This window comes from Salarias fasciatus, chromosome 13 (genome assembly GCF_902148845.1).
Source record: "Salarias fasciatus chromosome 13, fSalaFa1.1, whole genome shotgun sequence".
In the NCBI taxonomy this organism is placed as follows: domain Eukaryota; kingdom Metazoa; phylum Chordata; class Actinopteri; order Blenniiformes; family Blenniidae; genus Salarias; species Salarias fasciatus.
Genome location: NC_043757.1, coordinates 5,471,485 through 5,541,253, shown reverse-complemented (window position 1 = coordinate 5,541,253; position 69,769 = coordinate 5,471,485). Strand labels below are relative to the sequence as shown.

General features: G+C 44.8%; 5 protein-coding genes across 6 annotated transcripts; 1 reads left to right on the top strand and 4 right to left on the bottom strand.

Annotated features, from left to right (window-relative positions):
- Positions 1 to 2,113: 2,113 nt before the first annotated feature.
- Positions 2,114 to 5,425, bottom strand: LOC115398878 (uncharacterized). Its single transcript, XM_030105876.1, has 7 exons — positions 5,344 to 5,425; positions 4,390 to 4,604; positions 4,111 to 4,305; positions 3,534 to 3,703; positions 3,313 to 3,462; positions 2,617 to 2,780; positions 2,114 to 2,547 (listed from the first exon to the last, which is right to left on the bottom strand). The coding sequence occupies exons 2-7, from the start codon at positions 4,579 to 4,581 to the stop codon at positions 2,216 to 2,218; spliced, it is 1,203 nt and encodes a 400-aa protein (XP_029961736.1). The 5' UTR covers positions 4,582 to 4,604; positions 5,344 to 5,425; the 3' UTR covers positions 2,114 to 2,215.
- A 9,827-nt stretch (positions 5,426 to 15,252) lies between these two features.
- LOC115399531 (E3 ubiquitin-protein ligase TRIM21-like) lies at positions 15,253 to 18,436 on the bottom strand. The gene is made up of 2 exons (XM_030106955.1): positions 18,307 to 18,436; positions 15,253 to 17,222 (listed from the first exon to the last, which is right to left on the bottom strand). Exon 2 carries the CDS (start codon positions 17,211 to 17,213, stop codon positions 15,591 to 15,593), a length of 1,623 nt encoding a protein of 540 aa, XP_029962815.1. The 5' UTR covers positions 17,214 to 17,222; positions 18,307 to 18,436; the 3' UTR covers positions 15,253 to 15,590.
- Positions 18,437 to 24,292: 5,856 nt separating this feature from the next.
- On the top strand, positions 24,293 to 44,753 carry LOC115399203 (exportin-1). 2 transcript variants are annotated; one of them, XM_030106473.1, is made up of 25 exons: positions 24,293 to 24,685; positions 26,993 to 27,124; positions 27,284 to 27,385; positions 30,575 to 30,647; positions 31,778 to 31,839; positions 33,524 to 33,568; positions 35,549 to 35,730; positions 36,698 to 36,746; positions 36,912 to 37,031; positions 37,123 to 37,251; positions 37,334 to 37,492; positions 37,901 to 38,098; positions 38,719 to 38,857; positions 39,393 to 39,574; positions 39,853 to 40,009; positions 40,087 to 40,250; positions 40,329 to 40,463; positions 40,550 to 40,733; positions 42,041 to 42,147; positions 42,237 to 42,431; positions 42,590 to 42,758; positions 42,851 to 42,985; positions 43,072 to 43,231; positions 43,356 to 43,452; positions 44,354 to 44,500. In XM_030106473.1, the coding sequence occupies exons 2-25, from the start codon at positions 26,999 to 27,001 to the stop codon at positions 44,498 to 44,500; spliced, it is 3,216 nt and encodes a 1,071-aa protein (XP_029962333.1). In that variant the 5' UTR covers positions 24,293 to 24,685; positions 26,993 to 26,998. The 2 variants fall into 2 exon arrangements, with proteins under 2 accessions (XP_029962333.1, XP_029962334.1); XM_030106474.1 differs by lacking the exon at positions 24,293 to 24,685 and having other exon boundaries at positions 26,999 to 27,124; positions 44,354 to 44,753.
- A 2,009-nt stretch (positions 44,754 to 46,762) lies between these two features.
- On the bottom strand, positions 46,763 to 56,282 carry LOC115399809 (uncharacterized protein KIAA1841 homolog). The gene is made up of 21 exons (XM_030107382.1): positions 56,122 to 56,282; positions 54,794 to 54,945; positions 54,515 to 54,686; positions 54,333 to 54,429; positions 53,998 to 54,236; positions 53,734 to 53,792; positions 52,627 to 52,787; positions 52,380 to 52,466; positions 52,191 to 52,301; positions 51,987 to 52,110; positions 51,736 to 51,888; positions 50,719 to 50,861; positions 50,537 to 50,630; positions 50,413 to 50,445; positions 50,243 to 50,342; positions 49,260 to 49,345; positions 49,088 to 49,116; positions 48,237 to 48,310; positions 48,057 to 48,145; positions 47,850 to 47,932; positions 46,763 to 47,717 (listed from the first exon to the last, which is right to left on the bottom strand). Exons 2-21 carry the CDS (start codon positions 54,941 to 54,943, stop codon positions 47,681 to 47,683), a joined length of 2,121 nt encoding a protein of 706 aa, XP_029963242.1. The 5' UTR covers positions 54,944 to 54,945; positions 56,122 to 56,282; the 3' UTR covers positions 46,763 to 47,680.
- An 8,597-nt stretch (positions 56,283 to 64,879) lies between these two features.
- LOC115399388 (peroxisomal membrane protein PEX13-like) lies at positions 64,880 to 69,205 on the bottom strand. Its single transcript, XM_030106711.1, has 4 exons — positions 69,061 to 69,205; positions 67,613 to 68,322; positions 67,409 to 67,531; positions 64,880 to 65,651 (listed from the first exon to the last, which is right to left on the bottom strand). The coding sequence occupies exons 1-4, from the start codon at positions 69,132 to 69,134 to the stop codon at positions 65,308 to 65,310; spliced, it is 1,251 nt and encodes a 416-aa protein (XP_029962571.1). The 5' UTR covers positions 69,135 to 69,205; the 3' UTR covers positions 64,880 to 65,307.
- Positions 69,206 to 69,769: the final 564 nt, after the last annotated feature.

The window sequence follows — 69,769 nt, the reverse complement described above, 5'->3', positions numbered from 1 at the left end:
TAGAGAAACGTCGGATGCGTCACAAAGGTTGATATAAAGTGAACGGATTCAATAGACGAAGAATCACGACAAGATGAAGGAAGAATATAGAAGAGAAAACTTAAATGGAACCAAACAGAGACGTGAATGTTGATTTTAGCAACACTGCTCAATTCTACGACACACACAATCACTCCCATTTGAATTCTCACAAGTCGTAATTCACACTTGCTTGGATTTTTTTCTCCAGCAGACATGCAGGCATGCACACGCACACACACACACACACACACACACACACACACACACACACACACACACACACTCTGTCTCTCTCTCTCTCTCTCCTTGACATTCACACAGTGGCGTAGCGACGCCACATAAGAGCTGCTTCCTGCGCCGCTCGCCCACCTGATGCATCACGCAGCATCATACTCAGACAGAAAGCATCTTTTCAACCTTTCGGAGAGAAAAACACTTGGGGAAAAGTGCCATTTGTCCTCTCATTTTCACCCTTCAGAGCATGCGCTTCCCCTGACAATCAACAAGGGAAAATAAAATGACCCTGTGCAAGTGTTCGACTGGTCATCTGTGACCTTTAAAGAGAAGTTTTATTGGAATAAAAGAAAGAAAGCTATGAAATTTTCCCCTTTCATCAAACTAATAATGTTGAATTTTGTCCCACATGGCCACTAAACCAAAGACAGTAAGCCTGATGGAATAAAAATGTGTACGTTAATAAATATGTTTTGAACTGCAGATACTTGGAAAAAAGTGCACTAAAACTAATTTCTGTTTCACCTGTGCCTGATTGTGTGATAGTCGTCACCTGCTGGCTGTGGTATATAATGGCCCGTCCACTGCGTTCTGGTGGTCAGTCTGCTTGTGTAGTGCCTTGTGCTGTTGCAGTTTTGGCCCACGGGCCTTATGTTTGACACAGCTTTATCATCAGACCTCACAGAGGGTCACTGCTAATTTTTTTAACCCATTTCTCCTGTTTTGTGGACCTCCCTACACGGAGTGCTGTAATTCTTTGTGGTCCAATATTCCAACAGGTTGTAGGTATTGCAGTGGCCTCAAACATGTTGATGTATTTGCCTTTTTCTCGATTTGTTGATTTGTTTGGAAGAGTTTGAATTTTGTTTTGCAACTGCAGCCTTTGTTAGTTCCATAGTTCTCCTGGACAAAGAGTCTGCAACCCATGACTTTTCAAAACAGCTCATAAGTCATGGCTAGAAAAGTTTTTATTGAATAAAAATGGGTGAAAAAACTTGAAAAAACATTGAGGCAGCAACAATAGATAAAAAAAAAAAAAAAAGCAAAAAAAAAAACAGATCCTCTAAAGTAGCTAAAAACTACAAGAGATGAAAAGAAAATGGAAGAAATATCTGGAAACTCCAAAAAACAACAAAAACCTAAACACAAAAACAGTCAAAACTCCTACAATAGCTTAAGAGGATAAAGCAGTCGGCTGAAACAGCTGGAACTGGTCGTTTACACAAAAAAAAAAAAAAGATATGAATTGTTTGAACACCAAAAAATAAAAAGTCCTCAACAAATGGCCAGAAAAGAATTTCAACTTTTAAAAAGACAAGTAATGAAATTTCTTAGCTTGCCAGGCCTCTCTGGCCTGCTTGGGATCATCTCAGAGGTCAGAGGTCACATTTGCATGATCTCGCTGATCTTTAATCACTCCTCATGTTCTGCATGTGAACTCGGCCGCCTTGTGACTAATGGCTATCTGCATTAGGTTTCTCCCGATGCCCTGGTTTGTAATTTGGTACCTGGATCCTCAGCTTGTACGTCCCAGATCACTGCCAGCGGTGTTCTCAACAGAAGTCCGCAGGATGCTCTCCGTTATATCTCTGTGCCGGTGAAGCAGCCGGCCGTCTGGAGCGTTGGTTCTAACTGAAGGGTCGTGGTATGTTTACTCTCTCTGTCAGGTCCACCAACATCATGCATCAGTATTCTAAATTAATAAAATAAGAAACCATGTCATCAAGGGGAGCTTTATATTTATAAGCTCTTCTGAGCATTACAAAAAGACCTGGACAGGTTAAAAGAAAGGAAGGAGGAAAGGAAATGACAGAAATGCTGACAAACAGTAGATTTCCAAACCCAAAATAAGTTAGACTGACACAAAAATACACATCTTTATTGGGAAATGGCAAAAAGCTTGAGGCGGTTTAAATAAATTCCAAGCAGAAGACAGAGGACGGATACTGTAAATGGTATTTTAAGCACTTGCTGCACTGTTGCTGAGGTTTTGCTCCGGCTGCGTCTCCACGATGCTCAGCTTCTCCGTCTCTTCTCGTCCCGCCCTCTGCTCGGTCCGCTCCTCTCTCGGAGGCGCTCCCTCGCCGTGCGCCTTGTCTTTACACGCCACAGTCTGGATCCTCAGCGTCCTCAGGTTCTCGGCGGCCTGAGAGAAGAAGCCCTGCAGCTCCTCCACGGGGCCTTTACCGGAGAAGAGGTGGTCCAGGTAGGCCTGGGCGTACTGCTCCGAGGTGATGGAGTCCAGGTTGAGGGAGGAGGTCAAGGAGGGGTCAAGATGTCCAATTCTTCTCCCTGTGCAGTTCAACTCCGTTTAATTCCATCATCCAACAACGTTTTCTGGAACCTCGGAGCCGTTTTTACCTGCTTCTGCCTCCATGTCTGATAAAGAGAGGCTCACACTCTTTCCCGTCTCTCTGTCCGTCACCGTCAGGCCGGTCATAGCGCCCTCCTCTGGCGGCTCGGGGGACGGCTGCAGCGGGCCTCCTCGACGCTTCACCACACTCACCGTGTGCTGCTTGTAACGTCTGGAAGGAGGAGATAAGGCAGGCTTAATGGATGCCTCTGGCGAGATAAAGAACACCGGAGGAGGTTTTCTGAGAGAGCGAGTGAGACGCCCCAAACACAACCAAAGTTTGGCTTTTTCACTTGATGTTGTGGAACGAGGGTCTGAGCTGGAGGCTTCATTGGTCCTGTGGACTAACATGGTCTCAATCTTAAAAAAAAAAAATCAATGAAAACCTGAGAGGCCGGTGAATGAGTACTTATTTTTATTTTTTTACCGTGAGGTCTAATCAATATATATTCTTTCCAATTTGTGGCCCACTTTGGTCACTTTGGTCTATTAGCGGTCCAAATGGACACACAGATTATCTCCTGAACCAGTAACCTGCAATCTGTGCAGCTCATATGGAGACATTATCTTCCAGTCTCTCTGATGATTCAACACCGAGTCGAAGGCTTCGTGTGGCAAAGAGGGAAACTGCTACAATTATCTGATTACGGTGGGATTATCTAGCTAATGCGCCATCAGTCAGGGAGAATTTAGAGGGTTTTTACCTGTAAACAGGTATGATCTGTGAGAGGTCCTCCCTGTATTGCTCCAGTGCGGCTCGTGCACACGCAGGCTCGGCTTTTCCCTCCATTCTCGCCAGATGAATCAACATCTGTGTGTGAAATGCTGCTGCGCTGGCCCAGTATCTCAAAGACCTGCAGGAGGACACGCCGTCAGCGCTCTGCTCTCATAAAAAAGGAAAAAAACCTCGTCCTCCTCCTCTCACCTGGAGCTGCAGTCTCCTCCCAGCAGGCAGGTCCGGAGCTGGGTGAGCGTCAGGCTGAGCTGGGCCTCCAGTCTGACCGAGTCCTGGATCAGCCGGCTTTTATCGCTCAGGCTGATCCTGCAGCGCTTCAGATACTCCTCCATCACCTCCTGCAGCTCCACCACTCTCTGCTGGAGGAAACAGGTCCGACAGGAGCTGAATGCTGCAGGATCGTCCACATGATGCCGTTTACAACTTCGCAGAGGAAGACGAGGTTTAACAGGATGGCAAAATGAATAAAGTTGTCATTTCCTGGGCTGCATCTGTGTGCATCCATTTAAAAAATGAGGACTTGTTAGCGCATCTTCTGATTTTGTTTAATTGACCCTTTAGAAGCTGTTTTTTTGATCATATTTTTTCATTGTTTGTCGTAACTGAACTGTGGTTTCTTCTTTAATTGTCCTTTTTTCCCCACACTTTGTGACGTCAAGCTCTCACTTCTCTCCAGTTCCTATGTATCGCAGACAGATGTTGAAATAAGATCATTCACGAAGTCAGTAGAATTTCTAATTCACAGCAGGAATAAATCCCGTCCTACCTGACACGACGACGACCCCGCCGCCTTCCCCTTCGCCCCCGACGACTGTCTGGACGACATGTAGGCCATGTCCATCACCATGGTGACCGCCAGGCCCACCAGGCCCGCCAGCCGCGGCTCCTCCGAGAAGGCCGACAGGCGGCCGATCAGGTCGCGGAGGTAGGTGGGCGCCTTGTTCCCCATGTCGCTCTGCAGCTGTAGGGAGAGGAAAGAAGAGGACGGGACTCAAACGGCACGTCGACAGATTCACGAAGTCTGAACTACTTCCTCGTCCTCCACCTGCTGCAGCTGCTCCCGGAGGCGGTCCTGGGGGGCCGGGCCGTCCTCGTGGCCGGTGAGGAGAAGTGGGTGTTCGACCCGGAGGTCAGGCACGGCTCCTCCTTCCAGCATGGCGTCGTAGAGGAGCGAGCCGAGCGCCTGCCTCACCTGAGCGAGCTCCTCCTCCGACGAGGACGAGAACAGCTGCCCCATCACGGCGGCCTGCGAGGCACAAGCTGGAGAATGGGACGGAAAACTGTTAATATCACACAGCTGCATTACTCCAGCTTTAAGAAGCTCATTTTTAGTATCAAATAAGACATCAGAACTATTACATACTGTGTGATAAGGGTTTCAAACCAACAACCTTCAGGCCAAAATCAGCCCGTTTCACGATCTGATCCGGCCCGTACAGTCACTTTACAAAGGATAACACTGCAAACATTACTTTTTAAACATGGAAAACAGTTTTTAATGTCTTATTCTGATGATGACAATGTTTAAGACATTAGTCTTCCATCTGCTTTGACAAAAAAACTGCAAAAAATCTTTATTTTCGCATATTTTTGCAACAAAATTTAAAATACCTGCAGATTTAAGACATGAATTTGAACATTATAGTGTATTTTTCAGTTTACAAAAACAGAACAATGTTTAAGTAACTAAACACTTCATTTGGAGTTGTGATTATTCCTCAGTTGTGCTGCTCTCATGTTACTTTTCTGGGCCATTCTTCTCAAACTGGTCTCTATTTGCTCTGTTTTGACCCCCTGCTTTATAAAATATGCCAAGAAGACTTTATAACCTCTTTTTGATAAATATATCGTATTCAGAATGTACATTTAAAGCTAGAAATCATAAAATAAATACTCAGTTTGACTCTTTTCCCAGATATTATTATAAATAAACTCTGTTGTGTTCCTTCTCTCTGGTTCCACTTTCATTTCATTTCTCTGAGCGTCAAACTGATCCTACCTTCTCGGCAGGTTCCTCTCTGTCTGCCAGCAGTGACTTGTGTTTCTGGGCTGCAGGGTTTGTGTTTTGAGCTTTCACTTCCCCAGAGTCCCCACGCCCCCCTCCTGAGGAGAAAACGACTCTGACCAAGAGAAACCTGCAGCTGCCTGCAGCTGTGCAGGAAACTCTCACACCTCCCTCTAGCGGCCCTGACCTGCAAGTGCAGCGGTGTGCTGCAGTCTGCAGCCTCAGAGGGAGGAGATCACAAAGAAGTCACAGAAATAACTGACTTATAATACTTTAAAAGTAACTAATTACTAGACGAGGTAACTATTGCATTACTTTGAAAAAATTGTTTAAAAATATGTCAAAGAATTTGGATCTCTTCTTAAAGGAACTTTAAGATGCATTTTTGATTATTTATTATAAACCTGAATATATGATTAATGAAATAAATGGACTCTTGACAGAATAAATTACAAACAGAAAATGCTACATTAATCTAAATCATTCAGATGTTGCTTTGTGATAATATGAGACAAGACGACAATCGAACTTGAATTTGAACTGCAGATAATGTTTCTACATCCACCGACATAGATGTATGTCAATATATGTCTGTACTTTAAAAGTACTTAAGTATTTAAAAGTTGCCTCTGAATAATCAGGGCTTTATGGCTGTATCTCTGTCATGTCACGTGAAGCACTTTCCTTCTTTCTGCACTGACACTCCATGTTTGGCTCAGGAACGGTAACGGAGTGGGAACACTGGGGAAAGTAATTATTTACTTATTCATTCATTTTTCGTTCATTTACAATTTTAGCTTTTCCTCAGTCATCTCAGCTGTTATATTTATTTACTTATTTATTTATTTAGCCATGTTCACATATTTTACTTTATTTTAATTGTTTCACCTTATTTCGCCATTTTAAACCCCTCCTTTTGTGCAGGAGATAAAAATCCTTTTTCTCAAATTGTCTTGTGTAGAAATACAAAGAGAGCAGAGAGAATCTGCTTCAGAGTCTGTCTGTGTTGAAGTGTTTGCATCACTGCGAACAGTCCCTGAGTGGATGAAAGAAAATCATGTCTACAAACTGGATCAAAAGCCTGAATCTTCACAGAGTGGACGAGATTTTTGACCTCCTCCTCATCATCACCTCTCTCTCGGTCAGATTCCCGGGTTTGTCTCTGAGATCTGGAACTGCTGTGTTTAAATCCTGTTGAATCTTTAATATCACTCACTGTTGTTTCACAACTCAATAAAGAATTTTCAGTCTTGGTTTTACTCTCTGTTAACTCTCGGCACGCTGTCCTTGGTGCTGAAAGCTGCCTTTAAATTGAATGCAATCTTATTGAAAGTTAGAAAAATTAGGCCAAGGGCTTTCAGCTTTTCTATTTAGCTAAATGGATCACGGCCTTGGTAGAGCAGCACTGTTGACTTCTTTTTTTTTCTTTTTTTTTTTTACTCTTAAAAATACAGCACAAGGGGATTTGAGAGTTTATGTGGTGTGAGAGAAGTTCTTTGATAACTGGGACAAGGACGTGTGCACCGTCAGGTCAGAGGTTTGTGAAACTTCCCAGAGTGTCCTGAGAGGTTCCTGAGATTAATGTGGACCGCTCGGTGTTTTCAGCAGCGTTTCTGTGCAGAGCGGTAGCAGTTTGCTCGTGCCATGTCCTGAACGTGCCGCAGCCTCGCCTGACAGACACTGCTACATTTTAGATTCACTTAACAGCAATCAAGGGTCAGACTGTTTCGACGGGGACAGTAAAGAAAGTGGTGTCCAAAAGAGTCAAATGAGTTTTTTAAATTACTGTATTGAGCCGCTGTAGCTGCAGTACATATATTAGACCACTAGGGGTCACTGTATTACAACAGAAAGCTGCTACAGTACTAAAGAAAAGAAAAAAAAACCCACGCATGAATCCAAACTCATCTTCCAGTGTTTCCTCCTCAGTGTCTCTCCTCCGCCCGTCCTCCGTCCTCTGCTGCTGTTGTTGACTGTGATCACTTCTGTCAGTCTGCCGCAGTGCTTACCGCTTCAGCTCAAGTGTCTCTCTCTGTCTTTGTCTTTTCCTCTTTCTGTCTCTCTCTCCGTGGACGCTTGGCCCCGGCGAACACACTTCACCGTCCTCCGGGAGCGCTAAATATTTCACTGCGCTCACGTCACGGTCGTAAGAGCTCGGAAGCAGACACAAATACACACCGATAAAGTCTAAGTGCTGAGAAATCAGTGCTTCCTGCTTCTCTCTCTGTCTCTCCTTCACTTTATTTCACTCCATCCGCTGTGTAAAGGTCTCATTTCCATCTGAGAGTGAAATGAAGATGAAAGGAGAGAAAAGGGCAAAAAAAATAGAAGTAGTAGACTGGTGGAAAGGCGGACGACAGGAGAAAATATTTGAAAAGGAGAATAAATGATAATGTGAAGGTGATTCTGATAAGAAAGAGTTAAAGGAGACTGACTAACACAGACACACACACACACACACACACACAGCCCCCTTTTAGAAGCCCTCTTGAAACATCACTGAATAATAATCATCACACACTGAATCTGTAATTTAATGAGATAATGCCACTTGAAACTCAAATGTAATTTTCAATTAGGGAGCAACCTTCAGCAAAGCGGCTCTGTGACATTTACAACACGACTGAGAGAGTCTGCCTCACACACACGCGAAGGCTGAAACACAGAGGAACCAGATGTCTGCATTTTCGTCCTCGTGTCTAAAAATGATCACAAAAATGTCCGTTTAGTTTCTTAGATTACACAGCGCGGCAGATACATATTGGATCAGGGCGAAGGCAGCCTGGATAGGTCAAACACAGAGAAACACACACACACACACACACACACACACACACACACACACACACACATATTCAAGGTCGCGTTGACAAGACATTTAAAGTGAAATGCATCATTTCAGAGAAAGTTTCACGTTTACACTGCAGCGTTTTGAAAACGATGTCAAGAAAACAGCAGGCACCGTCAGAATGATGTAGTTTTCAGGTTGGGCCACCAGTGGGTGCTGTTGTTTGTTTTTTTTGGTATTGTCATGAAACCACACACATCTGTACAGAGAAGAATGCGCTTTAAACATGAATAAACTTTTCACAGCGAAGTCTCTCAACTTTCACTCCTCACGCCGCTGGATATCCGGTTGGATCGTTTAAAGCGAAAATACAGAAACGCCAGACAGCATCAGCAAAAATAAGTGCAATTTCTAAAGGCACCGTTAACGATCATTGTTTTTCTGTGCACGCTGACCTGCAGGCGAACAAGCAGCGACTTCAGCTAACAGACTGACAGCGCTGCAGTGGAGGGTGTGTGTGTGTGTGTGTGTGTAGAATTATTTCAGTGTGTTTTTCATCTTTTTCATCCGACAACCAAATATTAGGTGGTGTATCTTCCTGCATATCTTCCATTCAACTTAATGTAAGCACGGATGCTTTATCAATATCAGCATCGCATCCAAGAAGAAGAAGACTACAACGCTCACTGAGTGTTCTCACTCTGTTTATTAATACATTTATTCACTTGTCTGTCTGTCTCTTTCTTTCAAATCTTAATTATATGATTTAAATAAAAAAGGGAAAGGGAAAAAATTACATTAAGCCAAATGACTGACAGAAAAACGTATATTAATAATTTATTTTCATAGAATTTAATAAGCTTATGATTCCTCCTACTCCTTTTTAAGCACCTTAAGCCTTTATTGTGTTCATTTTTTAATTATTGTTTAAAATAAATAATCTATTAATTTATTATTATTACTATTATTATTGCTATTCACCAGGAAAACACTGTTTGAATAAACTTTTTTTTCTTCCAGTCATATTTTCTGGTTTTACTCAATAAGTCGACTTGTTTTCTTGTTGTTAATTTTGGTTTGATCTCTTCCCTGAGATATCACTTAAATATACACAGCAGCAACATAACTCAGGTCCAGATTCATCAAATTTAATTAAAAAAATGAATAAATCAAGACGCTTTGGGCCGAAGAACCTTTCATCAGTCCCTGTAACAGAATGCCTCTGACAAACATAAAATCTACACCATTCAATAGAATCATTCAGCAACTTTTTTTCAAGTTTCTGTTTAACATTACAGCTGCAGGGGTTTTACCTGATCGACTTGTTCCTCTGATCTCTGCAGTATTATGTTTCCACATTTCTGCATATTTCCCCCACTTAACTCCTCCCAGGTGGGAGAAATCCCACACCCTTCATTTCATGTGTTCTTCACCCTCTCTGCCCTCGACCCCCCTCCTCCCTCCCTCCAGTCATTTACGGAGTGTGGAGGAGAATGAAAACAAGTTTAATGTTCAGCCATACATCACGCTGCGGCCGGCGTGCCAAGCGGCGTCCATTTTTCCAGGCTGTTTTGTTCACTCACCAGCAGCAGCGGGGCTAATTATTGCAAATGACAGCTGTTGAAAGGAGTATTAATGCCTCCTATCTGCGTGAATACGTGGCGTAGTATGGTATGATTAAAGCAGTCAGAGGCTGAACTTGAAAGGGAAAAATAAAAAAAAAGAGGAAAGCCTGAGTTGTGTCTTGTTAGGTAAAAGCCTCATAAATCCAACTTTAACTTTAATTAAAGCTGTCACTGACTAAAGGTACTCTAATCATCATCCATCTTGCAGCCCAATAAAGTTTACATCCGAAGGCCTCGGATATAACAGGTCTGCTGACTGGAAGATGCCAGGTGCGAATTATGCAACCTGCAGCGACTGGGAACAGGAGGCAAGCAGCAAGGCTGTCAAACACGATTTTCCCCTTGAATAAATTATATGTTAAATGGAAATTATAACCTATTTACCCAAACAAATTATTGTTTTCAAAATGCACACTTGCATTTCCAGAGTCAAGATGAAGATTTTAATGACACGGTTTCAAAGTTGATGGAGTCTGGCCCACACATACCAACCCTGACACGCTGTTTACTGTTTATCTCAACAGTAAATATACCCGAAATACACTCCTGAATCCTGCTTGGTTGTGCTAATACTATGTGTAATTTCATTTTTAGTCAAGACACAGGTCATGGTGTATGTAAGGAAGGAAATCGCTTTAGAAAATCAAACAATCCTAAAAAGTCCAACATTTCATGCATGTTTATTGAATTGGAAATTAGACCTTTCATCTAATGGATTGAATTAGATGAGTAAATGTTTCATTTCTAAGCACAAGAAGATAAGAAAGTATGATGTAAGGACCGAATACTGTAGCAGCTCAGAAATGTTTCTCAGTCTCACCCTCTGCTGCTGTTATGCAAACATTTTACTTGTTGTAATTCTGCACAGTGTGAAGAGCAGCTTTACAGCGTGGCAGGTCAGGACCGTCTGTCAGCGTCTGAGGGCTTTATGGCACAAGTCAACAAGCAGAACCGTGTTGATCCAGTCAAATAAAAGGACTGAAATATGTTTGGGGTCATCAAAATGTCAGTAAGGGAAAAGGGAGATGAAGAGGAAAACAGAGAATAAGGAGAGGCAGTGGATGTATTGGACAAAGGGTGTATAGGAGCTGCCAGGCAGGAAGAGAAGAAGCATGAATGTAGCGAAGGAAGACATGGTAGGAGAGATGGAGGCAGATAATCTACTGTGACAACACCTGCAGAGAGCAGAAGAAGAAGAAAATGAGGACAAATCCAGAGTTCAATGGGACACATATTGAGTGCTGAAACATATCTGGAAGGGAGATCTTTCAGGTCTCTACTTCGTTAGGCTCATTATGCCTTTAGATCATTTCTCGATATTCTCTTTTCTTCTGTTCAGGCACGAAGGCTTTTTTCAACATACCTGTTTTACATGTTGCAGTTCAATTCTCCCGTCCTCGTCAGAAACGTCACCTGGTGGTAGATGATGTGTCTTCATACCAGATGGTGGAGGAGGCGTGTCACGGTAAATTCAAGCACAAAACGTCTGAAACACAGCTTCAGACTGTGTGTAGAATCATACAAAGTGAGAGACTAACTACACCATGCCCAGCTACCTCACCTGCAGCTTTACACGGTGAACTGTCACACAGCGCCCTGGACATTTATGTTGTTTTTTTATTTATTTATTTTTATTACTTTTCGACTTCAATTTTTATTTGTCTTCCTGTATTCAGGGAGAAGTCATGAGCAATACCATTATACATTGCATGATGAAAAAAAAAAACTTTTGATTCTGATTAATGTCAAGAAGGTATGCTGAAAAAAAATCTAATTTGCCTGAACAGAAGAAAAGAAAAATGTTAAAATTCTTTCAGGCCTCGTTTACTTTAAAGGAGAGACTTTTCTGGCAGCACGTTTGTGCTGGAGGATTCATGAGACTTTTCCACTCAACTTTGGAGCTGCACCGTTTCAGAGCTGCCACCAGGCAAAGTGCTGAAGCAGATCAGTGACTGAGCCTTGTGTCTTTGTGTTTCCCTCTCTGGTTTCTGACATTATTTATTTATTCATTTATTTATTTTTTCAGCTGAAAGTGTACATGCTTTTCTGTATATGTTCATGTAGAAATGTCACTGTCTAGTTGTGTCACAGTGACATCTGCCGGTGGAAACATGAACGGGTGATGACATACTTCCGGTTCCGGTGTAAACAAACCTCCCAATATGGCGGCGCCCTGAGTGAAACTTAAACGACTACAAATTTCCACGAAAAACATATTAATTCTTAATAATTGACCATTTTTGAAGGTCATAGCGCACGATGTCTGATCCGATAAGTGATAACAGGTGGCAGTGAAGGAAAATGTCGACTAATGAGACTAAAACAAGATCATTTTAACCTGTTTGGAACTGAAAATATTCGCCTTCAAGTTAAGAAAGAACAGAACAGAACAGAACAGCATTTCTTGCCCAAGCTTTACTTGATTGCTTTCTGATGTACACATTACCGTCATGCTCATTTTGTCATCTTACAAAAGCTCAAATCCCACATGTTGAATTATATCTATTATTTTACCATCGCCAACCTTTCCACATAATTCCATTGAGTTATATGCACATGATCCTGACAGCTTTTGTGTGGTGTCTAATCGGAGTGGGTCATAAATTGTAGATTTACTGAGATTTTCACTCTGGAATTTACAAATCATTGAAAACGAAAAAAAAAAGGGACAATATCTAGTGAGCAGGAGTTTTCTTACAGTCCCAGGAGATATTTGGACTTTTCCATTCACACAAATATAGATCATCGTGTATTTGGACTGTCAGTGGAACACACTCTTAAAAAATGCATAGACAATTTCAACAAAAAAAGGACCTGGACAGTATGCCAACGTTGATTTGCTTGCAGTGAAATGCAAAATGTGACATTTTTCGATCTAGCCTATCACAATCTTGGCATAGTTCAGCTCCTCAGAATCCGTGAGCAGAAGACTGTAAAGAGTCCAAAACTTTCATAAAAGCATGTTCATCTGCAATCTGCAAATAAATAAATAAATAAATAAATAAATAAATAAATAAATAAACAAACAAGAAGGAAACATTTACAGATTAAGAAAATGTATGCCATTCTTTCACTTACCACCAGAATTTTTTTTCCTTTTTGTGGGACTCCCTTTATAAAACTAATGCAGTTTTTCATTGAGAATTCATTTATTAATCCTGTTTCAGTCTCTGTGTTGTTGTTGTTTTTACATGTCGTGAATTAAAGCGTCCTGTTGCAGTCCAGACTGCTGTGTGACAAATCAGTGTATGTAATGATGTGGGTCTGCCTGCAGGGGGAGCCAGAGAGAACAGCAAATAGCTTTGAAAACAGGAAAAACTGACTGGGAGTTACAACTCGGCGTCCTGCATGTTTTAGGTCTCTCTCAGTTGCAACCCAGCTGATTACCATGAGGGTTATTGGGCTTTCAGGATGACATAAATATGGGATCCAGGTGTGCTGCTGAAGCAGAGAAACATCTAATGCGGAACTACTCAACCCCGGTCCTTGTTGGCCACAGTCCTGCATGTTTTAACTCTCTTTCTCTGCTCCAGTACACATCAATCTGATGTTGATGTCTTCATTAAGCTTGTCAAAAAGCCCAGTAAGGAGCCCTCATTACAATCAGGTGTGCTGCAACTGGGAGAGATTTAAACATGCAGGACACCAGCCCACGAGGACCAGGGAAAAGAGGAGAGAATTAGAAACTAGAAAATGATGAATAAAATTAAATGTAGACACTGGAGAAAAAAACAAAAGTCATGCCAAATCATGCCTTTAAAGGACAAACAGTTTTCAATCATTGAGCAGTAACAGAAAGTAGACTGTTTTAGTCAATTGTTCTAATACCTTTATGCTGCATGTTTGCATCATTTGTGTTTTTCGCTTGCTCTGGGGATGGCTTTATCAGAAGTGCTATTGGATTGGGTAGTTTTGCATGCAGTATTTTCTTTTCTTGTCATCCCTGGAAGTAAGTGACACTGCCTCTGGTTTGTGTTCTTCTCAGGAGGACCAGAGTAGCGGAGGTGACACTGTAGGAACGCAAAGTCCAGGAGATGCCTCAGGACATGCTGCAGCCACGAGTGACTCAGTTGAAAGGGTGAAGACGAAGGACGAGCACAAGGGGGATTGGCAGGACTTCATGAACTGTTATAAGTACTGTCTGGGTATCTGTCTGGCTGTCTTTTTTTTTTTTGCATCATTTAAGACACTTCACCTGTCTATCATGATGCAAATACAGAGAGACATGCAAACATGCAATCTCTACACAGAAAGGCTCTAACTGGACTCCAACCAGGGAAATTCGCACTAGGCCCATAGATATCAGCCCTACAGTAATAACAATTAGTATAACATGCAACAAATAATTCAGTGTAGTTGAGATTTTTAGTAGCTTTTTCTTTCTTTAACCCTGAGACCATGGTTTTGTATGATCAAATAAGCAGAAGTAATGTCTTGTACTCCAATTGCTACTTCTGCTCTCTTTCCCTGCATAACTTTTGCAGGAGTTTCTTCCTGAATGCTTTGCAAAGTTAGTAGAGCTGGTTTGGGAATATTTATCTGAGAGCCAGATACACAAAAACTTGTTTAATAAGCTGACAGTCTGTGGAGGATTTGATCAGAGAATTTGATCTGCAAGCAAAGCACCAATCGTGTTTTCATAAAACAAGATTAACATGAGAAAAAGCATGTGTTTACTTTTACTTAGAGATCATCTGTATGGTCTTTTTTTATGGTTTCATGACAATGTAAACCCTGTATTGTTTATAAAGTTTTGCATTTTGACAACACTTGTTATGCTATCAGGTGCTGATTGTGCAGGTTTCATACATGTAACTGATTGCAAAATGTCATTAAGTCTCCAGAAATCAGCTTTAACACCGAAACACAAATTGGCTAAAAAGCACAAGTTGGTTATTTGTATGTGCCTGCATATGTGCAGATATTATTCTCCTCGGGCCACATTTATTTTTCTTTTCCACCAGAGGAACTTCACGATCGCTGCCTCAGGCGGCCACAGCTCATCCTCAGACAGATCCCGCCCTGGTCGCTCCTGTTCTGCTCCCCTCAGGCCGACGGTACCGGACCCTCAAGGCCAGGACAAACTAACTCAGAAGCAGCTTCCATCCCAGAGCCACGATCAGACTGAACAGTTCATTACACTGAAATGAGAAATGTAACAACTGACTGTTGTATGAGTGGTTTTTATATGACTGTTTTTTAGGCATTTTCTTGTTCTGTTTTAAACCTTCTACCTTCTTTTATATATTTCCAATGTGGCACATGCACAGACTTACAATTACATTGCTTTTTTTTTCCAAACAGTGACAATTAAACTTCTGATTCTGAGTGTAGTCAGACAGTTAGATGAGACAGAAGAACTTCCCTCAGCTCTCATTATTCCACCACACAGTTGCAAAGTTGTGTGTTGTTCTCTTTTCTGTGTAGGAAAAACTCAGAAGAGTCCAGGTGATCCAAGGGAGTTTTTATTCTTAAACTGAAGTCTAGATTTACAACATTCAGCATTTTTTTACAGACAGAATCCTCACAAATGATACTCCGATCAGGATGTAGATTGCACAGTTTCCTCTGTTTGGATCCTCAAAGACAGCCTCTTCAATTAGACTGTCACATTCCATTCTCAAATCTCTACATTAAATTTCTCCTTTAAAGAAAAATATCCTGACAGAGTCCTCAATCAAGACGGAGCTCTGCCATAAATCTGATTCACAGCAAGGTACGATCAGCTGCTCAGTCAAATCATAGAACAGTTCAGCTCGGCTCAGAGTTAATCTGTGACTTTCTCTCCAGTTTATTTGCTGTCGGTGATGTTCAATGATAAACGCAGATCAGACAGTTTGACTGACAGGACAGATGATCAGAGGAGCAGAGTTTTTACCACCGTCATTAAAGCAGGGACTGAAGAATGGGCGGAGTTTCTCAGTGAAGCAGCAGCCGGTGAAGGAGTAGATCAGAGCTGCAGCATCGACATCATAAAAAGAGAGCAGACCCTCCTCATAATCCACAAACACCCCCACCTTCTCAGGAGCAGAACTCAGAGAGAGGCTGAGGACACCGCGGTTCTCATGAACTCTGTACTCATTTCCGTTCATCAAGTCCATCATCCAGAGGCCTTTCGCAGGGCTCGGGATGATGCTTCTCTTCCTGCTGATGGACTCTTTGCTCACTCCTAAACGCCACTGAGTCTTTCCTTTCACCTGAACCTCAAAGTAAAACTTCCCCGCAGAGAAACTCTGTTTTCCCAACGCATAAAGATAAACTGAAAATCTCTCTGGGTTGTCTGGAAGCTTCTTCTCCACGTCACCGTCGCCGACTTGCTTCCCGTCGTCGGACAGGATGAGGCATGGATGCGCCGTGTCGGCGTCGAGCGTCACGTCCACCGCAGACCGCTGCCTCCTCTTCAGCTCGGCCTCAGACAGCTTCTTCATCTCGCCGCGGAGAGCCTCCTCCAGCTGAGCCACAGCCCTCGCCGCCGTCCCCTCGTACGACGACGGGCGGACGCCCACCTCGGTCCAGTCCCTGGTGGGCGGAGCAGCTTTCAGGGAGGAGAAGCCTTGCAGGAGGTGGAGGTGGTCTCCAGACAGGAAGAGCTGCTCCACCTCTGAGCTCCTCTTCATCAGATCACTGATCTCCTCTTCCAGATCTCTGATGAGACCTTCAGCCTGTTTCTCTCTGGCTTTCTCTTCCTCCTCCACCCTCTCCATCAGCTGCTCCAGGCCTCTCTCCACACACTCCTTCAGGGCAGTGAACACCTCCACGCCCTCCGCCTTCTCTCTGGCTGCAGCAGCTTTACTCGTCTTCAGCCACTGTCTGATCTCCTTCATCTTCACTCGTCTCTCCTGGATCATCTGCTGCACGTCAGCCTCCGTCTTCCTCAGCTCCGCCTTCTTCCGTTGAGATTCTTCACTCAGAGGAACAAACGTGTGAGCGCTGTGCTCGCCAACGGTGCACAGAGCGCAGACGCACGTCTGCTCCGTCTGACAGAACAGCTCCAGAGGTTTCTGGTGCTTCAGACACATCCTGCCTTCCAGGTTCTCCACCGGCGCCATCAGCCGGTGTTTCCTCAGGCCTGGCACTGTCAGATGAGGCTCCAGATGAGTCTGGCAGTAGGACACCAGGCACACCAGGCAGGACTTGAGAGCCTTTGCTTTGGTTTCAGTGCAGAGGTCACAGAGAACTTTTGCTGGTTTTTGCTCTGAGCTGCCGCCGCCGCTGGGTTTGTCTCCAGCTTCATGTCTGAACTGAGCAGCCATCTGAGAGAGCAGGGCGTTGACGCTGAGCTCGGGCCTGGTTCTGAACACTCTTCTGCAAACGGGACAGTCACAGCGGCCCTTCCCGCTCCACAGCTCAGAGATGCACTCGCTGCAGAAGTTGTGTCCACACGGCGTGCTGACCGGATCGGTGAACACTTCCAGGCAGACGGAGCACAGAAACTGATCTGCAGCAGACATGTCTTCACACTGAGGACCAAACACAGAGTGGAAAACAATTAAACAACAGGTCAGTGCATTATTCATCAATTTCATCATTTTAAATTATTATACAGACTTGTGCTCTGGAGGCTTTCATTTAGTTCTGTTACTGAGCACGTTTTAACAGAATTTCATGTAGTTTTTATTTCCTGCTTTTCCAAAGACAACATTTGATAGTTCACTCGTTAAAGTCTGCATTTAGGAAGATTTCTGGGATTTTGCATCGGTGTGTCTCTCATCTATGTACAAACTGGCTGATTTGTTTCAAAACTAATGTTCACTGTGAAGTTAACCATCTTCAAATAACAGCCATGAAAAATTCATCACCACACTCAATTTCACATATATATATATATACTTTTTTTTTTGAAGAGATAGAAAACACATAATATTGACCTCTTAGTTTAGTGATATAAATCGAAATCAAAGAAAGACGACTTTAACAGGAATTAATACACTCTGACTGGGTCTACGGATGAGAGACAGTCTAGCACAGGATGAGGAAGAACTAATATCAGCAAGTGCTTTTATTCTGAAATCTTCAGAAAGGGTGATTGGTAGTTCTCAGTCAGCCCCGATCCTAAAGGAAGGAAACCTCACCTTTGGGCAACACTCTTGGCTCAAGTGCCAACAAAGACAACTTTTATAAATACTTTACATTTTAAAGTTTTCACTGGTGATGTGGACATGTTTTGTTTTGTGTTGCTGTTTATTCAAAATCAATGATCCTTCTGATTTTCTGGAGTTGTTCACATTTCAGACGCAGCTTTCACTTTCGCTTTCATTGAGGCTGCGCACCACAAAACTGGTTTGAACGGTAAAAACACGATTTGTGAGCTTGACAGCAGGATTATCTTAAGTATGATCAACTCAGACTTATTTGTGCGTCATTCAAACTTTAATTTGTGATGATCTTCTCTGTTGATGAACCTCAGAAATCATGGCAGTGCGGTAGTTTCTCCCTGTCGACAAACACCTGTTGAAACACCTGAGCTCCTTCACAGAGGCTCTGCTGCTCTGCTTTCACCTGAAGGTGGATGAACTCTGACTCCAATCTGTTGTTTAAACTCACCAGTGTTTGATGAAGCGAGTAGAAAGGAAGCTGTCTTCCCTCCTGCTCTCGTCTCCTTGTTGGGACTGAGCCAGAAAAGGTGCTTCACCTCTTCAACACCTGCTCCCAGGGTGCTGCACGGCATTTGGTGGCCCTCAGCACAACTGCTCCACCCACCCACCAAAAAACAATAAAACAACAAAATCAGGAACCCAGCATCATTTTACATTAATAACGTCAAACAATCTAATAAATAAAATTTCCAACACCTTAACATAAAGGTCTGAGGACTCCTACATAAATAACGGAAGAGCTACTTAATTAAACAGTATATTCAAGTAATAAATGTTCTATTATTTTAAAATTGTTCAGCAAATACCCTTATACTCTGATCACCTCTGATGTACAATGAAAAAATAAACCAGCTTGTCTTATTTCTCCAAAGGGACTGGTTTGTGTTTTTAGGGCATTAAGTGGATGTTTTATAACATTTTGGGATTTTTTTTTTCTTCTGCTTTCACAAACTTGCACCTTTTTTTCTTTTTTCACAGCCAGTTTGTTGCAAGGCTATCTGTATCTTGTCTATGTTGTGTGCATAAGCAAAATTTAAAGAGAAGTCATCAGGGAGGCGGTTCAGTCTCAGCGTGAGAGCTGATGTGGAGTCTGAACAATAACCAGAAAAAACATTTTCGAGCTGAGAAAATATTGCTTTAAAAAAACAGACTAAAAAAGCTTCAACAGCAAAAACACCATACTGGATTAATTAGGCTGAAAATTTTTTTAAAAAAGTATCTTTTGGACGTAAATGTTTCATCAGTGTGAAAATTATAATTGTGTGAAGTCAGAACTCATTACTGTTTTAGATGTAATCATGTCAACTGGAAGTATTAGACTTATCTGGTTTTTATGCAGATCCATCCTTTGCTTTTTCTCGTTACCTTGATATCTCACATTTCCACGAACGGTTCTTCCAGCATATTAGATACATTGGCCATGTTTCCCCAGCAGGGGGCGCTGCAGGATAAGCCCCCAGAGCCAGCAGCTTGGCCTGTTCACAGCAGAAGATGGAGCTGTTGTTTGTTGTCATGATGTGTTGACTTCAGTCAGCATGGAGTGAAGCAGCAGGACCTTAAAGATGGAACCAGTGTTTCCACGCTGTGTTGACGGACACTATTTTCTGCAGCACCTCTGAAGCTGTTGCGTCACTTCGAACTTGGATGTGGGAGAGTAAAAGTTGAACCAACATGTTTGGGTGGTTTGGGAGGATTTTCCACCATGCTGCCAAAAATTGCACAACAGCAGATCTGGAACTGTGCACCAGCTTTCGTTTCTCCTTTTCCTGCCCCACGCCGGGCACTGGGACAGGAGGGGCACGAGCCAGCACAGCCAGCTGCACTTTTTTTTTTTTTTGTTTGTTTGGTTTCCTCGTGGAGGTCAACTCCCTCCACCCCGGCTGTGATGCAATGATAATATATGTAAATGGACTAACATGCTCCGAACCAGACAGAACAAGATCTAACCAGCCTGAGCCAGGCCGGGAGGCTGCTTACCTCCAAAAAACTTTGCACATGTTTGACAATAAGTTCTAGCAGCAGTTTCAGAGAGAGAGAGAGAGAGAGAGAGAGAGAGAGACAGAGTGCATGCATGCATGCATGAAATGAAATGATCTGGACTTTTCATAGTGCTGTGTTCTTCTTTTGGCTTGTTTCCAGACTGATGTCAGCTCCAGTGAAAGCTGCCATGAGTGGAAACACCTACACATGCTGAGTTATGAGGCACAACGCGAAGTCCTCCAAACCACGAAGGAACTTCCGTGTCATGCTGGGGTCGAGTTGACGTGGTCATGGTCATCATATTACACTGTAGCTTCCTCTGCTCATTCAATCAAACCAATTTTTACTTGGAGCTGAAATGAGGACTGAGAAACACAAGTTCGATTGAGATATCCTGTACACAGCGTGTGAATGTTACTTGTTTTTTTAAGCACTGTACTTTGTGGCTACACTGAACTTTTCAGAAAGTACTGCGTTCACCAGTTCAACACACCACATTTAGGTTCAGGTTATGAAGATGACCTCTAAAAGTGACCCGATTTTGAAGTATATATCAGACATGCACAGAATGATGCAGAAAGATGCTTGTACAGTTGATACCATGTGATTTAAATTCCATTCAATTCAGTACGTTTTAAAAAAAACATTCATTCGGAATTCTTTTTAAATAGTTTTTATTCCGTTTTCACATCTTTACCTTCAGTTTTACTTGTCAGAGGTCTCCTGCCTGATCAGCTTGCTTCCAGTTTTTCTTAGAGAGTCAATCCTGAATGAGCTACAAGCTTTCACAGTCCTGCTGTCCCATTAAATTGAGGGTGTCAGAGCTGAATGTGGGTGGGTTACACCTTGGACAGGGCAAACACATGAAGACAGTCATGCACACTCAAATTCACAGTTACAGGCATTTAAAAGTCACCAATTAACCTCAAATATATATATTTGGGGGCTGCGGGGAGAATCCATCAGGTTGGGAATTTTAATTTTAAATCTAGTCATCTGGAACTTTACTGATCCATAAGCATTGTTATTTAGAGAAGAGAAGATCTTCATAGAGTGGAGGAACATGTCAGCGGAAGCTCTTTATTTTTTTATTAGTTACACTTCCAAACACAAGTGTAGACAAGAGTCAGCGTGCCGCACATGTCAATGATAAACCACAATAAGTGGGAAACAGTCACAAGATAAGCAGTGATTTACACACATAAAGATGAATCTTATCTCCCTCACTCACAGGATGCCTGAAGTTGAACTTCAGACGCAGATTATCTCTTCTTGTATCCCTCCTGCAAAAAAAAAAAAAAAAAATGGGTGGACCTGTTTACACCGAAAAACATGCGCTGGGTTTCCTCTGCGGGTGGTAGCGGTCTCTAGGAATGTGACAGCGCGGAGGTCGATCGAGAACGGCGTTGGTGAATCCACACATAGATAATAGGCTTTGAGATCTTGTTTGTTAATAACAAAGGCTCGGATGTAGGCCAACTGTCTGGGGGTGTGAGGCTGATCCAAGGACGCAGTCACAGCAACAGCCTGCAGACACAGAGCAGGTGAAATAACACAAGTTACACACAAAACCAAGAGTGAAGCACTGACTTCAACCGTCCAGCGGACTGCACTGTGGCATGTGTCAGGACACAAAGTATCAACACCACATATGCCTGCTTCAACATTTACTACGTATTTACGTTTTTAGACAAACGTGTACCTTTTTTATTATGCTATTTATTTCCTACTGGTTGAAACCTCAACATCTGATTAGTGATGCTGATACAAATGTATGAATGAGGCTGAAATAGCCCATTCACACAGGAACAATTTCAGGTGAAAATGCATACATTTCTTTGGGTTTTAAGTCCTCGGAGTCACTGAAAATGCAACTTTTTGAAAATGGCTCCAACTTGGTCGTCTGTCCACATGAAGTGTCCATGTACAGACCGCCCATCATTAATGTAAAAAGACAATGTAAAATAAAGAGCGTATTATTCTCCGCGCAGATGCATTGGTGGTTTCATTACGAAAACAAACAGAATCCACTCATTGCCCATCATGAAAACTCCATCCTTTTCCATGTTTCTGCTGTTGAGGTGTAGGCGGACACTGTTTTTTCTGAAACAAAAATGTAAAAACGTGTTTTCACTTGAAACACTGTTGTGCAAGCAGAGCCCAAGTGTTTTACTTTATTCTTTTCAGACAACTAGGTTTCTACAACATACGTTTTACCTGTTTTGACGTGGTTCTGTCTTCATCAAGTTGGAAAAACACTGTCAAGTAACGTGTCTGTTGTAAAAACTAAATTAAAAGAAGAAAGTAAAATACTTGTGAACAAACTACAGGCATAATGAAATTAAATAAACTGTATGAGGATCTATTTACTTGACTGACAGAAAACCAAAATATTGTTGCATTGTGGGTCTTTGTTCTTTCTGAAACAGCTTTCAGAGTGTAACACTTTCAAAACAACCAGCTCTCTGTGTAAAGGAGGGATGTGTAGAATTCGCACAAGCTCGCTACGGTTGCAGTGTTTTTTTTTCCGCACATTTGTGAGTAGACTGACAACAATAACAATGGAGGAATCCAGAGTAATGCTTGTGCCATTCACTACACCATCAGCTCCGTCAGTAGAGACGCATTTCTTACATGTGCCAAATAGTGAGTGGGACTCTTCTAACAGACAGCTAAAAGATATATATTTCCATTGTAATATTCTGTAATTGATAAAAGCACAGCATTAACAACAACTGGTATTTTATAAAAGCTCTGTCATTTCCATTTCCATTTGTCTTGTTCCTCTTTGTGTGGGGTCTTTATCAAACTACATACATGCAAAAGTAACTTTCCTGAAATCGACCACAATGTGGCCATGATGCACCTGATCATTCCTGTGTAAACAGGCTGGAGCTCAACACGGTCAGATCTGATGCTGACATGTGTTCAGGTGAAAGGTTAACACTCAAATGGTTCTTTCTCAATTGGAATTTTGCAGGTTCGATTCCCCATCTGCCCACATGTTGAAAGTGTTATTGAGCAAGACACTGAACCCCAAATTACTCCCATTGGATGGGTTGAGTGTGTTGCAAGGCAGCCGCCAACATTGATTTGTGAATGGGTGAATGGGATTAACAGTGTGAACCCCTCAAGTGATGGAAAAGCACTGCATAATTAGAATCTGGTTATCATTTTTTCTGATGATACCTTCAACAGCTTCCGCTTGCTATATACCATAGCTACTAAAGCTTAGCTTTCACCCACATTAACTGGGGTTTTGTGAAAAAGCATTAGTGTCATCTTAGTATTAGAAACACCAGCTATAGTTTCACTTAGTATCAGATCAAAAATAGAGATCAGATTTTCAGTGACATTACAAAAAGCAAAGAGATTTGCTTTAACATCAGGCATGCGCTTGAAAAATGGCAAGGGCATGACTTTGCATGTGTAGCATTTTATCAGGGCACTGCTTAAAGTCACAATAAGAAATTTAGCAACAACAAAATAAGATCTGAGGGAGTATGTCTTGCTTTTGGGGGGTCTCGGAGGCGTAGAGAGAAGGAGGAGGTCGGTGTTGCTGGGTAAACACTCAAACGCCCTTCGAAAAGCCCTGTGAATGACTTTACTGGGCTGTGTACTGTCTCCACTACACACCAAATCCAGTATTTTTCCATCAAGTAGCGCGCTGCACCACGTGACCGCAGAGGGGAGCGCGAGGCGGAGAGAGAGGGAGCTGTCATGTTTTCATCCTCAATTGACAGCGGTGCTCAATTAGCGATAAATAGGACGCGGCAGCTCCATTTCGTGCGTCCACGGCCACCGGTGCGACATTTGTGGGGAATAAAGAGAGTCCGTAGCCAGGGTTTGTCACCCCGTGTCGTTCGGGAAGCACATTTCTCCTCCAGGTCGTTTTTCTAACCCCGTGCGTTCATGTTCATGTAACCACTCCCACTCGTGGCTGGTGGAAAATTACCAGCTTACAAGCAACAGGCAAATGAATGGTACAGGCGGTCTGAGCACGTCTTCCAGCCCAGCACCGTGTTTTCAGCGTTGTGGTGCGACTTTAAAGCAGCAGAAGCTTCACACACGCGCTCTTTAAGTGCATGTGAAATCTGTTAAAACGCATTACTCTACTGGGCGCGCAGGGTCAAGACCCATCAGAGCCCCCACCTATGTTCAGTCAGTGTTAAAAGTTAACGGTGAGGAGAAGCAAGAGAGACCGTAGAGTTACTCGCGGCTCCGACGAGCGGAGCGGTGCGGTGCAGAAAGAAGTCCATTCTGCTCGGGAGTCTGCCCTCTTTTTCTCTCCGGGCGGAGTAGTGGCGTGGGCGCTTGAGCGAATTGAAACAGACTGACAGCTCGGTCCGCCAATGGGAGGGCGAGGAGGAAGTCTCCGCCGAGGACTCAGCCAATCGCGGCGCGCGGTGGGCGGGACCCTAGTCCAAACTTTACGCGGCGCCATCGGCTGAAAACTAAACCGAGATGGAATCTCCCAGTCTGAACCGGTTTCAACCGGTTGAGAGTTAGTTGCTTGAGAGAGGAGAGGAGGCGCAGGCACACAACCTCCAAACCGCCCCGCCGGAAAATCATTAGAGTAACGAATTAATTACTGAATCAAGGTTTCATTTGATTCGTAAGATGTAACGGAGTGACAGGTTGTTGGGTTTGCCGTGATAGTAGCTTTGGAGTCCACATCAGTGGTTGTTGCCAGCCAGACATCACTCACTGCTGGAGCTGGAGATAGAGTCAACGCTGCAGAAAAATAGGAAATCTTTTTCCAATCAACAGTGATACTCAAGTACTCACTAGATCTTGTAGCTCCTCTGGCAAACGCCACTTCTTTCAGTCAGAGCCTTGGACTTTAGGTAGGTAACCGGGGTGAAGTACCATCCTGACATGCTGTGATTAACGTTTCTTGACTTAACACTGTCCGGGGAATAAACCTGCATTTCGGTGTGGATGTTAAGTTGTGTTTTCCAGAGAAAGACGATGCTAATTCAGCTCGCAGCAGCAGCATCAGCGGGGGGAACCAAATAGTGCTCGCTTGCCCGCTAGCTAGCACTTGCTACTTTATGAGGATTAGCTAACGCTGACTGCCGGTGAGAGTGCGGTAACTTTACCGAAATAAATGCAGAACTAACGGAGGCTGCGGGCGAATAAATGCTGTTAAATTCGTGCCTCTCCCACTCGTGTGCGTGATGTGAAGCGGATGTGTCAAGTTGACGTTGCTAAGCTGGTAACTTTATGTCTGACCCCGCTCTTGCTCCCAATTCTCCAACATCCTAGCGCAAACTTCCCAGAAAACAGCGGCGACGTGACGGTAACTGCGGCTCAATCAGTGTCCCGCGGTCCCGCATTAGCCCGAGTGGGAGTGGCTGTTCCGAGCCGCGAAGCACCGCACGTGAATGGAGTGTTTGTGCGACACGCTGCTAATGGCTAGCCGCGCCGCTAATGGCTAATGCTAACTGTTTACAGCGTCACGCGGCGTCATTGGGAATGCTAGTGACCGTCAAAGTGGCCGATCGCCGTATTTTATTCAGCTCGCTCCTGTTTTGTGTCGGAGGAGTGAACTCTACTCCGCTTATGGATGTAAACAACGTGACGTCGCTGGGTATATCCGACACGTGGGCTATTTAACCTTCTAAGATTGATGAGTCCAGAGAGACGCAGAGCAACTTTTTTTTTTTTTTTAACCTGAATCTGCTTGTTACTTTTATGAATGGCCCGGATCAACTGCTGACCTATATTTACAAAGAGCTTCCCCCATCCTTTTAGATATTTCTGTGATATTGCTATCCACTTGATTGAAATGAATAACTATTGTAGCTCCATTCAAAAGGAGTCTTACTGCTACACCAGCTCGTTTCATTTAATCTGATAGTGCAAGACATTTAGGATACTTTTGTGGTAATTCTGTATGACATTATATGAAAATGGTGTTCAAAGATTTACCAGATGTGGAAACAAGATTTCACAGCATTTCAGAAATTTGTATCCCATCTAAAGTACTCTTTAAGCTATAAATTGTAAAATGTACACGGAAAATTTTCCTTTACATTTTATAGGATAAGTGTGCTTTTCTCCCGCTTTTGAAATAAACATCTTAAAATGTTATTTCAATGAGTGTAAAAGGTTAACAGTTGATTTTCAGATTGTACCGTTCACTTTTAAACCTTAACCGTGGAAACAAAACACTCACTTTGAAACCTATCATCTGTTGATCTCCATGTGATATTGACTTTCAGTTCTGCCCATCCAAAATGTATTCTGTTTTAGCTTTTTGTCTTCTTGTTTTCTGCATACTTCATTCTTCTCATTTCTTTTTCTCGTCATTGCATGTTCTTTTTTTTTTTGCTGTCATTGAATTCTGGCTGTTTAATTTTTTGAAAGGTGCTGTTCAAATGTACAAATCCACAAGGATAATAAGGATAATAATATTAGTTACTTGCGTGTTTCTTGATCAAGCCTTAAATCTCTAAATTCTCATTGAACTACCTCCAGGCTATAGACCAAATCAATCCTTACCTGATAGTTTAAGTCAAAGTTTCCATAATTTCAGCTGTAGTTTGCTTGTTTTCCTGAAACCACATAACTGTAGTAATAAGTAGTGTTGTTGTTGTTGTTTGAGTTGCTCCTCCACAGAGGACCTCTACTTCTGTTCCACCACCACGATGTCAAAACTTTAACCCCTCACCTGATTTATGCTGCACTTTTTTCGGATTAGCTGTTATATTATCACATCTAATACTTTCTCTGGTCATCGTCATCTGTGAAGCACTTTGTGCTTCTCTAAATTGCATAATGAAACACACACATCTAATATTTGACTGACTCATTTCACTTTGCTGCTCCCACAGTCCTGACTCCTGAACTGCTCTGTCCCCAACGTCTCATCAGTTTTTCAGGCCCTAGTCCTGCACAAGAACTGCCAGTGCTTCCTCTTCCCTTTGTTTACTTTTTGATCGCTGACAGGCATGTGACACCGTCAGCTTTTAACTTCATAAATGGACGGCTCGCTCGCCGGTGGGTCGGAGGGATGTTTGTGAGGCGGTCAGCTGTTTGGAATTGTTTCTAAACACACGGCTCACATGACTTTGGCTGCTGAATGTTCTGTGTGCACTCACAGCCCCCTTTCTCTCTCCCTCCCTCCCCCTCTCCTGTCCTTTCTGTAGAGCTCTATGCCAGCAATTATGACAATGTTAGCAGACCATGCAGCACAGCAGCTGCTGGACTTCAACCAGAAACTGGATATCAACCTGCTGGATAACGTGGTGAACTGTCTATATCATGGGGTGGGACCACAGGTACGTCCTGTATGTCAATGCAAGATTTTGGTTTTATGCAGTCTTGCATAAAACAAAATAAATCCACCTTCTGTGTAATGGTTACACATTTGAATATTCCCAGATGCGTAAGACCACCTCAGCATGAAGGTCTGACACGTTTCTTTGTTTTTATTACAGCAAAGAATGGCACAAGAAGTGCTGACACACTTAAAGGAGCATCCAGATGCCTGGACGAGAGTGGACACCATCCTGGAGTTCTCCCAGAACATGAACACCAAAGTAAGCCAATCCAGAAAACAGCTTAGCAAAGACTCTTGCTTGTGCTTTGAGGAAGGAGTCTTCTAAACCTTCACACAAAACAATAAACATTATAGCACACTCCAGCTGTTTGATTAATTGCACCAGAGATTTAATAGAGAGTATCCCATGTGCACGGAGGGATCACATCATGCATTAGCCGAATACTCAGTGCGAGCAGAATTTGTCCCATGCCCTCACGGTGGAGCTATGCAGGATGTCTGCCTGTCTGATTACATGAATTCTGTTGGATGTGAACCTTTCAAACACCCCCAAAGTTCTGCCTGCCATCTCCCAGCTGTAACATCATCTAAATGCCAAATAAGCCATTCAGGAGTCTGACCTGCTGGCTCCACCTGCCAATGAGCTCCCCTCGGCCCAATGTACGTTAATGACAAGATGTCAAGGTTAAAAAATATATATATATTGAGACACATTCAGTATTTTACTTGTCATCGTTGTGCGTATGCTCAAGCTACATCTCACTGCAGGTTAAGATTTATAGATTGGCAATGATTTTTACTCCATACCTTCAATGAGAAACGGTGATGCATTTGTTACATGTTGCATCCTTGAGAAACTTGACAAGTTTCCATCCCTGCATCCACAAACTACTTTCAGCAGCAAACAGGAAGTTTATCCGTCACTTCAGCTCATTACTGCAGTGATACAATTAACAAATAATCACTGTGAGTAAATTATCTTCAAAGATAAGATGATGTAGCTGGTTAAACAGACTCTGAATGGTAAACGTACTGACTTCTCCTGTTCAGTCTTCATTTGCATTCAAATAATCAAAATTGCACAAACAAATCCACAGTGGCACAGAATTTGCCAAAAGCTTCACCCGACCTGAATGCACAGCGATCCATTCACGCCTTCCTCAAAGCATTGTTGACATCTGCCTTTTTCTTTGTTGCTTGCCTGTAAGATTTGCTTAACCCTGACATTCATTACTAATGTCTGAGTTGATGTATCAACAGGACCTTTTTTTCTAGTTTTTAAATGTGATATTTGCCAAATAAATAGGGGAATTAGAGGAAAAGAGGAGACAAAAGGTAAACACCTCTTCAATTCTGCATTTATCTCCATTCGTTAGTTTAAAAAAAAAAACTTTCCAAGCACTCTGCACATCTGGCTTTTTTCTTAGTAGTGGTCATAATATTTGAAAATGTGCTGAATTCAAGTTGTGACTTTTTGATATTAATCACAATGTTCCATTATGTTTATGGCTTGTAATAGGAAGAAAAGGGGTGTGTCATCCTGTGCGTCATGACACAGCTAGGCTTTGCCGGCAGGCCTCCACAAGGTCTACCCTTTTTAAATTCCCTTTGACTGAATTCTGTTCATCCGTTTCTATTGCATCTGTTTCATTGGACAGAGGGAGGGTGCAGGCTGCAGTCAGTAGGACTCACCGTTAGAGAAGCAATGTGAACGACTTAATTCACCTGTAGGGATCATGGCGCCGCTCCCGCCCACCCTCCTCTCCACTCCAGTGCATCCTTTTTCCTCCTCTCCTCCCTCCTCTGATCCCCTCTGTCCTGTTCCTTGAGCTAAAACACAACCCAGCGTTTGGCAGCCCCCCACCCCCACCCCCCCCCCCCCCCCCCCCCCCCCCCCGCCCCCCCCCCCCGCCCCGCCCCCCGCTCCCGCTGATAGTTTCACTCTCCATGCCTCCTGCAGTGGTCTGTGCAAATCATAAGGGTCGAAGGTGAAATAAGCCTCAGGCAGAGACGTGCACGGCGCTCCAGGCGACACCTGTGAGCGCTGTACAGTCTGTATGCCTGCACGGAGATTTCACCCTTTTAATCTTCCAGCATCCACTGTCTGTCACACATTGTGTTAATCCTGCTTCAGTAACATCCTTTGACCACATGCAATTCATTGTTTTTGTTTTTTTGGAATTATTGTTTCCTCGAATCGATGATCCCTACAGTTGAACCAGTCAAAGTAACATTAGATCGAAGACTGAACTTGTAAATAAAGCAGTTCTTCTTTCTTCGTGCTTCTCAATTAAGCAATCAAAAATGAACAGGGAACATAGCCTGTGGTTGGTCTTGCTGTTCCTTATGACACACCAGCTAAAGGGGTCAGATTCAGGTTTACAGCACAAATTGGAGTCGTACTCTTCAGAAAACGGACCGCGTAGCTCAGGGTTGGGCATCGACAACTTTTCCTTTTGGAATGTGTGTTCCAGATCAGATCTACTGCATACAATGTGATTATTGGGACATCTGTGGGAAGGAAAAACTAAGTTTAAGCCTGAAAATAGTGGGGTGGGTTGGAATACAGCGACTTGCTTAAGTATTGATACCCCTCGAACTTTTCCTCATTTTGTCACATTACAACTACAAATGTAAAATGTATTTTATTGGGATTTTGTGTGATAGACCAACACAGCGTGCCACATAATTGTGAAGTGGAAGGGAGTTCATACATAGTTTCAAGATTTATTTGAACAAATAAAAACTAAGAAGTCTGTCATGCAAAAATATCCCTTTGCTCTGACCCCCCTAAATAAAACCCAGAGCAACCAAGAACCTTCAGAAGTCGCCTAATTAGTAAATAACTGTGTGCGAGCTAATCTCAGTCTGAATCCAGCTGTTCTGTGAAGCCTCAGATATTCATTGGAGAATATTTGTGAACAAACAGCATCACAAAGACCAAAGAACACAGCAGACATGTCAGGGGAGAAGTTTAATGCAGACACCAGTTCTCGATGCCCAACCCTCCATAGTGTGCACAGCCTCGGTTTAAGGATCCTGAACACATCTGCTCGATCATTTCCCACACACACACACACACACACACTCACACACGGTGTATTCTGAGGCAAAGCCAGCTAATGGGCTGGCGTATTTTTCTGCTGTCTTTGGCTGTCTGGTGTGATGCTGGGAGAAACAGCAGGACTTCTGCAGCGTTCCAGCTTAGTGCTGTTTGTAGAGATTTACCCCCCCCAAAAAAGTGAATGTTTGACATACTACAAAATCTGCATGAACGATGTGGTTCAGTCCAATCCAGTTTAGAAATGCAAGTTTACTCCAGGCTGGTCCACTTCATACTGTTTTAATTTTTTCCTTTTTGGTTTGTATTAAAGTTGCACAATGCTTGCTGATTGCTGTTCTCATGGAGGCTTCCTCCTAACGCCCCTCTCCTTTTTACATGTTACAGTACTATGCTCTTCAGATTCTGGAAACGGTTATCAAAACAAGATGGAAGATCCTCCCGAGGAATCAGTGTGAAGGTAAAAACTTGCTGTTGTGCTTTAACTCCGAACAAACACTTGCCGCGTGAGCGCCGGAGCAGTTTGAAATGTTTGTGACGTGCGGTTGCCATGTTGAGGGCTATTCCCCCGCTAAGCATGCTGGTTTGTTTTCTGCTCGGCTGGCTTGCACTGGCTGCTGCTGCTGTTGCAAAAAAAAAAAAAAAAAGAGAGAGAGAGGTTGATTGTGCACTTTAGCGACTGTTTTACTGAGGAAACGACCAAAACATCCCTGCACAGGTTTTTAATCATATATCTGAAAACATAGCCGATGAGATGAAGTTTTGCACTTTTTCGAGCATATTGAATGCTTGAAGTGTGTAGTGTTTTTGTGACCTTAATTTAAGAGTCTTTCTGCTGATGATGCTTTTTTTGTGGAAAATAACACATTTCAATGCTGCTCTGAGCTCATTCATGTCATTTTACCAACAGGAAAGTAAAGGATGGGTTTTTAGAGAGTGGTGATTATTTTTCGGAAGAGTTTAATGGTTGTCTTTTGTGTGATTACCCACCACAGCTTATTTACACATTATTTTGAAACTGATTATAAAATTGAAATGACCTTTTTCGTGTGGCTAAAAGTGAAAATGTGATTTATGTATAGATCTGTTAAAGAAAAAAGGCAATTAATATTTACACATCCAGCAATTTATAATAAAAAATAATGTTAAAAATTTTATTTAAATGCAAGTCTTCTCTAGTTTTGCTCCTAATTGTTTTTTCTCATTGACCAAAGACTTGCCTGCTTCTGACTGTAGATGCCCGGATTTTGTTCAAACCCCAATGCAGGGCGTCCAGAGAGTGTGTCTTTTCCCCCACTTGTCCGAGGATGATTTTTTTTTGTTATCGGCTTCTCTCACGCTTCAGAAGCACTGAAGAGAGTCCAGCTTTCAACTTAAGTTGTGTCGAAAAGAAACGTGCAGGAGCTGAGAAAACGAGCTTTTGTCTCTTTGAAAGATGCCCTGCTCATGTTGACAGCAGGTGGAACCTTCACCGAACCAGCTGAGAGGTTTTCTTGGTGCTGCTGAGTAGTGTGCCTCGGGGTGTGCTGAAGTTCACTTTTTCGCGCACACGCTAACCATCGCCTTCTCATATCTTTCTTCATTTGCCAGGTATAAAAAAGTATGTGGTTGGACTCATTATCAAGACTTCATCAGATGCATCAAACGTAGAGGTGAGTATTCTGGACTGGTGCTTCAGTTCTGCTTTACTGTGCGGAGAAATAACATCAAAAGTTGGACGGTTTTCCTAATGCCGGTCAGAGTGGATTTAACATTGACAGCCTCAGAGTGGGAGTTTTAGGGTGCATTTCAAGTGAAAACACATCGTTTTTGCATTTTTGTTTCAGAAAGGTTTCGTGTTTTCACGGCAGCGCAGTGAAAACGATGTAGTGCTCCTGTTCAAATTGGATTTCCCCAATCTCTATGGAGATAGAATTGGAGCTTTTTCTAAACTTTACACCTTGGGAGCCTAAAAAGTAACATTTTCAGTGAGTCAAATCGCAGTCGTCATGGAAACAAACCCCCACGACACAGCCAAGGTTTTACATTTTCACTTGAAAACATGTAAACGAGCCTTACGCTCGTCCAATCCGAGTGGCCAAGTATGTCGACGTGTAAAGCAGGAATGCAAACGCTAACTTATGGCTATATATTTTAAAGATAAAACTCAGTATATTGATTTTAGTCATGATCAATGTAAATACATGCAAATTGTGAAGAGTGAATTCCACCTTTCTGTCGAAGACCCTCACCATCAATTACTTCCACAGTAGCTCCAGAGGCGTCACTTTTTTGCAGAAAGTGCTTCACTCCACCTGCTGCTGGGTGGCAGTGCTGTGACTTTTCTTGAAACATTTGATTCAGAGACGAAGTCGGTGTTGGCACACCTGAAGAACATAACAGGCAGCAGTGAAGATGGCTCGAAGCACGATTAGATAGAAAATATTGTGTGTAGCTTTTCATTTCCTGTGCTCTGTTAGTGCAGCGTCAATGATCCAGCTCCTCTTCAGCCGTCAGATCTTATCTTATGTGAGATTGAGGCCCTCACAGAGCCCTGAAGGACACGGTGATCTACTTCAGCTGTGTTCTGCACTGTTGCTCAGCTTCATTGAAGCTGTAAAGAACATCTCTCTACACTCAAACAATATATGATTACTAAACTGCCACATTGTAGAAATTTTCTTGAAAATGAAAAAAACCAAGTGGAATTAAGAAGCAAAGTGCTTGTATTGACCTGTTAGCATTAAACATGCCTTAGAACTGCTTAGTCTAACTACAAGACGTCATGATGTCCATCTGACTGCTGGTGTTTCACTTCCCACCGATGAAGCACGTTACTGTCGTTTGCATCACTCCACGAGTGCACAGCGTGACTCACCGCACTCATCAGGACGAGATATTAAGAAGATCAATCCAGACTAAAAGGACTCTTCAGGTAGTCATAGGAACCAGCGGCGCGGACTTTCACTCGAAAAACAACAACTTGCTCTCAAGGAGGCCGCTACTTACCGTCTGACTTCACTACTCGCTCTATCCGAGGCTGTAATTTTGGGATGAAGTAGATTGAAGGTGTTTATTTTCAAACGCACTTGACCGGTGTTGACAAGTCTTCTACAGACAGAAGGTCACAGCGTCATTGGAGTCCGTCCCACCAGATATGTTGGATTTCGATCACAGCTGTGCCCCCGAAACCAGCATTTTGTTATACTGGCTTTCCATATGGGTTGTCAAGTTCCAAATTAAATATTTAATGATGTGATTAAATGACAGAAGGCTTGTATCATGAAACTGACACGCTGTGACTGAGTGTAACATCTTCCTTCATGTCTTTTTTTTTTCTTTTTCTTTTTTTTTTAGAAAGAAAAAGTGTACATTGGAAAGCTGAACATGATCCTGGTCCAGGTAAGCTTCAGAAACACAGCAGCTGGTTTTTTGCTTTTAAGATGCAGTGTATGAAAGCGTGTCTGAGATGTATGTAGTGTATTTACATTTTAGTCTACATAAAATATACAGTACAATATACATACTTACAGAGATGCCCGCTCACGATTTAACTTCACTGCATCACTGATTGTTTAGCTCAGGGGTTGTTTTATGTTTGCTAGTTGTATTGAAACGGTGTGATCCCAGTGAGTGAGTCAGGAACCACAGCTACCCTTTACAGTAAGTTAATACCCTCTTTGTAACATTTATGCTTTGTAAAGTTGTCTAATAGGCCGGTAGTATTGTAATACTCGACAGCAGCAGAAGGTCTCGGTCTTGACTCAGTCTCGGGCTAGCTGCTCTAGAATACAGCACTCCAAGCTGGTTTTCACATGTTAGACTTACATGCTTGAGAAACATGTCGACTCCTGTCGCCTGTGCTCATTTCACAATAAAGTTTGGCTTCATGGTAAAAACATGATGCTTGGTACCAATCAGTGCTCTCTCTATGAAGCATTAAACAGCAGCAGTAAACTGCGGCGTTTTTTTTTTAAATTTTTAACTACTTACTGCAGGTGAATTGCACAAAGCACCAAAAAAGTGTCTGTGAAGAAGTGTCAGTAAGGATATTCCGCCTGGCGGGGAAAGAGCACACTAGAGCACGTCTGAGTTCAGCTCAGTCGCTGCCTGAAATGTGTGAATGCCACGTTTTAAGACAGTGTAGCAAAATGCAGCTTTATTTGAAAAGACACCTCGCTTGGTGTTCAGGACAGTGGCATACACCCGTCTGTCACGCTGTTGTGTACCTGCGAATGGGAGGATGGACGACACCAGATATGTGAAGATTCACTGTCACCTGGCACCAATGTTGTCCAGGTCGCCACTTTAGGTGAGTTTAGGCAGCTGAGGGGTGGCGCAAAAAAAAGAAGAAAAAAAAAGCTGTGCTGCTTGTTTGGCAACCTCGTAAACTCACATATGATTGGCTCAGAAACCAGGAAGCAGTGATGGGCTAGCCCCGCCCACTGAAGCTTTTCCAGCTTGAAGAAGACATTGTCGATGGAGAAGACGGACTGTTCGGAGGGAGTGTTTCTTCTGTGTGTGGCTGCTGAGCTACAGTGTGTTTGACACCACTGCTCTAAGACATCGACTCTGAGGACGAAATGTACTTTTTGCTGTCCTGATAAATCTGTGGCTGGTGGTGTTCTGGTCATGTTGTGGCAGATCGTACGGATAAAGAATTGATGTTGAGTTCAGGGTCTCCCACATGTAGAGAGGTCGAGATGAGGGACCGAACCTGGTCGACCCGCTCCACCAATCGGGCCACAGCGGGTTTTTTATCAAAGTGTCTGTGCGCATGAAAGGGCGAATCTGTTACTAACTGCTCAGAAGGTCTCGTTATGTAACAAATAGAGCTGATGATAATTGTGTTCTCACTCCTGGATTTGGGTGAAGAGTCGCCCACAGAACCGTCTGAAGAGTAAGATCTCACCGATGCACCGGTTCTCGTCAACGTAAAAGTGTTTGACACCGTCCCTTGGCCCGTGCGTCTGATGTATATGTGTACGCGTGAGGTTGGGAGGGGGAGTGAGCGAGCGAGAGATTGGCTCGCTGGCCACATGAGTGACTTTGCATTAATGCCAGTGAGTGAGAGTGAGTCACTGTTTGCGTCAGCCGAGCTAACATTGTTTTGGCCTTGAGGGACCGAAGAGCTCCAGATTCCAGTCGTCCTCAGGAGGCCGTGTTGGAAATATCAGGCGACATGTATGAGCAGACGGTTCATTACATCACAGTCGGACAACACAGCGTCCGTTTTAGAAAATTCTCCACAAACAGGCCAGCTGACATGAAAGAGAAGATGATTATATTCAATCTATTCCTTGATTTTTGTCCAGATCGCACATTCATTACAGTGAGTGGTCTTTGTGTTTAAACATGGCTGTTTGCTCCACGTGTCTACAGATCCTGAAGCAGGAGTGGCCCAAGCACTGGCCCACCTTCATCAGCGACATCGTGGGAGCGAGCCGCACCAGCGAGAGCCTGTGCCAGAACAACATGGTCATTCTCAAGCTGCTCAGCGAGGAGGTGTTCGACTTCTCCAGTGGCCAGATGACTCAGGTCAAGGCCAAGCACCTAAAAGACAGGTCAGCCTGCTGAATCCCACCAAACACCACAAGCATTCAGGCTTATTGGGCTACAAGTTTCATAAAATCCGTCCCAATGTGTTCTATATCACCACAAAAACCGATCACACAGATGTTCAGGTCGCTGCACCTCAGAGTGAGTCGATACAAGTCAAGAGGTTAAATTCACTGTGATCACGTCTGGATGTTATTGTTTTTTCCCCTTGTTTTGTCATTAAATGTTCAAATAGATCACCTGAGGTATCCCGTAAAGCAGGTTAGCTAGCTAGAGGTGACCTTTGGAGGCCAGACAGACGTCGATCACAAATCTTTTCACCTTCACAAAGAGTCTGATAACACACAAACCTTTCCTGAACCCATCCGCCTTTGAGACGGCGTGATTCCTGCTGTTTTGTGCCGCATTGGCGAACCGTCACAACGCCGTGTAGCGGAGTTCAGTCAGACGCATTGCCTGCAAATCCAGAGTGGATGAGAGCTGGTCAGCTGTTGGCTCTGTTTGGCTGCAGCACTGTAGGAAACTTGGACATGAGCAGTGGGAGGCATGTTGTCAAAGAGGAATACATCGGTGCCCCTCGTATCCAGGGATGAGCGTGGCTCGGCCGCCTGTTGTTGATGTTTTCGTTACATCATCCTATCACGATACAAAGCCCTGGACCCCAGAGGGGTTCATTCATATCTGTCTTCTCCACAGTGAAAGAAGATCTGTTTGAAATTTAACTCCTATAGTTAATAGTAAATATCTGCCGACTACAGAGAAACATCTTTGTTTGTGTCTCAAACAGCCTCACACCCTTTAAACCGTTGATGTCAAACGTATTTTAGTTTAGAACCACATGCAGCCAGATTTCATCTGGAGTGGATTAAACCCAAACTACCCTCTGAAGGAGTGATTTGTTCAGTAGTCGGACCAGCTGGTAGACTGTGTGAAACTCTCCGCGGACTCTCACGTCTTCCTTGTTTCTTTCAGCATGTGCAATGAGTTCTCCCAGATATTCCAGCTCTGTCAGTTTGTCATGGTACGTACCCTCCATTTATTCCTTCTCCTCAGACCAAGTTTACCCGACAACGTTTCAAGAGAAAACGCATCATTGTGGCGTTTTTATTTCAGAAAACTTTAACATTTACACGGCGACATTGTGAACACGATGTAGTTTTCATGTAGGTGTGTTTTTCATCCTTAGGAAAATTCCCAGAATGCCCCTCTGGTCCACGCCACTCTGGAGACCCTCTTGCGTTTTCTCAACTGGATTCCTCTGGGATACATCTTCGAAACCAAGCTGATCAGCACGCTGGTGTACAAGGTGAGTGGGAGACGTTCGCCAGCTCCGTTTGGATTGCTGAAGGTAAAAAGAGACGCGGGTGGTTGACTTCGCTGTTTGTACCCGCGTGCAGTTTTTGAACGTGCCGATGTTCCGCAACGTGACGCTGAAGTGCCTGACGGAGATCGCCGGAGTGAGCGTCAGCCAGTACGAGGAGCAGTTTGTGACCCTCTTCACTCTGACCATGTGTCAGCTCAAACAGGTGCATTCAGGTCACACACGCGCACGTTTTCCACTTCCGCTTCCGCCTTCGAGCTCAGTAACCGGAACCCTCTTCGCTCCAGATGCTGCCTCTGAACACCAACATCCGCCTGGCCTACGCCAACGGCAAGGACGACGAGCAGAACTTCATCCAGAACCTCAGCCTGTTCCTGTGCACGTTCCTCAAAGAGCACGGCCAGCTCATCGAGAAGCGCCTCAACCTCAGAGAGACGTTAATGGAGGTCAGTCGCTCAGACTCGTCGCTCGTCTTCGTCATGGAGGAGCTTTGAGTGTCTGCAGGACCTTCAAATGGGGAACCCAGAAGTCTCAGCTTCATGTTTCATATTAGCTCTTAACAGTTCACCCAAAGGCCCATTGAAAACTTCAGAAAGAAACAAAGAACAGGTTCAAGTCATGCTGGATAATATAAACTTTTAAACAGGCATTTCTTCTCTCAAGGTTGTTGTTCTTCTTCTCTGAGGCACTTTGTGCTTATTGTAATTTTCAGTGTGGAACTCGGTAGTTTTATGAGGTTAGCTCCGGTCTGCGTGCTGAACTGATCACACTGAAAACAGCAAACACTTTTACAGGAAGCGAAACATCAGCTTGTGATTGATTTCTGTTCCTCTCGTTCCCCTGGTGCTCCTCAGGCCCTGCACTACATGCTGCTGGTGTCGGAGGTGGAGGAGACCGAGATCTTCAAAATCTGTCTGGAGTATTGGAACCACTTGGCTGCTGAGCTGTACAGAGAGAGTCCCTTCTCCACGTCCACGTCCCCTCTGCTCTCCGGGAACCAGCACTTCGACGTCCCGCCGCGCCGACAGCTCTATCTGCCGGTCCTGTCCAAGGTACGGCCCCCACGCGGGGCAGGGCGGAGGAATCGCAGATCCGCTTGGGTTTGCTAAACCTGCTGCATCGTCGCTGGCAGCGCTGGGTGACAGGTGGCTGCTCAACCCGTTTCCAGTTACAATGTTACAGAAATTCAGCAGCTGATAAAGTGCCATCGCTCTTTTTCTCTCTCCTTGGAGATGGAAGTTTATGTTGCATAAGACTGTGTGTGAATGTAACCGCTGTGCGTGTGCGTATGTGCACACGTTTTCCTGTACAGATTGTGTGTGCACGTTGTGTGCAGATATGTGCATGCATGCATTTAATGTTGTTTTGTTTGTGCGTGTTTTCTTGTCCATTTATGTGTATTTTATACACAAAGTGTGGTTGTACTTGCAGTTTGTGTGTGTGTGTGTACAGTTGTTTGTTGTGACTACGTGTGTGTGCGGGTGTGTGTTTCCACATAAGTTGCGTGTGTTCACATTACAGTTGTGTGTTTGCATGCAAGGCCATTGTATATAAACATGCACATGCATGCACACTTTTTTTTTTTTTTTTTTTTTTTGCGTTTGTGTGTTCTGTGTGCGTGTGATATATAATCCAGCGCACACGCTGACGGGCTGTCTTCTCCGTGCGACAGGTGCGTCTGCTGATGGTGAGTCGGATGGCGAAGCCGGAGGAGGTCCTGGTGGTGGAGAACGACCAGGGCGAGGTGGTCCGAGAGTTCATGAAGGACACAGACTCCATCAACCTCTACAAGAACATGAGGGAGACTCTGGGTGAGGCTTCCTAACGGCGGCCGCCACGATCTCTTCCTTTGCTGCTTTTGTTGATGGCAGCTGCACAAAGTCGTTTGTGATTTACACTTTTTTCTTATTCATTCGTAGAGGCTTGTCAGATGGTCGAATAGTTTTTCTGCACACATGTTCAAATAGTTTCACCATAACGTTTGCCTCCTGAGTGTCGGGACTCTTTAAGATTCTTCTGAGACTCTGTAGTTTCAGAGTTCAGAGTCATCCAAATAGAAATCCTCCTGTGTCTTATGGCCGTATAAATATCCCCGCACTCGCCATGGTTAATATTTATAGCATGTTGTTCTCTGCTTTTATGGTTTCATGACAAAAACAAACGACAGCACCCACTTGTGGCCCAAGATTAAAACTACATTGATTTCAAAACATTGCTACGTACATCTAAAACTTGAAACGTGTGAACAGGGTCTAGAGAACGAGCACTGCTAAGCCATTTCACCGTCTTCCACCTTTCAGCCGTCAGTCTGGATGTGTGATAATAAAGCGCCGTGTGCTCCTGCAGTGTACCTGACTCACCTGGACTACGCCGACACCGAGCGCATCATGACGGAGAAGCTTCACAACCAGGTGAACGGCACCGAGTGGTCCTGGAAGAACCTCAACACGCTGTGCTGGGCCATCGGCTCCATCAGCGGCGCCATGCACGAGGAGGACGAGAAGAGGTTCCTGGTCACCGTCATCAAGGTACAGCACAGCGCAGAAGGCCTTCGCCCTCACGGGTTAATAGCCAGGTTGTAAGCAGGTCGTGTGTGTGTGTGTGTGTGTGTGTGTGTGTGTGTGTGTGTGTGTGTGTGTGTGTGTGTGTGTGTGTGTGTGTGTGTGTGTGTGTGTGTGTGTGTGTGTGTGTGTGTGTGTGTGTGTGTGTGTGTGTGTGTGTGTGTGTGTGTGTGTGTGTGTGTGTGTGTGTGTGTGTGTGTGTGTGTGTGTGTGTGTGTGTGTGTGTGTGTGTGTGTGTGTTTCAGGACCTGCTGGGTCTGTGCGAGCAGAAGAGAGGGAAGGACAACAAGGCCATCATCGCCTCCAACATCATGTACATCGTCGGCCAGTATCCACGCTTCCTCAGAGCTCACTGGAAGTTCCTCAAAACCGTGGTCAACAAGCTCTTTGAGTTCATGCACGGTGAGAACAATGGGACGTCTGGATAAGTGTGTGTAATGGGCGGCAGGAGTTGGAAAAGTTTCTCCGTCCTCCATCAGAAACCCACGACGGCGTGCAGGACATGGCGTGCGACACCTTCATCAAGATCGCACAGAAGTGCCGGCGCCACTTCATCCAGGTGCAGGTGGGCGAGGTGATGCCCTTCATCGACGAGATCCTCAACAACATCAACACCATCATCTGCGACCTCCAGCCCCAGCAGGTCAGCGGGAGGACGCCGCCCGAGCCGCGCTCACACAGCACGGTGTCCGTTCTCACGCCGTCTGTCCCCCTCATGCAGGTGCACACGTTCTACGAGGCGGTGGGCTACATGATCGGAGCCCAGACGGACCAGGCCGTGCAGGAGCACCTGATAGAGAAGTACATGCTGCTGCCCAACCAGGTGTGGGACAGCATCATCCAGCAGGCCACCAAGGTAAAGCAGGCGCCCGGAGCGCACCGCCACGGCTTCCCGGAAGCTTCCACTGACGGAGGGAACCCGCCTCTCCTCTTTCCCCTCAGAACGTGGACATCCTGAAGGACCCCGAGACCGTGAAGCAGCTGGGCAGCATCCTGAAGACCAACGTGCGAGCCTGCAAGGCGGTGGGCCACCCCTTCGTCATCCAGCTGGGGCGCATTTACCTCGACATGCTCAACGTCTACAAGTGCCTGAGCGAGAACATCTCGGCCGCCATCCAGACCAACGGTGAGGCCAACGAGCTCAGCTGGAGCGGCGGAGGAGACGCCGAGCGTCCGCTCGCTTTGTGAGCCGCAGCCAGATCAGAAAACTCTTGGTCGGTGTTGAACACGTCTGTGAAATACTAAGAAATCAAGGCCCCGTTTACGCGACAGGGTTTTAACAAAGGGTTTTCATGCATGTGTTTATATTTTTTGCTTCAAAACGTTTTTCTTCACGTTTCTTATCTTTTGGAATATCGACTTATGATTTAATAAACTTGGTAAAAAGCGTTCAGGCCATCAGCTGCAGGACTGTAAAGCGTCGTCTGGATTTTAGTAACACACGAACAAACGTCCAGCTGCTCTAAACTCTGATCTGCTCCTGAAACGTCTGTGGCTCATCGTGCTGCAACAGCGCCACCTGCAGTCAGAAATGTGGCAGTCCTACCAGATTGACGAATCTGATGTTAAATGTGTGCAACAGTGTATTTTTGAGTGAGAGACCAAAGTAGATCATTAAAACCAACACATCTATTTGTGCCTTTTTTATGTTAGTTTTCAGACATTTGATCCATTAAGTCCAGATACTGAAGAATTTCTATTTCCTTAGAAGTCTGAAGTTGATTCTTGTCCACAAACACATAAAAGCATCTTAAATATAAGTCAGGCCACTTTGTTATGGGGCGGCACTTCTTAGGAAAACTGGGGATGTTTTGAAGACGGATGAATGTTAAGAGTTTTATGAAAGAAATGTTTAAGTAAAAGGAAAATCCCCAAATCCGAGCCAGGACTGAGTGGACTTCCTGAGTCACTGTTTGGCTTTGCTCCTCATAAAATGTGACACTCGCAGCCAAACTGCCTCCAAATGTTTGGCTCTGTGCGTTTTAAGGCTCCCCAGACGAACGAGACTGGTGGTGATGTCTTTGGTCTTGGCTCTGAATCGGCGGTCCTGTCATTCCGGTTCAGTTTGTGTTTTCATGGTGCAATCTGCACACAGCGAGCTTCATGTCGTGCCCAAATTTTATCTGACTCATGTCACACAATTAAAGTCTCACAATTTCCTGTTAAAATCACTTTATTCCTCCTGTTATTTGTGTTTTTAGCCTTTGGAGGTTTCTAGAATGTGGAAATCAGATGCAGTGTTGCACAGCCTTTATGCAGACTTATCAGTTAATCTGTTGTTTAGCGCCGACCTGCAGAAAGTGGCTTTATTCTGGCGGCTGAGTGTGAATGTGTGCCAGAATAATGTGAATCCATGAAGGTGTGCCGGTTGAGAGCCGAGCCTCACCAGAGGGTTAAACCGAAATAAAAGTCTCTGTCGTCTTTCGGTTGCAGGTGAGATGGTGACGAAGCAGCCGCTGATCCGCAGCATGAGGACGGTGAAGCGGGAAACCCTGAAGCTGATCTCGGGCTGGGTCAGCCGATCCAACGACCCCCAGATGGTGAGAATCGGATCAGATCCGTCAGACCGGCTGTTCTTCAGCAGCGTCGGTCTTCATGATGTGTCTAAATGCTGTGGCGGCGCTTCCAGGTCGGAGAGAACTTCGTTCCGCCGCTGCTGGACGCCGTCCTCATCGATTACCAGCGCAACGTGCCGGCCGCCCGCGAGCCCGAGGTCCTCAGCACCATGGCCACCATCGTCAACAAGCTGGGGGGCCACATCACCAGCGAGATCCCCCAGATCTTCGACGCCGTCTTCGAGTGCACGCTGAACATGATCAACAAGGTGAGCGGCCGCCATCGGCTGGAAGGAGGAGGAATCGAACAGGGCACCCCCTGCTCACACAGCCGACTCTACCTTTAACCAAACCTCGGAGCTGCTTCGGCCTGGTGTCCTGTGAGCCGCCGCGCCGCCGTCTGACCTGCTGCTGTGTCTGTCGACAGAACTTTGAGGAGTTCCCGGAGCACCGGACCCACTTCTTCTACCTGCTGCAGGCGGTCAACTCGCACTGCTTCCCCGCCTTCCTCGCCATCCCCCCGGCCCAGTTCAAGCTGGTGCTGGACTCCATCATCTGGGCCTTCAAGCACACCATGAGGAACGTGGCCGACACCGGTGAGGTTCTCGCATCACTGCGATTTACCCAAACGCTCACATGACAAGAAGTAGTGGTCAGGGTGACGGAGCTGCTGCGTCTGGCCCCTCAGGCCTGCAGATCCTCTACACCATGCTGCAGAACGTGGCTCAGGAGGAGGCGGCGGCTCAGAGCTTCTACCAGACGTACTTCTGCGACATCCTGCAGCACATCTTCTCCGTGGTCACCGACACGTCGCACACGGCCGGTGAGCGCTCTCTCTCTCTCACACACACACACACAGATCCCGCTGTGCTCCGGCGGGTGTTAAAGGCGTGTGTGTGTGTTGGGCAGGCCTGACGATGCACGCCTCCATCCTGGCCTACATGTTCAACCTGGTGGAGGAAGGGAAGATCACCACGACGCTGAACCCCGCCAACCCCGCCAACAACCAGGTCTTCATCCAGGAGTACGTGGCCAACCTGCTCAAGACCGCCTTCCCCCACCTACAAGAGTGAGCCAACACACACCCCGACACACACTCAATACATACACACTCCTGTCTGTCTGGAGTCTCACACTCCTCTGTGTGTGTGTGTGTGTGTGTGTGTGTGTGTGTGTGTGTGTGTGTGCTTCAGTGCTCAGGTGAAGGTGTTTGTGACCGGCCTGTTCAGCCTAAACCAGGACATTCCCGCCTTCAAGGAGCACCTGAGGGACTTTCTGGTCCAGATCAAGGTGAGCTTCAAGTTTTAACACTTCACCAGTTTTACAGATTTATGAAGTTGCACATCACTTCAAAGTGTCATGAAAGTTAAAAAAATAACAATAATAATATTAATAAATTTCATCCCAGTATTTGAGGAAAGAAGAAACCATTCTAATCAGATTCAATTATGACGACGGAATAAAATCATCTTTATTCGGATTGTATTAACTTCTAACATCAACCTTTAAATCTAAGATTAATAAGTGAAGGTTGGAAAAAAGGCTAAAATTGTAAAAAAAAAAAAAAAAAACTGAATCTGAAAAAGCTAAAAAAAAAAATTTATTCATAGAACTCAAACAACTGAAACATTTGAAGAAACAGCAGCACAAAGCTGCTAAAAACACTCAAACTGTTTTAAATCTATAAAAGTGGAAACTGCTAAAAAGAAATAAGACTAGAATTGGCTCAAATAAAATAATTGCTAAAATTAATAAAAGCGCCTGAAAAAGACTAAAAATTGGTCACAAGACATCCAAAATGACTAAAATGCAAAAAAGGAAAAAGATGAAAACTGAAAATGGTTAAAAGCAGGAAAAAAAACAACTGAATGATTGAAAACTGTCAAAAACAGAAAAGAAAACGCCTCAAAGTTTTAAATGAAGAAAAGGTTCAAACTGATAGCATTGAGAAAAACTGATTTAAAAAAAATGAGAAGCGGCTGGAAAAGGTTAGAATTTTGCTTAAATAAAATAAAAACCTCAAAAAATACTGCCAAACAAAAGCTCAAAATAACAAAAAAAAAAAAAACTTTTAAAGTATTAAAGTTAAAAATGACTGGGGGAAAAAAAACTTGAACAAATCTCCAAGTTGTTGCTCAGACCGATGAGAGGTGAGTCTAACAGTTGTGTGCCGCCCCCCCCCCCCTTGCAGGAATTTGCGGGCGAGGACACCTCGGACCTGTTCCTGGAGGAGCGGGAGGCGTCGCTGCGTCAGGCTCAGGAGGAGAAACACAAGATCCAGATGTCGGTTCCGGGCATCCTCAACCCTCACGAGATCCCCGAGGAGATGTGCGACTGAGACCGACCCCCCACCCCCAAAATGTACAGTACAAACAGACCCCTCCCCCTCCTTCCTGCCCCCACCCAACCACAGCAAACGCAACGAAACCCCAGAGAGGCGGGCGAGACGGCGGCGGGGGGAGGGGGGGGGCCGTCCCGTCGGGACGCCGGGAGACCAAAACGATGCCAATAAGGTGTAACCGATCACCGCGTCACCCTGTGGCCCTTTTTACATAATCTGCGTTTTCTATGGAGACTTTTTGTGTAAAAAACTTTCCACAGCTGTTAATGTGAGCTTCTGATTGGCGGGTCTGTGGCCACGCCCCCCCCCAGCCCACCCCCAGACCTGCGTGACGAAGCGGTTCGCGTTCTGTTTGTCCTCCTCCTCGTCCGTCTGTTGCCCCCCGTGCATGGTGGGAGAATGTGAATCTAACGGAAAATGAATGAAGGCTGAGAGTCGCCGCTCCCAGCAGGAGGCCATTATTATATTATTATTGTTTTTGTTTTGTTTTGGTTTTTTTTTTTTTTTAGGGAAAGCCACACCCATTATGTGCATATCATCCCAATTGTATAGCATCTTTAATACCATGGGAACATTTTTTCCTTTTATTCTATTGTTTCTATTTGTTGTTGTTGTTGTGGGTGTGTGTGTGCGCGTGTGTGTGCTGTCGCCGAGTCGACATCAGCGTTTTGTTTTCCTCTAAGAGGATTGTTGCTCGTTTGCGAGCCTTCATTACTGGGATGTTGTCGGGACGTGGCGGAGGTATTTATGGCTTCTCGGTCGGTTGCATCTTTATAACAAACTCCTGTTTAACTCAGACGGCTTTCCACATTTTGAATTGTACTAATTTAGATTGTTTACCACCGCGGCAGTGCTTCAAGACACTGCCTTTAGAGCAAAACGAGAAATAAAAACAACCTGGGTTTACATTTAATTTTCTATTTTTGCATTTTTCATTGTTTGAATTCTGTCCAAAAAGAAACAAAAGGCTTTTTTTTTTTTTTTTTCTGTCCAGAGAGCAAATTATATGCCAATGAGTTTAATTAGGAAAGAATGTATAAATCCAAATAAGCACCCAATCTCTAACGGCTAATTTCCCCTCTCGAGGTGTTACATTTGTTGTGAACTTTTTGAACTGATTAAAGTTGAGAATTTTATAACCCTGCCTTCGCTCACTTTTCTTCATTTTTCCGGGGGGGGGGGGGGGAATAAGTTTCTCCTCCAGTGAAGTTGAAACGTGGATTCCGCTGATCATTAAACGACCTGCAGACTCATGACTCCACCTAGTGGTACCGAGTGTTATTACAACATCGACTCTGTGAATATTTACCTTTAAAAGTACATGATGCAAACAAACACGTGTGCAGCACCTTCCTCCTCTTACACACACATAAATCCTGAGCGGGACCGGCGGCGGCGTTGACGGATGTCATCTCTCACAGGAAGCCGTTTCCGCCGCCGCGCCTTTGGCCAAGGTTGGCGCTGCGTAACGTGACGCCCCGCCGCTAATCCCCGTTAACATGCTGGTATTACCCCAAAGGTTACAATGACGCTCTCTGACGGAGGCGTCCTGATTTGCTGGCACCGGTGACGCTTTTCAGGGGGGTTCATCGTCTCTTCACGTTCCCCTTGATGCTCTGGAGTCTCGGTGGGACCGTCAGGTGGGGTGGGGGGGGCGCTGTAACCGGAGCCCCCGCCTCGCTCCCTGACCCACATCCACAGATCCTCAGCCATTCTCGGCATCTGCTGTCGAGGAGAAGAGGGAACAGCTGGGCGGAGGGGGGGTTATTAATACCCCTGTGAGTAATTCTGATGGGTACCCGGCCGGGGGTCACCCTTCCTGACGACTTCCTGCCGGCTGCCGACACGTCGTTTCCTCTCTTCGGGCCTCCAACTGGACAACATCTCACACGCACTCACACATAAAGACAGGCAGGTCAGAGGTCAAAGCCCCTGAATCACCTGCTGGGAGCAAAGGTCAAACTGCAGAAGCTCCCTCTGAAAGAGCTCTGCTGCCCCCTGCTGGTCAGACCAAAGACTCGGAGGGAGGATCAGGTCGGTTCTAGTTTTTATTGATCAGTGCAGTCACACAGGACAGAGCAGCGAGGCGTCGCCATGGCAACGCCGGGTTAGTATCAGCAGGTTAACTGGAGGAGCTCAAACAGAAGCATCCGGAGGAAAAAAAAAAAAAAAAACACAACAACCTCAGAATCCAGACTTTTCATTCTCTGTGTCGTGACGCAGCTCGTTCAGGTTCATCAGTCTTTTTAAACACTGGATCTTCTACTGTTTGCTCATTTAAAATACTGCATATTGATCCAGTTTCTCATGAAATACGTTCAGGTCACATTTAATTTTTAATCTCAAATTGAGTCTAAAGCTTGGATTTATTGATTGATACATGACTTCATGTTTTCATTGAAATATTACTCATTTTTCGAATCTACTTTTGTTACTACTGAAACTGTCAACTCCAATGTTGAAATTTATCACAATACTTCTTAAAGACTTTTGTTTTCTAGCTTTAATCCAAAAGGTTGATTTTACAATCATAAAATCAGTTTTAAGTTTTTCACACTCAGTTTTTTTCTAATTAACCTCCTGAACCAGATTTCCAGGTAATATTTCAGTATTTTATCCTTATTATTATTTTAAATGTAACTCAGACTTATTTTTGCCTCAAGCCAACTGAATCAACTCAAAATTATAACTTTAAAACATGTACATGTTTTAAAATCACGTTTTAAGGTTATTTTTTTTCTTTAATTTCTCATAGTTTTACTCTTAAATTTATTCACTTTCTTTCGTTCATGCAATCTTTCTTCTCAGACTTCAGTTTTATTCTGTTTCCAGGATGTTTCTGTGTTTCTCAGTAATAATTTGCTTCACATTTGTTTGGATTTCAAGCTGGTTTCTTTTGTTTTGTTCTTTTAGTGATAAATCATGGAGTTTTTCTGTCCATCTGTCGTCCGACCCTCTTCACACCCGGCAGAGATGAGCTGGACTTCTCACATCGTCCTGAGGAGAAACTCCCAGAAGTCTCCACGGCGGGCTGAGAGACGGAGGAAGCAGCTGACGGTGATCGGACATGGTCACCTGAGTGGAGCGGAGGAGGAGGAGGAGGAGGAGGAGGAGGCATGCTGCTGACGGAGTTCCTCCTCTCTGCAGACCGAAGATCTTCACTTCACATCTCAAGCTCTACGTGGTTCTGATCTGAGCATAGCGGACTTTAGATCTGTTCCAGCAGACAGAGGGACATCATCAGAGTGTGTGTGTGTGTGTGTGTGTGTGTGTGTGTGTGTGTGTGTGTGTGTGTGTGTGTGTGTGTGTGTTTGAGAGAGAGAAAGTGTGTGAGAGAGAAGAGTACCTGGGTGTTTTCTCTGCAGTCTGTCGGGTTTGAGACGAGCTCTTGAACTGAGCTTCCAGTCTGGAGTAGATTCCACCTACAGGCTGAGAGCAGACGCAGATACACACACACACACACACACACACACACACACACACACACACACACAGTGTGGATAAACACCCTCCAGGTGATAAGAGACCACAGAGACCTCTTCACTCTCGTTACCTCCTTGGTGTCTTTGGACCGGCTCTGCTCCTGCTCTCCGAACCTCATCTTGGTCAGGTGGCCGATGATCTCCACCATGCGGCGCTGGTCTGCTCGTACACACACACACACACACACACACACACTGGTGGACGTGCCCCTCGGGATGAGGACCAGCTCCTGTGCTACACCGTGCCGTACCTTCCTCTCTCTGAGCGTCCTGGTTGTAGCGTAGCGACCGCGAGCTGTCCCACTTACTCTTCTGGATGCTGACACTGCAGCACGCACACACACACACACACACCCACACACACACACACACACACACACACACACATACACACACACACACACACATACAGCACGTTCAGTGACAGCTCAGGCAATCTCATATTTATCATTATTTACACCGTTGTTGTGTTTAGTTTTTTTACCAAGTGTTGTGTGTGTGTGTGTGTGTGTGTGTGTGTGTGTGTGTGTGTGTGTGTGTGTGTGTGTGTGTGTGTGTGTGTGTGTGTGTGTGTGTGTGTAACGCTGATTTACAGTCAGATCAAACGGCTGGTCTCAGGAAGTGGCTGTACTTCGCTCTGTGTTGCTCGTTTCAGCTCCTGTCTCTTCCCTCTGACTTTACGCAACAAGCCTGTAATTTGACACCAGCCTCATCCTCAATGTCAGCCACTGCTTCATCCGGAGCAAAGAAATCTGTGTGTTTTTATGATGGCTGATGCTCATCAAAACCTGGTGCATTTCATTGCATAACCTGTTTTTTAATGTATAAAAGCCCATCCGCTCCAGGCCTGGAAATCTAACGCAAAAACAGATTTTACCTCCAAAACAAAGCCCTGCTTTTGTAGAAACATCTGGACTGAGCTCACTTCAACTGTTTTTTTGTGTGTGTGTGTGTGTGTGTGTGTGTGTGTGAGTTAACTTCAATCTGAACAAGCACAGAAATTCAAGAGCAGAAGGAAAATCTCCTGCTGCTCTCAGCTGCTCGTGAACAGGACAGAACCGAGCCGAGGACTGGAGGGAGGAGCGGTGAGGCGAGGACTCACGTGAAGGGAGTGCTGTCCCTCGTCTGAGTCTGCAGGGAAACACAAACATCCACATTCCTGTCAACAGATCTCAAGAATAATTCAGTAGGACTCGGACATCGCAGTGACAAGAATTGACTATGAGTGAATCACTAGAGGAGATCTGGTCTAGTCTGAGTGAAATGAGGCTGACTTTGTCCACTTTCTCCTTCCGCTGGAAGTTGGGAGAGGACATCTGTTTCTTCAGGGGTCGGTGGGACTTCTTGGCTTTCTTCGCAGCTGGAAAGAGAAAGCAAAGACACGAGAGACGTCGCCTGGAGCTCAGAGGAGGAGGAGAGGCTCACGGGTTGAGGATCGATGGAAAGAGAATAAAGACAGAGCCGCTCTCCACTGAGAGCGTCAAAGATTCACCTGAGATATTTTCCACTTCAGTCTGTGATCTAAAAATAAATCATTGTTACTATTGTTGTTATTATCACTACAGTGTGTCCTCTATGTTCATCTACACAGACAGAATAATATATACTAGAGGACACAATGAATTCAATTAATATTCAATAATCATTTTATTTAATTTAATCCCAAGAATTTCTCAATTTTTTTTATACACTATTAAGTCACGTACTTAATTTTACCAGAAAATACTAGCAATATTTTCACAATACATACTGAGACTGTATCAAATAACTGAGGTGTGATTTTACCACATAATATCATCTAATAACAGACTTCGTAATGAACTTTATCTTACTATAACATCATACTAACTTATCATATTAAAACTTAATATTATGACATATAAAGGATGTTATCACATTATATCGTCAGCGGTTAATCACCTGATCCTGAGTTAAAGGGAAAGTGTCAGTTTAAAAGCTGACAGAAAACTTTAATTATCACGTAAAACTTGGTGGCATCATAAAGTTCTTGTTCTCTACATGAGCATTTATTACATAACATGGATTATATCATCAACACAGAAAACTCATGACGTGTTAATTATCTGTTTAAGATGCAATTTAACAATGGAATTTATGTAAAATAATTTGATATTTTCATTGCGATTGTCTTGTATAAAGTGAAACTTATTCTTTTCTACAGTATTTACTGAAAACTCTGAAGCTTTGGAGTGTCTGAATAGACTTTAAAGATGATCACGTCATAAATCTGCTGCACCTTGTTTCTTGGACTGCTCCTCTTCGTCGCCCACCTCGTCCTCGGTGACCTCTGACCCCGTGGTGTACTCCTCGTCCTCTGACAGGAGAGACTGCTGCCTCTGCAGGGAGAGAGCGGCGTTTACGGAGGAAACACACTCCGAGGCGCCGCAGAGAGCAGGAGGGGCCTACCAGCTGGAGACTCCAGTTCTTCAGGAAGGAGAACTGCTGGGAAAAGGTGGACGGAATGAGAACGGATACAAACAAACAAACAAAACAAAAGCAAAGGCTGAGTGTGTGTCGGCGAGGGACTCACGGTGCAGCCGTCCGGCCTCAGCGGGCCGAGGAGGGTCGGCTCCAGCAGGACGTCACAGTCCTGCAGCTTCTCTGAGCTGGACGGGCTCTGCTCACTGCTCACACACACACACACACGCACACACCACTGAGACATGCCTGTGGACATGATACACACACACACATGCATGCGCACACACACACCTCTCTGCAGGCGGCGTGTTGGACAGACACACGGCGTCTCTGTGCAGCAGCAGGTCGTTGAGGATTCGGGTTCGGGCCGACGTCTCCTCGTCACAGTTCTCCTCATCGGGGACGCTCACGATGTGGTCCCGCATCTTACAGCCCTGGACACACACACACACACACACACACACACACACACACACACACACACACACACACACACACACACACTCATAGATTCTGTGCCAAATGTGAGGGGGTGCACATAATGTTTTTTGTCTTGTTCTCAGGGGAGAACCTTGGGTTGTTGCTTGGTCCTCACATTTTTAAATATATTTTTTCCCCACGCCTACCTACAGGAAGAACAAAGTAGAGGGATGTGTGGACAATGTTACACAGCCTGCTTTAATTTCAACTGAAAATGAAGAGAAGCAGTGCAGCAGAATGTCTGAAACCTTGTAACTTTCACAAAATATAGTGGTGTTTAAAGCTCTGAAAAATAAAAGTGCTCGTACAGTATCTGCTTTTTATCACTTAAACCAGTGGTTTTCAAAGTGCGAGGCGCGCCTCCCCTGGGGGGCGCCAGAGAGCTTCAGGAGAAGCGCAGCGAGCTTTTTGTCCCTGTGCCACTGCTGTACCCCTGGAGCGGGTGTGTAGATGAAACAGAGCCGTCCGAGGCAGAGATATATATACAAACATTTTACTCACAACAGCAGAACATTGCACCTGAAAAGAAAGCTCTTAGTGATCACTGCCCCCCCCCCCCCCCCCCCCCCCCCCCGTCCGACAGTAGGGGTGAGATCCGCACCTTGCTATCCCCAAATCCTGGTACGCAAATGAGCGTTACAATGTTTCATCAGGTACGCATTTTTTAATTTGGTAGCGCATGCGCAGCAGCGCACCGCTTATGCGCACCCCTGCAAATGTGCACTTTTACTCCAAAATAAATAAAAACATTTCTGTTTATTCAAATGATCCCACTGTAATCCAGGAGTGTCTCACACACACACACACCGTCACACACCGGGTGTGTACCTTGGGCATGCCGGTGGGGTCGAAGCGGAGCACCCTCTGGTTGCAGCAGGGGTAGATTCCGGCGCCGTGCCAGCCTCTCTCTGCGCCCAGGCCGGGGTACAGCACGCTGTCGGGGTGGTACTGGCAGCGGGTCAGCTCTGCACACACAAACACCTGCACACCAGGACACACACTGTCAGGTCCACACACTCCGCACCGCACCCTCACACTCACACACACACACACACACACACACACACTCTCTCTGCGACCTGCTGACATCGGGAGCAGGTCAGGTGGTTGATGGTTCCCCAGATCCTCCAGTAAACCAGGACCCAGGACTTGAGCTCGTCGTGAAGACTCGTGATGTACTCGTGCACGTCCCAGCTCTTCTGTCTGCAAACACACGCCACAGTCCAGAATCCAGGCAGTGATACACACACTCCCTCCATTTCGACGGCGTCTGTCTGTGAGACCTTGTGTGAGTGTAGACGATCTCTCCACGAGCGTCGATGTTGATTTTCCCCGGGACACAGGAAATCTTCCTCTCCGTGTCTTTGGTCAGCAGCTTGAGGCACAGGCCACACCTGGCAGGAGACCGACGGACGGACACTCCATGAGAAACGCAGCCAGCGCAGAGAAAGTAATGCGAGTCTGAAGCTCACCTGTACAGAGTCGAGGCGTTTCCCGGAGAATCTCTGCTGCGGTGGTTTGGATCGAAGAGACGCTCGATTTTCTTCTGGAACAGTTTACTTTGAAGGACGAACAGGGAATGAAAAGGAGAGAAGGAAATCCTCTGTTATCTTTACAGAGTTCAGGAGACCCAGTTCAGGTCATCCAACATGAGGAGCTTCATCAAAACGTCAATCAGAACAAAGCAGAGCAGGACGTCCGAAACTCCGGCCGTCTCACCTCTTGAACTTGTCTTTCTTGTCCCGGATGTCGTCGGCCTCGTTGTGAGTGAAGAGCTCGGCGATGCGCGTGGCCAGGTTGCTGTTGATGCAGTTCATGTTGCACGGCGTGGCCACGATGGCGCTCATGTGCTTGTGGCAGTACTGGATGCACTCGTCCACCTGAGCACGGACGCCACGGACAGCGGTTAGCAGCTCCTCAAACAGGACAAACTTCAGTTTTAATGATCTGTTCTCACTATTACAATTCATGATCCTTTAACTCCACACGCATGCAACAATAACCTGAAGCTCTGTGGGTAGGCCTCTTGTTTTCGTCCAGGCTGATATATTTCGAGGCTCCAGCGCCTTCCCTAATCCCGTCGGCTCAGATTTTAACGAGGCTCATTTCCATCTGACGAGCAAAAGGCCTGAAGCACATCGCCACACGGAGCGTGACACGTCACAACTAGGGCTGTCACTTTAGTGCATTAATTAGATTAATCAATTACACCGTAAATTAGTGCACTAAAAAATTAATCTAAGATTAATTATTGCACACTTGAGTGGCAGTTCAATGTGAATGGAACTGTTGTCTCATTTAGAGGCATGTTGTATTTGTAGTATGAATTTTAAATTGCTGTATTAAGTTAGCTTTAGTATTCATTTTGAATTTAGTTTGCTTCAGTGGCTATTTGAGACTCAGTCTTATTTTATTTCAGATTTTTTTTTTTTTTATCAATATTTGTATTGCATTTTTTAATCGTGCACCAGGTCAAATTGGTTTGCTGGGATTGACTTCAACTTTTTCCTCTTTTGAATTTCTTTAATGAAACACACTGAAAGTGTTATTTAAGTTGCCTGATTGGGCTTAGAATTTATTTTGGATCAGAAGTCCCGACTGAGCTTCATTCATCATTAACAAAAATGTGGATTTCAAATCTTCTCTTCTCAGTGTATTCATTTGACGAGTCCTGCAGTACAATTCTGTAAAGTCCCTGAATTTGAATTCTTCACTTGGGGAGCTAAAGCAGATATGAGATTAAAACGCGATTAATTAGATGAATTAATTACAAATCCTGTAATTAATCAGATTAATTTTTTTGATCGCATTAGTCACAACACTTACTAACGTGTCCATCTTCAAGAACTCGGAGGAGATCAGGATTGAGATCACATTGCTGGGCTCTGTAACCGACAAACACCAGCGTGATCCACCCGAGCAGAGCGCACAACAGACAGACACACACACACACACACACACACACACACACACACACACACACACACACACACACACACACACACACACACACAGCACGTTCAGTGACAGCTCAGGCAATCTCATATTTATCATTATTTATACTGTTGTTGTGTTTAGTTTTTTTTTTACCAAGCCGGGGTTTGTCCTTGTTCCCCTCCCCGGCGGAGTTCCTCCTCACGTAATTCATGAGCCAGTCGAAGATCTGCACGTCGCAGTGCACCGATATGTCCACCTCCTCCCACCTCTGCGGGTCCACGGACAAGTACTCGGCGAAGTAGCGCATCTCTTTGACCAGGAGGTCTCTGGGACACGTGAAGTCCTGCTTCAGGTTCTTGGTCTCGTCGCACACGTGGATGACCATGTTGGGGCTGTGAGGAAGAGCAAGAGAGACCGCAGAGCAGGTGTGTGAGGAGGATCTGCTCCGGCTGAGAGGACCGGCGCTGCCAAGACCTATCGAGACGTACTCCCGGGGCTTCTGGGGTTTGTCGTCCTCCTCAGACGACACTCGCTTCTCTTTCTTCTCGACGGCGCCCCCCCTCCCTGCGGCGCTCGACTTGGAGGCTGCTGATGCCGGCAGAAAACGAAGCGTCACACAGGCGACTCGTACGGCAGACACAAAGATCGTGACGCTTCCTGATCTGCTCACCTGTGTTTTTGCTGCTGCTCTGGCTGCCGCCCCTCTCCGCCGCCTCTCCAGTTTCCATCAGGGCGGACAAGCCGTCCGACCGGCAGCTGCCTTCTTCTGTCAGGGCGTTGCATTGGTTGTCCACGTGAGGAAACCCCCCGGAGCCCTTCAGCTCCTCGAACCGACGGGCGCACTGAAACGACACGTCAGTGCAGGAGATTACTGCCTCCTCAGACACTCCGGCCTGACGGCTGCCTCTCAGGAGGATGGGACGAGGGCTGGTGAAGAAGTCTTAGTTACCTCCTTCGGAGTGAAGCCCGGCACCAGCTTGGCTACGTTGTCCCAGTTGATGGGCTGAGGAACGCCCCACAGGGACCCCAGCACCATGTCCAGGACCAGGACATTGTTGTCGTAGGGAAAGTTGTTGTTGTCTGAGCAGAAGCGGCTCATCTCTGGCAGTGAAGACAAATACGATCTGAATCAGAGGCTGGCCACCAGGTCTTCTCAGTCCAGATGTTCCTCGCTTGTCACCTGATTCGTCAGGGCATGATTGCACAGTGCACACCTAAAACAGATCTTATTTGGATTATCTTCAGTTCAGACTGTGTGGATAAGTTAACTACGATCTAAGTGTAATTTTTAAAAAGGAGGGGTATGATAAACACAGAAGGTGATTTGGCAGAAATAAGAAAGAAAACTCAGTTTGGGTTTAAGTACTGCCCTGAAAAGTTTCATATTTGGAAGATTTGGATGACAGAATCCTTTACAATCTCCATCCTACAGTAGATTGCATGTAGTTGACATATGTTGACTATTTTTCCCATTATACAGTGAGATTAAATGAGTGATTCCATGAAAAAATGTTCAAAGTCCCAAACAGCGAATCATAAACCCAAGAGTCATTTCAACAGACAAGTCATTTTAACGCTGGGCTGACGAATCCCAGCTTCGATTTTCTTTTGGTTTCTATTGCAATCTACAAGAGAAACAAACCCAGACTCTCACACTCACAATGAATTTTTTGGAGTGTAAGTAGAAAACAGGCAGAAAAACAACGCAATCTCCAGAGAGAGGCAACAAAACCGTAATTTAACATGATTTATGGTCACTATGAGGAGACAGTGCGAACCACCACCAAGAGGCTCCTTTCGGATCAAATGTGACTGACCTGTTGCAGATAAATGTGTTAAAATGTCCATGCAAAACACATCTGACTCCCAACTGCACCAGCCTTTATGAGAGCTGTTGGTAAAGCCAAATGAACAAAAAGCATGCAAATCAATAATTCACCTCTGGAGTTGTAATCATCTATATAATCATTCATCCCGTTTTAATCTACATTCAGCACTGTGTCCTAACTTTAATGGCACTTGACTAGACTGGACCGTCGCTGAGGGAGGTAAAATGAGTAAAACATGCGTTCACTGTGCGGATAATACACGCTTTATTCATGTCGAACAAAATAAATAATGAGTGCTATATGTTGAGAGTGAAGTTTGTAGTTTTAATGGATACAAATGGTGAAGTTGGGACAGACGATGCTCCCGCAGGCCGAGTCTCCTTCATCCTCATCATTTAACCCGCTGCGCTTCCGCCACACGCACTCAAACAACACGGAGGTCACCTACTTATCTGCTCGGGAAGATGCTCCTCGACCTCGACTCGCTGGGCAAATCCCGCGGCTGTGTGCGTTTAGGGCATTGCGTGCGTGCGGTGCTGATGCTGCGGCGCTCTCCTCCCGGCTAACCGCATCCAGCTAACGCTGGCTAACTTTGCGGGACGGGACAGGATCTGAGGCGTTCACGGACACAACGTAAAATACCACACCGACGCTCCTCCAGCGAGACAATCCGTCGGAAAGCGGTCACTTTCAAATATATCTCATTTCATTTGATAAATGCCTTGATATCATGGGTAAGTAAAAGGTTAAAACAGCCAAAAAAAAAGAGACCGTTTTGATGTTTAGAATGATTCAGGACGACCCCTCTCATCGAACGGCAGATTGTCCCATAGTCCATGAAGGCATCAAAAGCTTTTGTCCGCCGGCTGTCTAAACTCACCAATTGAATTTAACGTTTGAGGGCAAAACTGTTGAGAAAAATGCTCTGCAAATTAGAAAACGACGCTTTTACTATTTCAGTGTAATAAATTAGGTTTGTATTCTCCGTTTCGCCGACTCGTCTCCCCTGTCGCACTGCAGCAGGTTTAAGCGTCCTGTTGCTAGGAGACGGGGCCGTAAATCCAGCGGCTCTGTCGTAAATCTCCCTCAGACTTTAGAAACAGCAAAGGTCACTGGAAATGATATGAAAATGACACTGTTTGTGGATCAAATCTTAAACTCATCCTCCCTAAACATCACTCTTTATGTTTGTCGATCAAATAATTTATGGAAACGATAGAATACATCAAAAAGTATTTCCAACATAACATAATTAAAATTAATTATTTTTGTGTTTTCAAACTATCAAAAACAATAACTTATTTCCCCCTTGGCAGTTTGGTAAACAATCTTCTTTCTAAAACAGCCCGTTGTACAGTTGAGAAAACATGTGAAAGCAAGAGACTCCTTCCACAATCAATCAACAGATCAGACATGCTGATCTCTCATGTGAGAGAAATTGCAATATTAACCTCTGACCTGAGAGATGGGAGAGAACTCATGTTTAACTAAGAATGACTTAAATGGATTGATTTACTCTAGTGCTCACTAATGTGACATCCTTACACCAACCTTCATTCATGTAAAAGCAGATTCCGCCTCCTTTCGTTTTCCCCGAGAGCTCTGTGTTTCAGTCTGCTCCGAGAAGCTGGAATCCCGGCAGTTGTAGGGAAACATCTGGTATGTGTTCATCGAGCCAGGTTTCAGTGAAGCACAGAGCAGTGGATGTGCTAAAGTCCGAGCTTTATGTGTTCAGGGGGAGCAGTTGCTCCATTTTATTTGCCAGAGGGTGGACGGGGTGCCCCCACTCAGTTAGTCCTACTTTATGTGGAAGTTCATTTTTTTCAGCATCGACCAATCCTTCTGGGAAGCAGAGGTGCAGCCACATGAGGGCACTCTATAAGAGCTGATGGGGGTCAAGGGTCGTGATCAGAGACCCACAGTGATGAAATATCTGCTGGGGGAATCAAACCTGTAAATTCCTGATCCCAAGTCTGCTTCTCAGTGCCAGCCTTTTTTCTGTTACAATGTTATGTCCTCGTTGTGACGGTGGCGGCAGTTGTTCCTTCCACAGATTAACTCGTCCAGAATGACAACAGGTGGACTGGAAGAGTGCGCGTGTGTGCGCATATGTCCGTGTGTGTGTGTGTGTGTGTGTGTGTGTGTGGAGGGGGTCTTAAAGAGACTGTTGGTGTTTGTTAAGCCACCCAGAAGGCCAAAATGAAAAAAAAAAGTATATCAATAATTTCTTATTTAAATGGTGCAAGAGGTCGGACGTGTCCTTATCACAGGTTTGATATTTCACAGGACTGACAACAGAGGCAAACACAAAATCTACAAGAAGAAATAAAAACTATATTGTGTCTCCAATGGCTAGATAAAGTGTCTTGCAGTCTTTTAAAAATAGAAAAACACACGGCAATGCAGTGTTTTGATATAGAATACAAAAGCAGTTTCACGATCGTGATAAAATCCAAACAATAAAACTGTATTTTGTAATTGAAAGTTGTTCTATAGATCCATGCATTGACACAAAAAACCCGACTTTATTAAAAAACAACAACAACAACAACAACAACAATAAACCACAGAAACATTTTGAAAGATTGTTTCAGTTTACAAACATTGTGAGCGTTTGAAAGCATAATCCTGCATTCAATAACAGCTTGACGAGTGACAGAAGTGTGGATGTGAAGGACTGAGGTTCTCAAACTGGCCCCAGAAAAGCAAGCTAAAACTCATTTGATGTGTAACGAAATCAGAAAATCACCTGTTCTGGAGAACAAGCAGGTGAAGAAGGGTGGTTGTGTTGGGTGACTTCTCCAGAAATCCAAAGGACACAGGTGTGGTCAAACCAAGGAGCAAGCAGGTAAATACTGATGGGTGTGTGAGAATGACGATTGCAGCTTGACAGCATTCATAGGAATTTCTGAAGAATCTCAAGGATAAAGGTGGTTATTCACAATCGACATCCGTGAAACTGGGGAAAAAGTTCCAGGAGCAGGGCCGGGTCTACGCAGGGGCAAGAAGGGGCCTGGCCCTCTTAAATAAATGTTGTGCCCCCTCAAACTAAATCCCCCAAAATATATTAGCACGAGCACGCACCGCACCATCGTCGTTCCTAAGCTACATACGTAGCCCCCGCCCCAAAATGCACATTTGTGTGCCCCCCCCATACACTTGATATGAAACCCCTGAGAAGAATGTCTGGCGACAGGTCTGCAGTGACCATCTGATACTCGTGCACGTCAATGGTGGATTGGCTATTTCAGCACCATGGACAGCAACCCACTGTTAAACTTCACCACAACAGTGAATTGGCTATATCAGCAGCATGGACAGCAATTGGAATTCATCATTGAATAGAGACCCACTGTTAATCTTGACCAAAATGGTGGGTTTGGGTATTTCAGCACCATGGACAGTGCCTTGGAATCATCATGAAAGAGTGGCCCACTGATTTTCTGCACCACAACGGTGGATTAGCTATTTCAGCACCATGAACAGGATTTTTACCAAAACATTTACCAACTGATACTCTGCACCACAATGGTGGATTGGCTATTTCCTCACAATGGAGAGCCCCTTGGGATCATCATGAAAGAGCGAACTACTGATATTCTGCATCACAATGGTGGATTGGCTGTTTCAGCACCATGGACAGCGCCTTGGATTTTTAATGATATTGGGACCAACTGATAATCTGCACCACAATTGTGGATTGGCTATTTCAGCACCATGGACAGCAGTTTGGATTTATTGGTAAACAGCGACCCATCCTTAAACTTCACCACAACAGTCTATTGGCTATATCAGCAGCATGGACAGCTAATTGGAATTCATCAATAAATAGAGAGCCATTGTTAATCTTTACCAAAATGGTGGGTTTGGGTATTTCAGCACAATGGACAGTGCCGAGGATTTTTAATAATACTGTGACCAACTGATACTCTGCATTAGAATGGTGGGTTGGCTATTTCAGCACCATGGAAAGCGTCTTGGATGTATCTGTAAACAGTGACTTAATATTAATCTTTACCAAAACAGTCAATTGGCTATATCAGCACCATGGACAGCAAATTGGAATTCATCAATGAATCAAAACTGACAATTAATCTTTACTAAATCTGTGGTTTGGCTATTTCAGCCTCATGGACAGCACCTTGAAAACATTTTGAAAGAGTGAACTATTGATATTCTGCACCACAATGGTGGATTAGCTATTTCAACAGCATGGGCAGCGCCTTCTATTTTTAATGATACAGAAACTAACTTCTACTCTGCACGTCAATGGTGGATTGGCTATTTCAGCACCATGAACAGTACCTTGGATTTATTGTTAAACAGCTACCCACTGTTAAACTTCACCACAACAGTCAATTGGCTATATCAGCAACATGGACAGCAATTGGAATTCATCAATGAATAGAGACCCACTGTTAATCTTAACCAAAACGCTGGGTTTTGGTATTTCAGCACCATGTGCAGTGCCTTGGGAGTAATCATGAAAGAGCAGGACACTGATTTTCTGCACCACAATGGTGGATTAGCTACTTCAGCACCATGGACAGCATCTTGGATTTTTACCGATAAAGTGACCAACTGATACTCTGCACCACAATGGTGGATTGGCTATTTCCGCACCATGGACAGCCCATTGGAATCATCATGTAAAAGCGAACTACTGATATTCTGCATTACAATGGTGGATTGGCTGTTTCAGCACCATGGGTAGCGCCTTGGATTTATCTGTAAACAGAGACTTAATGTTTACCACAACACTCAACTGGCTATATCAGGACCATGGACAGTGAATTTGAATTCTTCAATGAATAGAGACCCACTTTTGATCTTAACCAAAATGGTGGATTGGCTATTTCAACACCATGGACAGTGCCTTGGAGTCATCATGGAAGAGTGACCCACTAACATTCTGCACCACAAAATTGGATTAGCTATTTCAGCGCCATGGACAATGCCTTGGATTTTTACTGATAGTGACCAACTGATACTCTGCACCACAATGGTGGATTGGCTATTTCAGCACCATGGGCAGCGCCTCTTAATCATCATGAAACAGCGAATTACTGATATTCTGCATCACAATGGTGGATTGTCTATTTCAGCACAATGGACAAGGCCTTGGAATTTTCATGTAAGACTGACCGGCTGATAATCTGCACCACAATGATGGATTGTCTATTTCAGCACCATGGACAGCGCCTTGGATTTATCTGTAAACAGTGACTCAATATTAATCCTTATCAAAACAGTCAATTGTCTATATCAGCACCATAGAAAGCAAATTGGAATTCATCAATGAATCGAGACTGACAGTTAATCTTTACCAAATCTGTGGGTTTGGGTATTTCAGCGCCATGGACAGTGCCGAGGACTTTTAATGATACTGCGACCAACTGATACTCTGCACCACAATGGTGGGTTGGCTATTTCAGCACCATGGAAAGCACCTTGGATTGATCTGTAAACAGAGACTTAATAATGATCTTTACCACAACACTCAATTGGCTATATCAGAACAATGGACAGTGACTTGGAATTCCTCAATGAATAGAGACCCACTGTTGATCTAAACCAAAACAGTGGTTTGACTATTTCAGTGTGGAACACCAAATGTGCTGATACACATACAAATTCAATGTTACAGGTGCTCAAACATTTTGCACCTGAAATACCTCCATAGAAAAGTCAATACGCAGACAGAACACGTACGTCGGCCCGCAATTTCGAACGTCTCACAAGCATCGTCCGACAAGCTGTTTTTTCCCAGCTCATTAAACGTCTCAGCAAGGTCGGCTTGACATCGGCAGGCCGATCATGCCTTTTGCATCCAGAGGGTGGCACACCGCAAAACGACTGTAAATCACTGCAGGTAGCCAGTAACCCAACAACCGGCCGCTGGCAAGCTAGCCGCTGTTGAACTACCCTGTTACTATCAGTCCACGAAAAAAAAATTTTTTTTTCAGTGGCTATTCTAGTTACAACATGAGTGAGTTAACAAAGTAATTTTGCATTGCTACGTGTGGGATTTATTCAGTTTTGGGAAATCCTGATGTCATTCCGGGCTGCAGGAATTACTGTAGCTAACTGGGCACAGAAGTGCTAAATGCTAGGCTAATAGCTCTGGACCGCGCTGAGGTCACACCGGCCTCGCAATGCATGCCGGGATGTCGGCACCATGTTGAAGTAAAATCAAACACGGATCAGCATGTTCAGCAGAGAAATCTGCACCAAAGCAGTGAAAAAATGGTTCTCAACTGCATAGCAGCTAGGTGTAGCAGCTGGGTGTAGCAACTACAGAGGGGAAAAAGCAGGATCTTTGTTTCACAGGTTTTCGGCCGATGTAGAATGGAGAGAGAAGTGTTCGCTGCACTTCAGCGTGCTGCTACAGAACACACAAAGGAGAAGCGACCAGCAAGAACCAGTAGAACGTTCTGTTGGAGGTGTGTGTGCTTTTATATATTTACCTTCTTCCTCTGTTTAACTGATGATTGATATGATTAGGTGTGTCTTGATGTAGTACTGTTTTGTAAACCTCACACAGGTGGAAGAACCAGTCACGGCCACACTCTGAGACCCAGAATAGATCCGCTAACAATATGCAGTCTTGAAAACTACTTAGTCTCTTTAAATATTACTTTTAACGCATTTCGAATGGTTTCTGAAGGCTTCCAGATGACTGGTTCGAGATCCAAATTAATGAATATTGTAATATGGACTCACTATATTAGCCTTAGCAGTGATCATAACGTTATCTGCGTGGCATATGCACCGTTTAATGTTGATTTTCTTTTCCCCGTTTCCAAATGATTTCAGGAACTGTCAGCAACGACCCTGTTTCTCCTGCATACATATCATCGAACTTCACCTTAAAGTGGACCGTTCAACAGCTGCTCTACAGTCAGTCGTTGCAAACAGAGTTCCTAATTCAACAACTCAGGGCAAGGAGTATGACAGAAGCCTCCCCATTTCATTACATTAGAGCAGCTAAACAACTTTGATGACAGACTTTGTCAGGACAGCAATTTTAAGAAACATGTGGTATGTCCTTTACTACCCTACAGTATATTTACACTGGATTATCCTCATCTTGAAAAGTAACAGGAATATGTGGGGGAAAAAAACGGGACTTGGATTGTCAGTAGTAAAAAATGTTTTTTGTTTTTTTTTTTGTTCTATTTCGTTACAGATCACAAAGCTGTCCATGACTGGGGGAAACTCTGCTTAAAAGAAACTGTGAGTTTGCAGAAAGGTCTTTGCACCTGAATTAGCCACCCAGCTGAATTGGTGTGGAAGAGGACAGAAGACTGGGATCAAATCACCACCAGTGCATGAAATCCTTTTGTCTAAGTCCTCCATGAGGCGCTACATTGGTTACAAATGCATACACTCTTTCACCACCTTCCCACCTGCCCTATCGTTGCTGATATTTTTTTGTTTTACCTTGTACTGTCAGTTCTCAACAACAGGCTTCAAACCAAGACTACTGAGGCCGAGGTAGAGGCTGCCATACAACACTGGCTCAGGCTGATGTCAGGTATGTTTTGACAGCTTATGTGTGTGATAATAGAAGAACCTTAAAGCGACACTAAGGAACTTTTCAACCTTAATAAAAAAATTTTAATATCTTTTGTGATGATACATCGACTTACAACTAGTTAAATGACCCCTCTGTCACGGGCTGAGGGCGTCAGTATTGCTTTCACTTGGACTAAGCAACTGTGAGGAGGGTGCTAGGAACCCTGCACACTAAAAAAACTCCAAATGGGCGGACTGCTTTACGGCATGCGTCACATCATGATATTACATTGTTTAGCCACTATTAGATTCATTACCTCGTCGTTATCCATCCTTCACACAGGCACTGGAAACAAATGTAGGCGAGTTCAGTCCGACAGCATGCCACCGGGAGCAGCATTTTACGACGCCACGCGCTAGTCCTCGTTCTTCTTCGTTCAGGCAAAACACTACCGCTTTTGTCCACTGGTGCCGCCAAAATCAACGAAAACTGAAAGTTCCTTAGTGTTGCTTTAAAAAAAAAAAATCTCAGCAGTGTGGTGGTGGTACAGGATTTCACCACAAGAGGGCCCGTGGGTTTTCATAACCCATCAACCCTACGTAAATTACGCCTCTGCTGTGGATCCTCCGTTAATCAGTTCATCAGATTTTAATTAGTCGAGTGTAACTACACTTTTTGTATGAAGTTGTAAAGTTACTGTTCTCATATTGTTTCAGCACCTCATTTGACAGGTATTCTGAATGTAATTCTTCTGGGAAAAGAGAGAAAACAAAACAAAAATAAAATTAAAGATGAATCTAAATGTTTGTACCATTATTAGTTAAATTTTTGCTGATATTGTGATAATATCATTATCGTGATATTTTTTTGCCCATGATAACCGTGAAGAGAAAATTTGATATTGTGACAGCCCTAGTATCAATGCTTCTTGATGTCATGTAGAAAAACACATTGACCCTGATGCAGGGAAGTGCAATATGGGCAAAAAAAGGGGTTATTCTGTTAGATTTTCTGGTAACAAGAATCTTATATCCTTTAAAATTTGACATGGAAAAAAAAAGTTCAAATTCTGTTTCCTCACCAAGAAATCTACGGACGGACAAAATGAACACCATCCCTTGTTTAATTTCTTTTAAGATATGCATGCAAGAGACTCACTGTTGAACTCAACTAAATGGAGAAACGTTCAGATTTTCTTTCCTCTGAGATACAAGTGTGCAGCAAATCAGTGACAAATCATATTGGTAACTAAGTGCCCCATTTACCTTCAGCAAAACTTCTGGACCGGGGCGATCCTGGCCACAGCTGTGCATCCCGGACAGACCTCGACAGATGTTCATCCTGAAAATCAGCTGACAAGAGAGCAATCACCTGGAATAGCGGCTGAAAGACATCTGGAAAACAGTCCTCTTCCTGTTTGCAGCAGCCTGGTTCGGAGCGCGGAGAGAACAGGACTCGTTCGCCTTCTTCTTCGAGATGATGTAAATTAAAATTTATCACGCAGACGGTATATATCACACACACCTCGACCCTAACGTGATCTGAACACTGAACCTTCCCGTCCGTTCTGCCAGAGTCACACATCAATGAATGAATGAATGACAATTGTGATGCAAAAGATGGACAGAAGGCCCCATCCGTGTTTCCCAATCACCACCAAAACAAAGGGAGAGTCATTTTTTTTTAAACTATTTATTTTCAAAATAATTATAATAAATATTTACAAATTACATTTCTTTCTGACCAAGCAACTGTGCAAAACTGGCCCGGCCTCCTAAACACAGCCAACCGCATGAGCTTTACAGAGAAAACAATGCAGAAGGTCAAGCAGCCTCTGAAAGAGGACAAAGAAAAGAAAACGCCACCTTGTTATTGTCCACATAGAAACGACTTGAAGATATGATCGCTCTTGTACGAGCACCGACTAACAGAAAATGACGACAACAAAGAGTGAGCCTGTCTATGGAAACCGTTCAGACAACAAGATCCTCGTGTTCGGTGGTTTTTTATTGAATTCCTAGTTCTGACTGTTAGTTGACCTCCAAAGATACACTTTAACAGGTATGGACTAAGTCAAAGCCCTCCATACACACACACACAGACACACACACACCATCACAGGTCCATCTTGTCCGGGATGTTCAGCACTGTGCTGGAGCTGGATGCTCCCACCCCCGCAGACTCCGACGTCTCTCTGTACGTCGACTCCAGCAGCTCGTCCGTGGACATCACACTGAGGTCCGGGGCGAAACTCGGCGCCGATTCAGAATGTGGCTGTGCCGCCGACGCATTCTGGGAGAGCTCTGCGTGAGCTCGGCGCTCCTGGGCGAGCATCTCGGCCTCCGCGTGCCTTCGACCTCGCCTCTTCCCGAGGACTTTGACGTAGTTGGCCGGCACGAGCCCGGTGGTCTGACCGTTGGAGCTGGCCAGCAGCCAGCCGCGAACCCGGGGCTGTTGTTCTGAATACACAAGAAACACAAGGTTCAGAAGGTCATCTGCTGCTGCGGGGTTGTTCCATGGCTGCTGATTAGCCACATTCTAATAATTCATCCAATAACCATTGTCCTGCTACAGCTGTTACTGTTCCTGTCATCCTTTTGAAATATGCGGTCTCACTATTTGTTTATGGTGTAGATGATTTTGAAAAAATCAGGATGCCCGAGACGAATGATTTAAAAGTTTGGCGGTTGGGATCGAGGAAATACAACCAGGAGCGATTCAATTATTGAGAATCAATGACTCACTTTGGCCACTTTGAGAAATAGAGCCCCAGTTTTTGACTCTCTTACCCCTCTCACACTGCAACTAGCGGGTCGACCCGTGTTTTCAACCCGCTAATAATCGCCTTTTGTGTTCTTTCAGACTGCATGCAGACCCGCGTCTAACCGCCTGCTGGCGAGCCACGTCGCTGCGTCTTCCCGCGCTGATGACATCATCAGCGCGACGGAGCAAAGCGAAAGTAAACAATGCAGCGGAACACAGTCCCCGTTACCTGTAGACGAATCTCCTCTTCCCAACGGATCCAGAGGAGCTCTCTGGTCTCGCTATCTTGCCAATACTGGGTCATCTTGATGAAGGGAATCTCACACTGTGTCCAGAAACAACAACTAGGTCGCTAACTTAGCCACGCTGTGTCGACGTCATCACGTAAGTTACCGCATCGACTCGCGTCTGCCTTTCACACTCCCTTTCGCCTCTCCCAGTAAAAAGCCGGTAGTAGCGACCCGCTAAAAACCCGCGTCGATTGCAGGGTTGAAAAACCCGAGTCGAATGCCGAATGAACACTTTCACACTGCCATGAGGAGCCGGGTAATTAGCAGGTCTAAACGGGTTTTTTGGCCAGTGTGAAAGGGGTATCTGACAGCTGAGGCAGGAGTTTTATAAGCAAAACCCAGCAACAACTTGGTGAGTCTGAGCTGTCCAGTCAACCGGGGTGTGGGGGGGAGTACAAGGATTTTCACTAGGGCATGGACAAGCTGGCACTGAGCGTGACACACTACAGGATTTCTAGTCACAAATATTAAACCATGTGCATTATCTATGATCTCTCCTTCCGAGACTTGTGTTTAGGGGGATCAGACAGCAGCGGTTAAACCGTGAAAATGAAAATGCTCCAATTCAGTTTCAGAACAAAGTGGAAACGCACCAGCTCGGTGTAGACAGCAGAAACACTGCTGTAACGCAGCTGTAGCTCTTCCGCACATGTGAATAAATGGACAATAACAATAACAGCGGTCTCAGTGTCATGACTCCCATATGTACATATCATCCTACAACTTGGTAGTTTTATAGATGAGAGTCACCTGGGATAGGAATCCAACTTGATCTGCACCATTCTTAATGTTCTCTGTGCAGGGTGTGGTTTCATGAGAAGAACAGCAGCACCCACTAGTGGCCTCATTTGAGAACCAGGTTGTTTTGAGGTCATTTGCAGAATGTTGCAAACACAAAGACGATGCCTTTTCAAATGTTTTCATGTGAACAGGGTTTAAAAGAGCTGTTGGGGGGAGGGAGGGTGTCATAATAATGATTGTCTCAATGTGAAATAACCTTCTGCAATGAGACATCAAGCTGAGAGAGTTCAATTATTACAGTTTAGAGTCAGTGGAATTGAGCGTATTGTCGGCACACAAGTGCTCACCTGAAGTCGACCCCACATCAAAACAAAAATACTCAAGACTTTGAAAAGTGTGGAGTGTTGTGTAAGAGCTCACACCTTTAGGAGCGAGGTTGAGCATGTCTCCAGCCTGCAGAGAAATCTCCTCCTCAGAGGCAGCTGTGAAGTTGTACTCTGCTCTGGCCACCACATGGTCGTCCTCCCCACTGGCCCAGTCAGTATCTGCACAAACAAACAAGTTTCACTGATATGTTCCTCAAAATCTACACAATGCTTTCAGGAATAATTGAGCGTAAGCCTTACTGTTTTCTTCAGCGACTTGGCTGGAGCTCAGCAGTTTCCAGATGAGGTAAGGTCCTCCCAGGACAACAGAGAAAAACAGAAAAATAGGCCAGGACTTCATGCCTGGATTGCTCGTGCCTGTGCTGTGCCCTCCGGAGGGGCTCACCAGGGCGTCCTGAGTGCTGTCGGCCCACAAGTCCTCAATCTCCGACCCGCGTCCCAGGAGCCTCTGCAACCGCCTGTAGAGGTAGCGCAGCATGCGCACCAAAGTGAAGGCCGACAGGACGTGGGTGAGGTGGGCGCGCAGCCGCGTGAACTGGTTGGCCACGTCCAGCACTGCGCGGAAACTGTTGTACACGGCTGAAAACGTGGCGTCCAGCATCATGCTGACGGACGCGAAAGTGTTGACGATGCTCTCGATGGACTCGAAGGCGCCGCGGCTGCTCTCTTCCGCCTGCTGCACGAAGCGGCTGGGGGCCACGTCCTCGGCGTGGGGCAGGCGGTTGTAGCGTCCCACGCCGTAGCCGCCGCTGCCGAAGCTGTAGGGGCTGTAGCCGCCGTAGCCACCGTAGATGGAGCCCCCATAGGGGCTGTAGGTGGAGGGGAACGAGCTGTAGGTTGGACGGTAGGACGGCTGCACTGGACGGGGGGGAACAGGAGGAACCACCCGGGTCAGGACAGGAGGGCCGGCCGAGGTGGAGGGGGCAACTGAGGGGGCGAAGTCTGCAGACCTGTTTCATAAAGAGGATACATTTAAATTACCAGTGTGACTTTAACGCCAGTTTGTCTTGATAAGGAGTTTCTCAAATGTCAGCTGTTAAAACTAACAATGATATTCAAATACAATCATGATGGTAAGAGAGAGAGAGCAATGATGGCTAAACTGTTTTCTTTCATGAAGGACCACGTGTTTATGTACACATGCTAACCCATGTTTACCAGATTTTGTCTATATTCTCAACATTTTTTTCCTGTCCTGTGTGATAGACGTGTATACCATAGAAGGGAAAGCGAGACAGACTTTCGATTCCATTGTCTTGTACGTACAGTAGAACTAACAATTTGTTAAACACTAGAGAGACAGGGGATGGAGGCAGGGACAGGACAGCGATACTTTCTTCACAATACGGAATTATATAAACAGGTTGGATCAATCATTCAGGAGTTGCTTCATCTTTAACCCAGTGTGGTTTTAACATCAGGTAAATGATGAAAGCACTTTCTGGGAGCAAAGGTCGACACGAGGCCTACTGCAGGAAAAAGAGCCACGAACAATGCATTAAAGTCGCTGTCACGAACAAATAAGACTGTGAAATGCCGCGTGTGATAAATGGATGATGAATTGCATCGTCGTGTGACTTTTTGTCTTCAAACAGTATCGCTCCTGTTGCTAACGTTAGCATTAGCAACAACCGCTAGCCTTCTGCACCGAGTAAACAAGGGACAGGTACAGGTTAAAGTTCCTTTACCTGTAATTTACGGGAGCACCCATAGCGCCCGGAATCCTCCTTTCCCACGGCTTCAGTGGGGGCTGTGAATCCATTTGGAGGAAATATATAATTTACAAAGTTAGAAACTCCGCAGCCGAAGGCCTCGCCGACCCCTTTCCTCGGGTTTGTGATTCCTACTACGGTAAAATGGAAGGGCCGCCTCATCTGATACCTGATTGGATAGAACTAACTGTCAATCTTTTTGTTGAGCTATGATTGGTTATGTGCTCTCATGCTGAGCCAATCAGAATCAGAGTAGCGCCTATCAGGGCGTTTGCTTCGTAGATTCCTTAAAAAAATAGTTGTTGTTTTAGTTTGATTTAATTATCCTGAATTCATTGATAGGGTTTTAGTACAGATTTGGATCAAACATTATTATGTTTTTAACATTTAAATACTCAATTTAACTTCCCCATTTTGTCCAACAAAAACGGTGCTGCAGCTCACCAGAGATGATGTTTTAATTTCTTATTCCTATTCTTCGTCTTATTCTCTTTCACTTTCTTATCCTTAATTTCATTCTCTTATTCTTTTTCTGCAATTATTTAAAAAGTGCACTTCTCCTTTGTGTCCAGCAGGTGGTGCTAATCATCCTCCTTTCACTTTAGAACCTGTGCTCCCACAGAAGAGATGGAAATTCCCTCCTTCAGGCCATTGCAGAGGTTAAGAAGGTTGGATGGAGGCAGGA

Coding starts and splice junctions, on each gene's coding strand:
- LOC115399531 (XM_030106955.1), bottom strand. CDS start 17,213: ATGTCTGCTGCAGATCAGTTTCTGTGCTCCGTCTGCCTGGAAGTGTTC.
- LOC115399388 (XM_030106711.1), bottom strand. CDS start 69,134: ATGGATTCACAGCCCCCACTGAAGCCGTGGGAAAGGAGGATTCCGGGC. Junction 68,323..69,060: donor GGTGCTCCCGTAAATTACAG/GTAAAGGAACTT, acceptor TTTATGAAACAG/GTCTGCAGACTTCGCCCCCT. Junction 67,532..67,612: donor CCAAGTCGCTGAAGAAAACA/GTAAGGCTTACG, acceptor TTGTTTGTGCAG/ATACTGACTGGGCCAGTGGG.
- LOC115399809 (XM_030107382.1), bottom strand. CDS start 54,943: ATGAGCCGCTTCTGCTCAGACAACAACAACTTTCCCTACGACAACAAT. Junction 51,889..51,986: donor CCTGCTCCCGATGTCAGCAG/GTCGCAGAGAGA, acceptor CCTGGTGTGCAG/GTGTTTGTGTGTGCAGAGCT. Junction 50,631..50,718: donor AACACGCCGCCTGCAGAGAG/GTGTGTGTGTGC, acceptor GTGTGTGAGCAG/TGAGCAGAGCCCGTCCAGCT.
- LOC115398878 (XM_030105876.1), bottom strand. CDS start 4,581: ATGGGGCAGCTGTTCTCGTCCTCGTCGGAGGAGGAGCTCGCTCAGGTG. Junction 2,781..3,312: donor CAGATCATACCTGTTTACAG/GTAAAAACCCTC, acceptor TCCTCCTTCCAG/ACGTTACAAGCAGCACACGG. Junction 2,548..2,616: donor AGACATGGAGGCAGAAGCAG/GTAAAAACGGCT, acceptor TGAACTGCACAG/GGAGAAGAATTGGACATCTT.
- LOC115399203 (XM_030106474.1), top strand. CDS start 26,999: ATGCCAGCAATTATGACAATGTTAGCAGACCATGCAGCACAGCAGCTG. Junction 31,840..33,523: donor CAGATGCATCAAACGTAGAG/GTGAGTATTCTG, acceptor TTTTTTTTTTAG/AAAGAAAAAGTGTACATTGG. Junction 33,569..35,548: donor TGAACATGATCCTGGTCCAG/GTAAGCTTCAGA, acceptor ACGTGTCTACAG/ATCCTGAAGCAGGAGTGGCC.